Here is a 60,948-nt window from a genome sequence, read left to right as displayed (position 1 = left end):
AAATGTTACTTTTGATTACTTGAGTATCCTGTTCTCTTCAGTCAACATGGCAACATGGAATAGTACCCAAAAAATGAATTCTGCAGTAAATGAAGTCAAAGTTTGTCATGTTGCTCTTATTGTGAATATGAAAATGAAAAATCTTCAGTTATCCATTCCATGTCAGTTTTTTATCTTCTGAAGCCATGTTTAGTAATATAAATGATTGTAAGAACTTTGCTTTTCAGTATTTCCCTAAAGATCAGAGAAATATTCTAACAAAATGCCACCCAAACAGGTGGTGAAAAACCATAGTTTTATTTTTGACCTCAGGTCTAAGAAATCAGCAACTCTACATGTAAAAAGAGCTGGTCATTAAGAGTTCACAAGAACTAATACCACTATAAATTTGTAAAGATTAGCTTTACATCTTCAGGTAGGCAGCATACTACAGAGCATCTTTGTTCATTTATAGAATATAAAAATGAAACTAAACAGTAAGTTCAAATCAACCATTAAGGAATTTCTCTAGAACTAAATACAATATAATAAAGCACATGCTTCAAGACTGCACATTAAACTGGACAGAGCAATGCAAGTTTCAAAAACATAAAAAGTTTGATTATCTAATAGGAGGTATTTGTATGTTACAAATAATCAGATTTTTCAATGAAGAATTGAGGGCCACTGAAAAAATGGTTTATGCAGTCTAGTCACCCACACAAATTATAGTTTATTATGAGAGTATAAAGCAAAACTATTTGATCTAACACACCAAAATGGTTAAAAAGGAATGTACTATTAAATATGAATTTTATTCTACAAGAAAGAAAAAATCAGCTGGATATGCCAAATGCAGAGATATACAACTCTTTGTTCACGAAGTTAAGAAAAAAGCAGTTACCCAAATGTCGTTGATAAAAGTTTAATGTAGACTTGCTTATAAAAATGGGGTGGGGGGAGGGTATCGAAATTACACCATACAATTGAGCTTCCTGGCTCTACAGACTATTAACTACAGGATGGCTGTGTCAAAATCCAAAATTTAACTTCAGAGATGTCTGCATGAAAGGAAAAGGAAAGCGAAAAACTTTTGCAGGAATCTAGATGCTTGACCTAGTTCTTAAAGCTAATTATAAAATCCTCTTTCATACTGGTCCAGATTTCAAGAATTTCTTCTTCTAGCAGAACTGTCAAAATAAAAGAAATATTTATGAGTTATATGCATATGAGTTATAATATCACCAGTGAGAGAAAGCAAATGAAGATCCTACATTTTGTTCACATTCTTCGCAAGCATGGTAGCAGAACTTTCATTCACCCATTTCCACCCCCAAAGTGTCAACACTGATCAGCAGAAAGTACATGAAAACCCTAATTGCTAGGGTGTTATATGTGAAAAAACCCTACAGATTGTGCTGATGTTCCAATGGTGCGTGTGTCACTTCCACCCATCTAACTTGAAAAGTTAAGCTAGTAAAAAATACAGGGGGGTGGGGTGAAAGCATAAAACATGGGGTGTGTACATTCCTTCCCAATCCATATGAAATCCCACCAAAGCAGTGCAACTTACTTCTGAGTGAACAAACTTGAGATGCAGCTTCAAACTTACTTGAGAGTAAGTCCTATTGAAACCAATGGGACTTCTCAGTAAACATGTATAAGATCAGACTCTCATTTCTAGCTTTCTGCTGTTCTCTCTACCAGGGTGCCTCTTTACCTCTCAAGCAGAGGTAGGCAGTCCTGTTTAGGGAAGTTTTAAATGTTTGATGCTGTATTGTTTTTGATATTCGGTTGGAAACTGCCCAGATTGGCTGGGGAAACCCAGCCAGATGGGCGGGGTATAATTATTATTATTATTATTATTATTATTATTATTATTATTAGCAATTCAATGTTGCCCAGGGCACGGGATGATTTCTGAGTTAATATAGGCCCCCTTCTACAGTCCTACCCCACCTGGTGGCCATTTTATTACAGATTTCAGCATCCCTTTTCCAACAGAGGCCAGTGAGGCCACTGAGACCATATGACTGGGCAATGGATTGGCATCTCAAGCCTCTCTCTTTTTACATCTAGAATGCAACACTGTTAGCTCATAAATAAAGACACATACCCAGAATGAGACAAACACAGTTCTTTCAAAAACCAGGTAATATAACAGAAATTGTTACATAAACAAAACAAACAAGACTTTTTTTTTTACCTTCCATCTGTTTCCACATTCATTACACACAACAAATGTTGTCATAGGTTCATCAGCACTTCGAGTTTGAACCTAAAAGGGGAGAAAATAACTCCAAACATAAACTGACTAATATTATGCTACACAATTTGTTTATGCATTACTGCTTCTGCATATTTATTTGGAAACCAGACTCACTGTGTTCAATACGGCTTACTTTCTGTATGTGCGTTAAGATCACAGTCCAATTCTCATTTTTAACCCAATATTTACCTGTGAGTAAAGATTAAGAGGGTGGAATAGAGGGACAATCTCCCTCTTCAACTTCTTTGCCCATCTCTTTTCTCACCCACTCCATTTGTCATTCTCTTCTTCTACTCAGTGCCCTAATATATAATTTCCCACCCTCTATTCATCTTTTGATAGCTGGAAGCAGATGGCACTGTTTTCTTGCAGAAGCTCCTCTTGAGTGACACATCTTATTTGCCCCAGTGTAGGTGGAGGAGTAACGAGCTAAAGGGCCACTGAAAGAACAAGAAGCAAAAACGGTATGCTATAGTATACCCCAGCCTTAGGTAGAAATGGGAAGGCCTGGAAAAAAACCCCGGAAAAATGGGGGGGGGGGGGACACCATTTTTTTCCGGTTTTTTCCAAAGCTGAAAAGAATAGTTTGATATAGTTTGAATATTCCACACACTTTTCCCCCCAATTTTTCCTGAGAAAAACGGCTTTGGGGAAAAACCTGCCCCCCCCCCCACTTTTCTGTTTTTCTTCCAGGCCTTCCAGCCCTCACACTTTGGAGCTCCCTGCCAACTGACACCAGGCAGGTGTTCTCACTATACTCTTTCCGGCAACTGCTCAGAAAATTTTTGTTAGGGCCAGCCCATCTGAACACATAGAAGCTGCATGCGATTTACTTCCTTTTAACCACTGCTGACTTTCATCATCATTTGAATACTCTTAAATACCTGCTTTTAACTGTGTTTTATCAATCATTTTAATGTTCTGTTGTATATTTTTGTAAACTGTTTAGAAGCTCTCTTACCATCATGCGGTTTATAATATATAATAACAAATTCAATTAAAAACACAGACACACACACTCCTTTTCCTTTCAAACAGTTTGAGCCTTAGTGCAACATACTATCCAGTAACCGGATGCTGGTTACTTCTGAGCCTGGCATGCAAAAAAATTGCCTTATGCTTTGCCCCGGCTGCCCTCAAGTAGAGATGGGAAGGCCTGGGAAAAACCTTGAAAAATTGGGGGAGGGGGCAGGGTTTTTCCCCCTTTTCTTCCCCAAGCCATTTTTTAGAAGTCCATGAGAAAAATGACGAAAAGGAAGAGGAAGAAAAAATGGAAAATGATAGCAGTAGTTCAGAAAATGAAATAGAATAAACTGCATGTATAGGTTGTATCTTCTGTTTCTTTTCTTTTCTTTTTTTTAAGCATTACTCAAGGGGTAGACATTCTGTGGAGCTTAAATATTGAGGTGGACCTTAACTTTATTTGCTGTTGGTGCTAAGGGGTAAATCTGATTATTTTTCATGTTGGTGGTTTCTTGCTTTTTTTTGTTGTTGTTGCTTTTGAGGAAAAGGGGGATGGGATGGTTACCTGTTTTATTTCAAGCATAATACTTTTATATACACTGTATTTCACACAGTTTGTAAAACTACTCCATACTGAACTTTCCCATTTTTCCAAAATTTCTATTTTTCCTGGGGGGGAAACGGGGGGGGGGGACGTTTCCCCCCCTCATGGCTTCAAAATTTCCAGAAATTTTACATCTCTAGCCTTGGGGGCTGTGTCAGTCCAACTGGCTTTGATTGCACATCATCAGCATATATCTGAGGGATTGCTGTGGTGGTAGTAGGACAAGGCAGGTTTTTACAGAATATATAAACTCCACTCCTAAAATTTAATATCAGAAATACTAAGCCTCTCTAAAAGAATCACTTTCTCCACCTTTGGTCCCCACCATGCACTCAGCTCTCACCTCTGGCTCCTAAAAGCTGCCAGCATGCAACAGTAGCCACATCCCGGGAATGGCTTTGACTGGCCGGCTAAACCAGGTGAGGGTAGCCAATGGGTCTCAAACCCTTGGTGAGTTAGGGATTTCCCCTGCATGCATGACAGGCTCCGGCAGATTGAGCAGAGGAGACCAATAGTGGGTCCAATGGTCAAGAAGACGGTTTCTGCATGTGCTGTCATCCTGGAAAGGTAGCCCATCTAGTAGAAGGAAAATTCTGATCCTAAACCTCCACTGCCTCATGCGATATCTTGAGGAGAAGAAAGGGCTAAGGAGTAAACCCTACACAAATCAAGAGTGGAGTCTCTAAGATGGTTGGATGGCACCTAGTATGCCTCCTTCCGGTAACTCCTGCAGCCCAGCTGGTGCCAAATGTATTGCTCTGCCTTCCTTTGGACCAAATCAGTGAGGCCGCAAGAGGTGTCTTCTTGTCTGGACAGCCCAGGACCTCCATATACACTGCCCAAGCTTGTGCCCCGGAGAGGTCATTTTGGTGCTGTTAATGCTGTGGTTTGACCTCACCCCCAGAGATGCACTCAACAAAAAATTGATGCCAAAAATTATGGAAGTCTGGCCAATGGTGAGAACTGAAAGGAAGTGCAGTCTAACAACATCTGCACAATATGTCCTATCCTTGTTTTAGAGGGACCAACAATTTTCAAGCAGCTTTTGAGAGCAAAGGAGGTGGATGGGTAAGGGGAAGATGAAAAAGCCTAATGCATAGCAAGCAACTAAGGCACAGTGAGCGTCTCTACCTAAAATAATACCCTCTTGCTTACCTTGACTGATTTCTACTTCCCTCAGCTACTTGATGTATTCAGCTACCCACCCACAAACTAGCCCCAAGGATTCTACTATTCATATTCCATCTTAATGTGAACAGCACTTCATACTCCAAGGCCCAGGCAGCTCCACATATCCATAATATCTCAACCATTTATACTTTAAAAATTAAGTAAGCCAGTTCCAGTAAAACTGAAGCACCAGACAACAGACACTCTGAGTCACACATTTCTACCAAAAAAAATTAAAAAATCCTGACAGCAGATTATGAGGAGCCTTAGCTGCTTCTACTATTTAACTATTTCAATAAGATCTAAAAAAATTAATAATTTGTAAGGATAACAAAAGTACCACGTGTAAACACTTATACATTTATGGCTACAACCAAAATATCTAGATTTACTGCTGTTACTCCAAAACAATTGGATGCTCTCAAGTCCATTCAAACCTTGACTCACTCATGTTGTTATTTACCCAAGTACATACACAGCCTCCACTGTCTAACCACAATCGGCACTGCTTTCACTGCTCAGATAGGGAATCTTTCATAAGCAAGTCCTGTTGATGGTGAATGTGGTGAGGCTATGAAGGCTAAATGTTGGAGAATATCACTTGCCATACCTGGGTGTAAGTACAATTCTTCTTTTTACATTTGCCACATGTAAAGAGATCGGTCGGAGTTCCTCCTGTTTTAGCCATTTGATGCTCTCTTATGGCTTCTTTGGTAAGATTTTTTCTCATCTCTTTCAGTTCATCACTTGCCATCTCCTGTGGTAAGGATACACAGAGAGATGATGAAATAGGCTTTGATTTTTATTATTTTTTGTACTTACAACTTTCAAATACAAATTAAAGGTTAGTTATTGTGTAGTGTGTGGTATCCAACAGTGTCTGTCTGCTGATGGAAGGAATCTGCTATAAGAAAGGAGGGAGGCAATTTTTGGCTCCCTGTGCCCCATCTGGAGTGCTCAGCTCCATAAGAATTAGCCTATATGTTGCACAAGATCACAAGATTCCATTTTGCCTCCCATGTTTTGGGGGCACCAATATGCAGTTGCTAGGACCGATAGTGTATAATTTTGGAATGGTGCCATTGTTATGCAGATGGCATCCAACCTCATTCTTCATCTTTAAAAAATCCATAAAGAAACATGGTACGTCTGAGCAAGTGCTTAGCTGCTGTTAGAGGGTGGATTAGGGGGGACAGATAATAATAATAATAATAATAATAATAATAATAATAATAATAATAATAAATAAATAAATAAATAAATAAATAAATATTTTATTTATATCCCGCCCTCCCCAGCCGAAGCCGGGCTAAGGGCGGCTAACAACAATGAATTTAATCCAGACTGCACACAGGTAGTTGCTAGTGGATCTTACTACTTCAGGGAGGATTTAACCCATTTGGAGAGAACTAAAAACATACTTTTACATTAATGCTTTCCGGAAGACAAGCCACACATAAAAGACAACGTTCCTTTGCTTCAATCCCAACATGCAGACAGTATTGCTAAGGTTTTGTATTCAAACAGCACTGTTTGCTGCTAACATTTTTAGTACATCAAAGTATATTGTTTCCAAAATATCCAGCTCTTAGTTGAATGGAATTACACTCAAATCTTAACCATGAAAATCAAAGAATGAGCTACTTACCTCTGCTGTCATTTTAGCAAACCTGTCAGGAGGTATATTCCCACATAAAACATTTTTCCTTAGATTAGGATTCTTAGTGTCCTTAAGATTTGCTATCCTGCTGCGTACCCTATTTTTGTATTTCATGTCTGTATTTTTTAGTTCTTGAAATATAGGTGCTTATGAGTTAAGGACAACACTTAGGAATAGCACAACACTGCACTCCATTCTTTTATGAACATTTCACCGAAGCTAGCCCTACATCTACATCTGTTCTTTTCTTTGAACTGACAACAGCTTTCTAAAAATACAATACTGGCCTGCTGAGACTGAAGATGAATATTAGACCACATGGCGAATATAATCTTAGTCCAGGAGTGTAATCTTAGCACAGCAAAATTTACCACAAATCTGCAGATACTAGGCAAAGGTTCGAAGGATGTTTCTGTACAGCTGCTTCACTGAAATGAATGAAATTTGCAGAAGGCGAGTGCTTGGCAAACTGCACCCTTTACGAAGTCACAACTATGGAATGCCCTGCCTGGCACCTAATTAATGTTATTTAGTAGCAGGCAAAATCCTTTCTGATCTCTCATACCTCTTAAGGTTTTTAACAGCAATTATTTTAAATTTCTTGAGTTAATTCTGCATTCCTTTAGTTTTTTATGTGTTGCTATTCTCTTGTTTGCTGCTTGATAATCGGCTTTAGCAGCATTTTATAATTGCTTAATGTTTGCGTATTTGTTTTTGTGCACCTTATAGTGTTTTTAATGTATCTATTTTTCCTTTTGCCAGTGCCGAGAACACATGCCATTTGGCATTTATTAAGTATCATATATAAAATTTCATTTTAATATGTTCATTTTTTATGCTGTATTATCTTTAGGCTTTATATAATAATTTGTAAAATTAAAAAGGAGAGGTCATTGTTCCAGCAGGGTTTTACTCAATAGTATAAAAACTGACATAGGAGTTGGCTAACTATATTGCCTTCTGCATTTGAGGTGGTTCATAAAAAGAATTATTAATTATCAATTAACAATAAAGACAATCACAAACAATCAGAGGCACCTGTGGAGCACAAAAGTCACAAAATATTTTAAAAGGAAGCTAAGAGTTAGCATCAGCCTAGTGAACCAAAATAGATGGTAAAAAACTGATTGGACAGATAAGGATATCTTCTTCAATCTGAGAACCCAGCTCTTCCTCATCAGCACCAATAGCAATATAATCATCTGAAAGAGAAAGTGAGTTGTATGACTATTAATATGTATTAAAACATTTATTCAACACATTTCTCTAGCACCCTTTATCAAAATTTCTTCTAGAACACTTAATGTGATTCTTTTGTCCCATCTTTGTGCCTACTGTCTAACACAGTAAGTGCGACAAGAGATGCTTTGTGATGCTGCATTCACATCAGCCATTTTGTGAACTCTTATTTGAGTTAATGAACAACTCTCAGGTTGTTAATTGGACCTGGTGACTTCTTAATTTTAAATTTAGCAACCTCTACACCTCTCTAGGTCCTCAGATGCTCTCCCTCCAAAAAGCAGATCATACATGCTCATCTGTCCAATATCCTTGAGTGAAAACAAAATTTATTCAGATTCTCTTTAATCTTCCCAACTAGAAAACTTCACTCCTTTGTTGTCAAGTGTTTGAGCAGCCTTCCTTGATAGGATCCTGCTTATAATATATTTTCTTGTGCAACACTTCCATTAGAAACAGTCCTTCTGTAGCTGAATGCAACTTCAGCTTGTGAAGAGAAGCTTTGGATCACCTATGAGATCAGTCTGCAGAAGAAGATGAGTGAAGGGGGACTTTCCCACCCCTCCTTGCCCTGCCAACCCCAACAGCCTATCCCCCAAAAGCCTCCAGCTCTGAGAAAATGCCTCTGCCTGCTCTTCTGTGATTTCTCCCTTTTCCTCTGTCTCCTCCATCATAGCCCAACCTATTAATAAAAATTCCCAGGTGGTTTCAGGGGGTTCTGGAGTCTGGCAGGGAGAGGCAAAAAAATTACTCTTTCCCCATCTCCTTTCTGTGGGTGGATCTCTAGACCCAACTCATAAAACTTCAGAATTAAGCATTCCTAACACAGGGTGAAACCACAGCAATCAAAGAAGGCTCTCTGAGAAGAATACAGTATTATATGAAGGCTTGTCACAAAGAGCATTACTTGCTTCCAATGGACATATATACTAGGGGTTAGTTATAGTCATCTATCAAAAAACTACTTCACCACTCACACTGCAAAATAGCCTTGCAACTACAATTGCAAGTAACACTAGAGAGGAAATGTCAAGCAGGATGACCTGCAAAGGTGGTAGTGCAATCCTTACCTCCTGTTTTGAGAGCCGCCGCTAACATTTCTCGGCATTTCATCCGTACAGAATCTGATGTGCTTGGAGCTCGAGGAAAGGAGGTAATAAATGATTCTGAGGAAGCATTAGCTTCTTCTTTCTTACTGCTTGAGTTGCTGCTGCAACTGCTAAACAAAGAAAAATATTTTTTTTTAATATAGTTTCATTGTATTTCTGCAATGTAACTGGTCATTGGTCAGTTTCTCTTTCTCTCTTTATTTAAGTATTTTTATTGATTAAAGCTGTTTTCATTATATGCGAAAAATATAAAGAGAAAAAAGAGGAAAGGGGAAAAATATTAAATATTAAAATGTAAATAGTAATAACAAAGGAAATAATAAAAAGCATCACTGTACAGAGTTGCATCTAAAATATGAAACAGAGGTTGGGGCATAGCTAAGTACAGATACCAATAAAATAAAATAAAAATAAAAATGCAGTATTACATAAAGCAATTATTAAGGCAGTTTCATTACCGATCACCCTTTAGCACTAATTATATGCAAGCCAAAATATTAGAAATGGCTTACATATTTTTATACTCTAATCTGAATAGAAATAAGAGGCGGCATTTGACAGAGTTCCACAGAAAATCTTATTTTTTAAGGCCTCAATCAACCTTGTTAAAAGTTAAGTAATGGCTGTGTTTTGACTTATCATGAATGAGCAGTATGCTAGTATACTCACTTCCGCTTCTCTCCTCCCTGGCACAAGCAACTAACACAAGCCTTGGCTTAGCATCAGTTTAAATCATTGCTCATGGTTTGTTTCTCTCCAAAGCACAACTTGAAGGAAAATATCAATTTGGGCGTCCCAATCACTAGTATTGGTTCAGATGTCATGGTAGGCCAAGGCTTATGGTTTGTTGATCCTGCTCATGCTAGAAGAGGAGTGCAGCAGGAGGGCTTCAGCAGCAACTGGTTATTTACCATGTCAGCTGTGTTAAGTCACAAATAAAAATGAAAGACAGTACTACCTAACATCTGAGATGTTCTAGTTTGACCTACTGAAAAGAAAATGACACCAAACAGACACACAAATTATAGCTGACATAACTGCAAAGAACATTGCTAGACTCCACTGCACTCACACAAGTAGCAGAAAAGTGACTAGATGTATTCATTTTGGAATTTATGCTGTTTAAAATTATAGCACAAGACAAAATCTACATTATTAGCTGTGTTCCAATACAAACTCCCACAGTTTTCAGAGTTGCTGTGTCAAATATCAATATATTATATTGTGTAATTCTAATGCAAGAAGTAAACTAAGGTATAAACAGGGTAGGGTCTGTGGCAGCCCTTACCTACCTGGTGCTCTCTAAATGTTATGGGCTACATCACCCATCAGTGCCAACCAGCATGGCCACACTAGCTAGGACTGATGCAATCTGGAGGACATCAGTTTGGTGAAGAATGGCCTATAGTCAGTTCATAACCTTTGCTATATGGCACAGGATTTTTGCTTTCCCTAGTATTAAATGCATCTGCAAAATACATGGGGAAACAAATCCCCCTCTCACAATGAATTTCTGTTATTTGAGACTCCCAGAAAGCATTGTTAAACCCCAGGATGGCCCCCTTTCTGGAGCAAACAGGCAGAGTCAACATCTTCAATTGCTTTTCCATGGGAAGGCTTGCTCTACTCCCTCAGACCAGAGAAAACACTACCCCTCCACTCCTTACTAGAATATAAACTATACTCTTGAGTGACAATAAAACTACAATAAAAAGGTAAAGAACAAAAGGGGGGCATTGGAAACTTCCCAAGAGGCACTCTCCACCACTCTCATATGTGTAGTGAGGCAGAACCCCTGAAAAGTTCCATGTACTGGTCCTGAAAGAAAGAGAAGGGTAGAATGCCCTTTGGGAGTCCCAGAAACGAGCAAGTCCCGGTAAGAAAATTTCTGTTTTCCTTCTGGTTCCTGGAGGGGATTCCTCAACCCTGGGATGTAACAGTGTGATAGTATTTCAGGATGATCTTTCTTGCAGACCAGCACCTTACTGTACTATAACTTTTTGCACAACCCCGCCTATCAAAGACTGTCTGCAAATACTTATCTTATAATGCTTTCTAAATGTATTATAGTTGTTGTCTTACAGACATTTTTAATGAGAAAATTACCCTGGAATGTTGCTAATGCAGACACCCTCACCAAGAGTGCACTGTGAAAGTGGAAAGTTCCAAGGATGAACTTCTGAATTGTGACATGGCCTCTCTAATGCATGTGTCTAAACCTGCCCTGGAGCTGGGTCTATTTCCCCTGTCTTTTGTAAGGGAATTTGACTTTAGACTAGGCATAAGAAGCTCTGTCTGAGACAGATGGATAAGACCATTTGATTGCCTAGGAGACCTTCACTCAGTTCATAAATCTGGGGAGAAGATCCCTTCCCAGTGAGATCAGGAAAGGAGTGGTGAGGTACTCACCCACTCTTTTTCACATCGCCTGTCTGTCTGGTGCCAAAAACATGATGTGCAGGATGGGATCTTCTAGGCCTTCCCATTTCATCTCACTTGACACTGCTTGGTTGTGAGGCATGTTGCTGATAGGCTCATGTTCCAGGCATTTGAGTGTCTGACTGAATGGTCATGCTTTGTCCCCTACCTGCCTGATATGAAAGTGGAGGGAGTCAGGACAAACATGAACCTGCTGTGGCACCATGGTGCCCTTTGCTGTAGCTGCAGCATTCTCAGCAGCTGTGGCAGAGCTGTGGCTCATTGGTGACACTACTTCCTGCAGTAAAAGTTCCTCTGGAAACCACCAGCCTAGGAATGTGCTCCTTGTGACCATATGGTTTCCAGAGCTCCCTGTCTAGTACGTGCCAGTCAAAGATGGGAAGGTGGAAAGGGGATGCAAGAACCAAAAATGTATGAAGGTTGGGTTTTTAGGAGCTCTAACTTAACCCAACCACTCTGCTCACTAGGAGGCAAGGCAGTCCATTTCCTTGAATAAGCACAGAAGATGCTGACCCTGACCAACTGCTTCTTTTCTACCACCAACACCAAAGATGGAAGACATACCTTTCTTCTCTTGCTTCAGGGCTGTTTTGTGATGAAGAAGCTGCCTCTTTTTTCTTTTCTTCAGAATCCTTATCATTTGCTGGTCCATCTGAAATATATATTTATAAATATATATATACACAGACAATATGTATCATTTATAGAGCAAAGTGTAAGTACTTAATATATATTATCTCAGTAATTCATTCAACTACCCTACAAGCTAAGTCACCTAAAGCACAGAAAGCGAGGTTCCAAAATAAAGAAATAGTAGTTAGTTTAATAAAGTTTCTATATCAGTAAAGTACTTTCTTGTAAGAGTAAGTATGTACTTTATTGGATGGCCCACAAATGCCAAAACCTCAAACCACTGTGAAGGTTTGTCAGTGCTAATCTATGGGTGCTGCTATTCCTGCAGTAATGGGGTGGAGGGCACAGAGAGGATCAATGACATTCATATAATATAGTGACCTAACCCAAGACAGAACAAGAATATGAAGAGAATGAAGACTCTGAGACAAGGCTGTAGTATATAAGCCTATTTCATCAACTCAGAGGAAAAGTGTAATCTTAATCATGTATTTTATATAATCTAGATGAACAATTATAGATTTATAGTGTAAATGAAGCATGAAAATATCTTCTATATCTAGATTATTTTTAAGATGCTGAATGGTCGTATTTTATATACTCTTAATTTGTGCTCTACAATTTTAGTGAGAAACTTATATTTTGATTGATATAACCAATGTGTTATATATATATCTTGCAAATAATATAAGAAATTTGCCTGCTCTTAATTGTTTTCACATTCCTCAATTTATGTATTTATTTTTGGAATAACTGCTTTTTACAAACTATCCACTATTGGTTTCTACAAAACAGTCTGATGTGCAACTATACATTAATATATATCTAATGACCCACCTAAGTGGTACTCAGGATACAACTCAAGAAATCACTCAAGATATCCCTCAAGTAATTAAGAAACAAAAGAAGAAAAGGCACACTAGCCTGGGAACTTCCTCTCTGCCCAGAACATTAGAGGCCACACCTCCTCAACAGTATTTATAGGAACTCAAACACTGAGATCCTGCTCTGTTCCAGTAACAAGAAGCCGAAAGCACCAGCCTGAAGATGACGAGTGAGACCTCGTCGAAACGTCGCCTAGACACCCCAACTTTTACACGGGAAGACACCCGAGGACACCAAAACCTGCATTCCTGTACCCGTGAAAATCTACGAAAGCTAATATATATCTATATATATATATCTAGAAATAGATATAATAGTGTTATTTTCCTATTGTGCAATCTTTCCAAATTATCCAATGAAAACCTCACTGATACTGTAGAGCATTCTCAATAATATCCAGCCTCCACATTCCACCCACAACCATGTCCCCCACCCAGAACAACCAATTTGTTGCCAGGTTGTTTGTATTGCTTGCCCCATTGCAGTGGAAATATCTGTCCTCCACTAAAAAGACAAAAGGAAGTTCAAAATGAAGGGAGGGTTCATGTATCAGAGTTAGTTGGTTTTGCAAGAATGACAGAAACAGACAGAAATCTATTGTTCTGTATATTAATCTGGAAGTTGTAGAAGGGGGAAAAAACATAGTTATACCTAATAACTTCTTCCACGACTTAATGAGAGATTTTGCTAAGGATGTAACTTCTTCATCTGTGCTTTGCTTGCGTATTGCATTCACTGACATTCCAATTCTTGTAGACTGAAACCAAGCACAAGTATCAACATTTAAAAGCAGGTATTTATATAATGATATTTAGAACCACTACAAGGATTTCAAATACAATTGAGAGAATACAAAACTGCATGAAGTCATCAGATATGGGGCAAAAACAGCAAATGATTTCCAAAGTAATTTATTTATTTTTTAAGCCAAAGCCAAACATTCTATTTTTTCTATTTAAGAATTCTCCACATATACAAGAACTGGCATTAAAGTACTGTTTGCAGTGTTGAGATCCAAGGGAGGTTAGTTAATATTCTTGCCTCTAGGGCTTTCACCCTCTCTCTCTTTAATTAAGATCCTCTTCAACAACTACCTGGTTAATTAACAAGCATGCCTTTAAGAGCAGCAGAATTGCATGTTTTGCACTCCTTGCTGCTAGCCTTCGAGGGAAATTATTTTAAGAGAATCAGGTTTACTGCAAGGAGGAAGCCTTGATGGAAGCTGAGTTTTATCTGAAATTGTTTTTTAAATTGTTTTCTAATTGTCAGAAACTGCTGGTTTTAGATTGTACATACATCCCTGTTGAATATGGAGATAGTTTTAAGTATTATGGAGGCAGGTTGATCATAAGTAACTTGACAATATGGTTCTAGAACAGCATCTGTTATAAAGCAATACATTAGGCAAGTGCTTTAAGTACACCTAGCACAAACATATCCTGTCAGATACCTTCTAAGCTAAGTGTGATTTCTAAACTTAGCAAAGCCTTATAGATCTAGATGATTTATAGATTTTTATAACTACTTGAGCCAAAGTCTTCACACTAAGAGTTATGAACTCATAGGAAATCTTTTTCCTTCAAAGAAAATACACACACCGAATATGGATAAAGTCCCTCTTCAATGCAAAATTACAAACAATATCTTTCTTTTCAAGGACCTCAAACTATGGGATAAATAGTTTAACAAACCACTTTTAAGTCTTATCAATGAATACTTTTTATACTACTATACTTTTACATAACAACTGAATATATATTTTTTAATCCAACATGACTTCTGTAACATAACTTCCAGGTTTAATGTGAGCATGGCTAGATGACTGAGTGATACAAGTTACAAATAAACTTTCATTATAATTTTCAAAAATTATATTTTCTCCACTTATAACTGCTTGCCTTAACTGATCTGAAAACCATGGGATTGGAAAAAGAAAAAAAACCTAAGGACTACCAAGATTTATCTTGTGGTTTTGTTTTTTAATCACATTTTATTAATCAGCTTCACTTATACAGTACTCCAGTCAAGCAGTGTTAAAAGAGTACTACTGCCATCTACAGTTCAGAGAGAGGGAGGGAGGGAGGGAGGGAGGGAGGGAGAATAAAAATTGAACAAACTAGGCATAATGTGCATTTGTTACAGACTGCAACTCTTATTAAATTGGTTCCATTTTAATCCTATTCCAACTCTAAAAGCAAGTTCAAGCATAAACAAAGTTCAACACCAAATAAAGTAAAAATTAAGTCTAGTAATGGTGAGCTTGCATACATGTACAGGTCTCCTTATACATGCTTTTAAAAGCCTCTTTTCTGCTTGCCTCTGGCAAGGAAGAATTGCCTCCAATGCAGCAGGAAAGGTTTTTGCAAGTTTGTCCCAGGCTGGTGCCAGCTAAATAAAGAAAATTCACGTCCTGAATTTCTATCGTAAGATGTGTTAATATGTTTGCCATAAATTTTTATCAGGGCAATTTGGAATGCATGTATATTGCATGTATATTGATATTCAGCTTTCTATTTAAAGAGTAACATACCCAGGGATAATCAGTCATAGAGATTCAAGTACCTTTTATATGCCATAAATATGCAGCAGCAAAATAATTCCACTAACGTACACGCACATTCCCTTCTACAGGAACACATTCCTTTCCATGGGAACAACAATCTAAAGTGACTACAGAACAGGGGTGGAAAACCTCTGACCTTCAGGCCAAACGTGGCCCAGACCAAGCCTCCCCATTTGTTCTGTGAGGCCGTTTTGGGGAGACATGCCCATGCAGCCTCCACCTGACATCATACATGATGTCAGATGCAGGGAAAGTAAGGGCAGGGCTTCAAAGGAAAATTTCTTTCCATATGTTTATGGTATAAAATGTATATAAGAGATACTGCAACATTGGAAAGACATACCTGTAATAACTCCAGTGTCATGGGCATATTCTTAAGTTCTTTGAGTAAGTCAAGAGCCCCAGCCTGTAAAATATATTGTAAAAAGATTCAGTATGCATATTCTCATATACTTAAAAGAATATTTACTATGAAACACAGCCGTTTTATTCAATGCTAGTTCCACAATATGAAAACACTTATAATAAACCTAAACACTGATAGATCAGCCTAGATATTTATTTAAGAAGCATCTAGGAGCAACCGATGGCTTCTCCAAACTTTAATCTGACTAGTCAATCTTGAGTTGGAGGCACACTTTTTTGTGAGGCAAGCAGTTGTTGGGATGCTTGTTAAATAACTACACCTTCCCACCAAATCCTGCACAGAATTAGGGTCATTGCTGTACCTCTAGGTTGTAGTTAATTACAAAACCCACTTAAGCAAAACTTTAACTTGGCATTCCCAAGACAAATACAATTTAGCTTGTGATTAATTGTTCCACTATATTTTCACCAGTTTTAATGACATAGTTATTGTTTATTCCAAATTTTATTAAGTGCTAAAACATTAATTTACTTTCAAAATGAGTAGGAGGTGAGAAAATATATTTTACTAAAGCAATCATATGAATATTAGATTCTACCTATATTTAATATAGTTAGTAATTTTAAATTAATATTTTGAAATTAACTGCAGGAGAATCCCTCAAGAGTACTGAAATGAGATTTTAAGAACACAGCACAGTAAGATCAGGTTTTTTCATTATATGGTACAATTTGCACCTAAACCAGATGTGCTCAACAAATGGAAGTTCCACTTTTACATCAATTAATTTGGGCTCTCAAGCCAAAGGCAACAGTTATCTGTATTACCAGATTAAAAGCAGTTATGATTAGCAAAGCACAGTTATGATTGCAATTCACTTTACTGTACTATACTAACCTCTCTGCTACTAGCTTACTTCTCTTTAGAAACCTTATAAAGAGATTCAATATTCACCATCTAAAGAGAAAGGCCACTAAAAGTAAGTAAAAGGTATGTAATAAAGAAGTGCCAGGCTCCTGACAAAACAGAGACATCCTAGCAACTGAGGTCTCGAATGAAAGTATAATAGAGCCATGGGGAACCACCAACAGAGACTCCCCCATCAGTGAGCAAGCAGGGATACAAGGGATCAGGTAGTCCTTAGGATATCCTGGACTTAAAGGCCTTGTAAAGCCTGGGTGGGTAACATATGGGCAGCCAGTGCAAGCTTTTAAGCGCTCTTGTTATGTGCTGAGAGTAGTCTGTCCCCATCAACAGTCTAGATACAGCATTCTGCACCTGCCAGAGCTTCTAAACCATGGACAAGCATAGTCCTACCGCACAGAGCACATTACAATGATCAAGTATTGATGTTATGAACACCCTTGTCAGGTTGTTCCTGTTCAAGAACAGTCACAGTTGGCGCAGCCGCCATAACAAGTAAAAGGGTTCCTAGTCACTAAGGCTACACAAGTCACAAAAGACAAAGACAGACCCAAACCTATATTATTTCAGGGGAGAGTAATCTCATCCAAAACTGGAAAATAGTCAGTATCTCAGACATAGGAACCATCCACCCACAGTACTTTTGTCTTCCAATGATTTAAGCTTAATTCAATGGGGCTTACTCCCAGGTAAATAGGTACAAATCCATCTAAAACTCGATTTTTTTAAGGTTCTTTAAAAAGATACCCCCCCTTTTCAGCCTATTAGAATTTGTGCAACTAAACATAATCAAATATTTGAAGTTTTAATCCATCTGCTTACAACTGTGAAAACAAATTTGTCACAAAAATATATACTATCATTTCTAGTAAAATAACTTATTTAATCAAACAAATAAATGACACCCTTAAAATGCAATCAAAGAAAGGAACCCTCCAAATTAGACTCTCTGAATCTTAAGTCCTACACCAAATAAAACAAATTACAGCTATAGCTTATTGCCTATGATATTTGTAATAATTTACATACAAAACTTAGCATAATACAACTAAATTAGCTCCAGAATGGGCAGAGTGTATTATCTTCCATTGTAATTGTGGAATCTACCCGTATTAGATGATGTAAGAGGCAGAAATCACTCCACCTGTTTCAGTCAAAAACTTGGAAGAGTTGTTTACTGACTTATAGCCATACAAGCCTGGTAGTAGCTTTGTCCTCCTGTATTCAACATGTGTTTATGATACTATGGAAATGCCTTTCACTAAGGGATCTCAAAAACTGTAAAATAATGTAAATAAAAATGTGTAATGTGTAATGTAAATAAAGCCTCTGTTGAATAAACAGCAGGAGTTTTCACTGTTCAACCTGACCTACTATCTTCTGAAATACCACTTGAAAGATTGTGTAAGGGAATGTTACTTGCAGTAACATGACAAACAAACTAAAAAGTGTGCATGAAACTATTCTCTTTTACCTTGCTGCTTAAATAACGATAAAGGCAAAGCCATATATTTATTTATTTATTATTATTTATACCCCACCCATCTGGAAACTTAGTGCAAGAAGCAGTACTGCGATTAAGGAAATATATACCCTGTCTTTCACTTTGGGGGATCATTATGTGAAAAATGAAAGCAATTCCAAAGCAATGTTACAAATACTCAATAGGTCCATCACAAATTCATCACTGCAGTCCAGCAGCCAAAATCCTTTTTCTCCAAATACCTTGGTTAAGTTCCTAGAAAGGGCATGCCAACAGGGAATATGGCAATTCCAAAAGACAGGTCACACCAATGAGAAAGCCCTATGCTTTCTACCAGATAAGCTTTCTACCAGATAAGCTTTCTACCAGATAAGCTTTCGTGGTGGTGGTAGTGTATATAAGGACATGAGCTAAGCACACTTGGGGACGGGGCTCATATTTGTCTATGAAATACCTTCCTAGACTTATTTGAGACCAAGCTCTGTTGAACTCAGAACTTAGTAAACATTCAGAGAACTAGACAGTAAGACGGTCTTAAGTTAAAGGAAAATTCAAAGGCAGAATAGATTTCCCCCCTCTAAAATCAACAGAATCTAAAATTTCAACCAGAAACCAGAAGGATTTACATCTGAGAATACTTTTTTAAAAATTGTAGCTCTTTGCCACAGTCCCAAACGTACTAATAATCAAATTCCAATGAATAGCGTGGGCCTTACTCCTATGCTAAATTAAGATGGGGGTGTTATAACCAAAACATTTTACACAAGTAGCACTCCACTGTAGCCAATCAACATGGAAAACATGCTCACTTTTAAATAAGACTGCTTGAAATAAAATGCTTAAGTCAGTCATGACTAATTTAAGTCCCATTCATTTCAGTGGTTCTGTTCTAAACCTGACCTAAAGGTAAAGGTAAAGGGACCCCTGACCATTAGGTCTAGTCGCGGATGACTCTGGGGTTGCAGCGCTCATCTCGCTTTACTGGCTGAGGGAGCCGGCGTACAGTATAAGAACTGCAGTATTTGCTAGACAAATATTTATAAGAAGGTTTTAGGAACAACAATATAATTTGTATAAGAAATAAATTTGTCATAAAACTAACAGAGGCGAAAATAGTTCAAAATTATTTTTAGAATCAGTCTTTATAGATTAGGTTCCATATTCAAGGATTTAAGAAGTATGGTGCTACAGCTAGATATAAATTTGTACAAATGATTTGTAACTTCAATTCTATACATGTCTACTCAAACGCATGTCTCACAGAGCTAAATGCGGCTTACTCCCAAATACGTGAGTATAGGATTGCAGCTGAATGCACATGGAAAGTTGTTTAACACATACTGGCTCCATACCTTATAAGAGGAAAAGCTACTGCTTACCTTTTTTCTCTAATCTTACTCAACTGCTCTCGATTTTTGAAAATCCATATGTGCAAAATTACCTCTGCCAACTTGCACCTATTCATTACACAATAAGGTAATTTGTTACACTGGTTATACTACAGAACAAGCATTGATAGTCAGAAATATAACTTGCAAGGTTTAGTTTAACACAAGTATACAGTTCATGCTGATATGGGGTTTTTTAAAGGAATAGTATTTTAATACACACTGGGCCTGAACCTGTTGAATCTGTAGGTTTGAGATGTGTGGGTCAGCAGCAAGAAACTCCCATTGTGAGGCTTGGAAGAATACAAGAGGCCAGGGTATCCAACCCCAAATCCATAAGAATCGTAACACATGACTGTTCCTACAACATCACTGTGCACTCACTTACCAAGTTAAAATAACTTTCTTTCAGTGAATGTGGCATACATAATCAGTAACAAAGCCTTTAACACACCCCTGTATCAAGCATTAAGTAGCATTCCGAAGGCATAATTCACCAAGCAGAGAAAAATATATGAAGTTGACATCTAAAATATACCATCTGAATCAAAATTATTATCAAAGCTAGTCAAATATATCAATGTTTCTTAATAGTTCTACACTGAATCCATATTTAGAATAAAGCTATAGAAGAATTTCTGGAATGGTTACATATAAAATTAATTTTACTCAGTAGCACAGAGGCACATTTAGATGTAAGGCTTACCAAGTTATTCGTTCCGAAGACCAGCAAGGTTTAGGTTTTACAGTAAAACTCATTTTATATACTTACATTTTTAATCAAACACATTTTTAGCCCCACTCACTACTATAGGAAACATGACACTGGCCAGACCAGGGTTACCATTTGCAGAAAAAATATACAACTCTCTCAAAGAATCTTCACCAAGCCTAATGAGGCTTATCTTCTCTGAATATGACCAGCCAAAAAAAATATTAAAATACATGTGCACTCAAGAATACTGTGATATTCCAAGGAGCTGCTGTAATTTTAATATTTGTTTGAGGGAGGCATAGACCACTTTCAGTGATGATGGAATGCCTCCCCCCTGAACTCACATGACATTATTACTATGAAATTAGCAGGGAACTTCTACCTGTTTCACTTAACTTTTATGGACAACTGCTCCAGTTCTCTGTTTTTAAGAGTGAGAATCATGTTGATGGAAATTTCATTTTAAAATGACAAATATAAGGTCAAGTTTATTGAACACACTTTGAGTGACACATCTTCATCAACTGACTTGTATGCAGAAATGTTAAAAAGCAAAAATAAAGCCTAGTTTAATATTCAGGTGGAATCCTGTCATTTATTTATGGTTTTATCTCACTGCCTATTTAAACATAGGACTGAAGCTTCCCCACCACCCCCACAACCACACTCAAGGGTATAAACACGTGGCATGATATCTAGCAAACATTTCCAAAAAGATGCTGAAACTTACAAGACACGTAAGCCAGTTAAAACCAGTGCAGACTAGCAATTATTGTCCCATTGGAAAATGGAATCAAAGGTGGTGACAGATACCCAGAAAACATATACCTATTGGGGAGGTGGCATGTTAACATCTTTGCTCCCCCAGCACCTCCTCCTACATCAAGGCCAGGTCTGTGAGAGGCAGTCGCAGCTGGCCAGGGAATCATATTCTGAGTCTATGATCTAGTTGAGATTTCTGCATTGCAGGGGGTTGGACTAGATGACCCTGCCAACTCTACGATTCTATAAGTCCTGGGGCGTGTGGAAATAACCTCTGGTTGCTTCAATCGTCAGTTCCAGAACAGCATTTGATGGGACACCAGAGAGCAAGCATGGGAAACAGATACACCTTTGCCCTGCTGTAGTAACTATTGTAGCCTTGTCTGCTTTGTTGTGCTTCGAATATATTGCAAGCTGCCTGGAGAATTCAGGTGAGTAAGCAGAGTATAAATACTCGTATGATAAATTTACTGTGTATGAATGAATGACTAAATCAACAAACAAACGAGACTCATAACTCATAACGTCCTTTCTTCTCAGATCTGTGAAAAGAGAAAGAGTTCACCCTTCTGACAACCTGCACCACATTTTTAAGCGAGTATACCATGGCTACCAGCCTTCACAAGAATACGGGGCGGTGCAGTGCCACAATACACCACAGGCAAGGGCTTTACTTCGTGGGTCCCTGGACTGCCGGTTCATTGGAGGGCAAGGATTCGGTTGCTCCCCAAGGAAACGTCGCCCGTGAAAGTGCCTTGTTTTGACGTACGGTGTCGTCACCAGTCGAGAGAGCCCCCCAGAGGAACGGCTCCATCTGCCACACTGGCACGAGGGCGAAGCGAGGTGCTTCCTTCCTCTCCCCCACCCACATTCCGAAAGGTGACAGTTGAGGCCTCGCAAAAGAGGATCCGCGCGCGAAATATGCCGCCCCTCAGGAAAAAAGAAAAAGAAAAAGGCGGGCGCCCAGCTGAGCGCGAGGCGCAGCTGATTGGTCGAGCGGACGTTCAAGCCGAGCGCGCGAGGGGCTCGGTGGAACCCCCCCCCCCCCCCCGCTTGCTCGCTCGCTCTCGTTCTCTCTCTCACACACACATACACACACCGGCACTCGGTCCCTCCCGGCTCATCGCCTCACCGCGTTCTTTTTCTGCACCATCTTGTCCATCTTCTTCGCGATGCGAATGATCTCATCCTCGGCGCTCATGGCGACTGCCCGCGGCGCCTACGCTCCACGACGCGGGTGATGGGGAGCGAAGTTCAGCCGCCGCCGCCGCGAATGCCTAACGCTGCCTCGGCTGCTGCTGCTCCGCAGTGACTCCGGCGCCAGCAAAGATGGAGCCGCCAACCCACAGCCCGGGCCGCTCACAGCACATAAACCGGCCTGACCCAGAAGCGACAGCTCGGCAGCCGCGGCGCCAGGCTGCGCTCATCAAGCCGAGGCAGAGAGCCAGGCGGTGCTCGCGAAAGCCGAAAACATCGATGGAGGGGAGGGGAAGGTGGAGCTTCACCGAAGCTCAAAAGCTGCGCCCGCCCAGCGGAAATAGAGGGACGCTGTGGGGCGGCTGCTGCTGCGCTTGGAAGAAAATGTCGCTTCTCCATCAGAGAGTTGGGATCAAGAGAGACTGGCTGAGGAGGAACCGTAGAAGCAGATTTAAAGCACACACCACCCCAAGAATCTCGGGAGCTGCAGTTTGCTATTGGCGCTGGGAACTGTAGCTCGGCGAGGAGGAAACTACAGTTCCCATTGCTTTTATTTTGGGGGCGTGTGGGGGAGGAATACCTTTCAGATGTAAAACTGCATGGTGTGTACGCATCCCTTGCCTTATGAGTTGCCCTAATGGTGCTTGATCGGGGTGGGATCTTATCCAGGTATAAGGCACAGAGGGTGGGTGGCGTGTAAGCGAAAAGAGGGCCGGTGTGGGATGCGGGAAGGTTTCTTCAGCTCAAAGTCGATTTTTTATATATATCGCCCCCGGCATTTACTGGATATTGTACCTTTATGTCTTGCCTTGCAGCATTTTCTAACTACTGCAGGGATTTCTTGTCAGTTAAAAATTTTGTTATGCTGTTCAGCATGTGCTAAGCATGCAGAACACCATAGCAAAGGCTTTCCGGGCAGTGAATAAGAGTTGTTCTTAGACTAAGACAGTTTGTTACAAGTAGCCTGTGCTCTGGTGACCTAGCAATTGTTGCAGAGTACAGCTGTCAGGTTGTTAACTTTGGGGCAGCCAAATGGGATCATTTAGCACCAGTATCTTAAAAGGTCCAAGAATGACTTGGGGCCAAAATACTTGCAGGAACATTTTTACCAATAGTTATTTCTGAAGTCTACATTATTATTACTCACAGACATCAACTGACATTTTTATTTTACCCAAACTTTTATTGCTTAAAAAATAATTGTTTAAAAAATAAATACTAAGCCTTTAGCAGACCACCCTGGATGGGAGAAGCAGGTTTGCCACTTTGGGGTGCTCCTGGATTCATCACTATCACTGGAGGCTCAGACGGTTTTGGTGACTAGGCGTGCCTTTTTCAGCTCCAGCTGGTTTGCCACCTATTATTCCTTTTGGACGGAGATTATTTGGCCACTGTACTCCATGTTCTGCCAACTTCCAGATTGTATTAGTGCAGTGAAGATGACGCAGAAACTTCAGTAGGTCCAAAATGCAGCAGCCAGATTGCAGGCTGAGGTTCCATTTAGGTCTGATTTAATTCATTCTAAAACAGTTGCACTGGTTGCCTTCATTTCCAGGTGCAATTCAAGATGCTCACATTGGTGTTTAAAGCCCTAATATCTGAAAGACCACCTGCTTTTAATATTAAACTTCTCTATTGTAGCATCAGTTATCACCCTACAAACATTGCGTGCCTTTGCAAGCAGTTAAAATATCTTTCTGTTTATTTGCTGACTCTTACTGCAAGATTTATTTTTTATTCTTGCTGCTGTTGTTCCTGAAATTATTACTATTTAGATAGTTAACTGTATGGATTTCAATGGGGGGGGGGGGTTATACACATATATATTGCAAATGGCTTTGAGATTTATAGATGAAAGATAATATAAGGTCCTTTTAAAAGATGAAATATTCCCTTCTCCATCTTTTGCTTTACTTTACATATATAAAGTCTGCAGCCTTTACTCGGCTATCAAGAAATGGTTCATGTACTGGTTGTCCAGAGTTTATTTCACAGTAACAGAAAGGTTACAATTTTCAATTACAAGAAAGCCATTTCAACAAGACTTACTTCTATAAACAAATATAAAATCAAGATGTTACCTTAACTGTGTATTTCTACAACTTAGGGAAAAAGAAAGCCAAATTAAATTTGTTTATAAAATATCCCAGCCTAAACATATGGCTTTATTAACATCCTATACAATACATTCTTAAAACTATATTCATTTTGAGTGTCAATAGCACCTATTTATAAAAAGATGCATTTTGTAGTTTAATGAAGTGCAATACACCTCACTAAGGCAAACATTTAATTAACAGATCTAGAATAACAAGTTAGAGTACTGTACTCCTTCAGCAATTCACTGCATTGACATTGTACAATACTTAAGGGAAAAATAAAGGCGACATCCTAACAGGGTAAAATGAAGCCATTGTTTTTTTCCTTTGATGCAGCATTTACGCTGTAATATACATACAATATAATTAATATTTATCAGCAAGTTGGCAATTAAGTATTTCATCTAATACTGGATATCAAATTTTGATTTGACAAAATGTTACATGTCTATAATTTCAAAGTGAACTAAATGTGTATCTTATTGGAGTACTACCATTTTTATTTCAGTAGTTTCACACAAGTTGATAAAACATGAATCTAGTCTAGTAAATCAAAACATCTATTTTCACTACTGCTTAATAGAACATATATATTCCATTAGAAATACTTTTTAGCAGACCAACTTTTGTTAAAGCAAGGATCTGAAAAAAATTCACACATTGCCAGAAAAATGACAGATTGCCTTCTGCTGCAAGCTATAATTTATATTGAAAACTATTCTCCAGTATAAACAGGACAAGCACTCAGGAGAGTCACACTGGTTTCATATTGAAATCCTGTGCACACCAGCTCTTGCAGAGGTCCTCAGCACTGAAATATCTTGGAAAGAAGGCTGAGTACAGAAGCATTCACTACTGTTTAAGGGCTGAATTCTATTCAGCAGAATGAAGTGGTAAAGCTGTTCCTGAAATGCATTGTATGAAATGCATTGTATGCAATGTAGAAATCCATTTCTACAAATGGAAAGGTGGCATGTTTCAGTTCTTCATTCAAACTCTCCCCTAGCACACAGCAAATTAGAGAGACTGCTAAGAACAGTCAAACCTATTCTTTCATTTGAAATCTGAACTTGTGCAGACCAGGAACCACTTTACTGCCCAATTCTGCTGGTATATAGATGGCCCTGAGGCTACAGAAAGTCCAGCAAGGCTCAAGGAATGTGATATACAAAGCTAGATAGGAGAAGTACTTACAGTCACATTACAAACATCCTTGGAACACTGTAACATCTGTAACTTAATAAATGCTTGTCTTCGTGCACATATGACTGTGTTGGATTGTATTCCTACGCTTGGATTATATGCATAAAGAAGAGAGATAATAGAAGAAACCCCAGAAGCTGTAAATTCAACATCATTAAGAATAAGATATGTATCAGCAGTGTAATGCCAAGACAGTTAGCAAAATAGTGGAACTTCAGTGATGACCTGGGAAAGAGGGGAAATTTCCAAATTTTTCTACATATTTATGATTTGCACTACCACCAAATCTGCAATACCGCTTCTGAATACATTACATGAAAATTTTTGAAGCTGGCTATACAAGTTACTTAGGAAGCTTCAAATTTTATTTGCATATGTATAGATTAAAATGCAATAAGGTTTGGCAGGTTGAGCAAGGGACAATACTTTATTTCTCAAATATTTGCCATAACTTTGGGATGTGAGGGAGATACTAGTCTGACAAAGACTTGAAGTCTGAAACATTTTAAAACAAAAAAGTCACACTGTTGTGCTAAGTGTGCTAAGAAAAATTAGTCCAATGACTTTTCTAGATCCACTTGTCTATTACATCTGTGGTTGTACCACAGCACATTCCTGCTTTTGCTATAGCAGAAGAAAGCAATTTACAATAAATTGTTCATAAAATATATTCTTTTACTTTTAATTCAGAAATTTTACAAGGCTACTTAAGAGCATTTGAGAGCTTAAGTTTTGCAACACTTTAGGAGAGCTTATGCTAGGAATTAATTGTATTAAAGATTTATATTAAAATCATATTAGGTGCAGTTGAGTAGGAATCTGACTTAAGAGATCAGGTGCTTTAAGTTTTCAAAGTAGCCTGACACACAGGGAGGTGATAATACTGTATTTCCTCAATGTGCAGGAATAATTAAAGACTGGGCAACAGACTTCCCTTACTCATGCAATAATATTGATTAAACGTGATCTTTAAGTATATATACTTATCCTACCACTGCATGCTTACTCAGTTTTACATACTGCATATTGTATGTATAATACATTAATGCCAATTTTGCAAGCAGTAATAAAACAGGTCTGGAACATAAACTGTTCTCATTTAAACAATTATTTTAAAGAAGAGGTATTCAGTTATCAAGAGACAAATGTAAATTTGGAACAATCAAGCATGGAGGAGTATACCTAATTATATTCTAACATGCTTTTCCTCTGCCTTGCATCTACACTGCGGCCAGTGAAGTTTGAGCGGCCAGTGAAGTAAGAGCATTACTTCTCAAAGTTATGTGATCTATTCATTGCAATACAGTTAACACTGTAGGCACAGAAATACTTTAGAAATGGCTGCATGAAAAGAAAGAATTTAGTACAGGTGACAACTGCTGCTGGTGTATTTAACAAAAGGTTTCTCACATAGTTTCAGTCAATTGGAGGTAGTTGCTTGTCAATAAACTGCTTCACATCCATCATTTCCTGTTAAGGGATAAAAAACAGTGATCTGGTTTAATTATGCATATTGCAGGAATCAATACACAATAAAACCAAGCATATGGCTGGATTCCTTACAATGCAAAGTCATTCTTAGCCTAGAAAGCATTGATTCCCATTCAACCAAACTTAAAACACAAACTGTCATTTTACAGTACTAAAAAAGAAAGTCCCACATACAGTCAGCCTGCCATTGTATCTGCGCCATTTTGGACCAAGAGTCTTTCCAAACTGAGTGTTGTGACACGTTAGTGTGTTGGGTGCAATGTGTAGATGTGTCACGCAAACACTCCCCACGCTCCTTCCAGGGCTGGAAGTGGTTAGTTTACCCTCCGGTAATCAGTAAAAAACTGATTTACTGTGTTGCAAAATGATGCATGTCTAAAAAGTGTGTCATCAACATGAAAATTTTGGAAAACTTTGCTCTAACCTGTGAGCCCCATTGAACTTACTGGGACTTATTTCTGAGTACAGATGTATGACTGCATTGCATATGATGTCAGCAGGTTCCATGCTAAGGAAGTTAGAATTATGTTCCAAAATACTAGATATTTAGTTGGTTCAATTCACTATACCTGAAAATGTGATATTACATAGAAAGAGGAAGTGCAGGACAATGTTAAGTCTATTACAGTTGTATCCTATCCTTCAATTGTATCTATTGAATGAGTTTTTTAAATGTTTAATAACTTTCAACTAGTTATTGAAAATAAAATTATATCGTTACAATTGTTTCAAGGCCTTATATACTAGTATGGCTTAAATGGAAAACAAAGAAACAGAACATCACTTCAGATGACATCAGTATTTTGCAGAACAATTACCTCAATACACGAGCTATGCATCATGCCCGAATAAGTTTTAAAACTTATGTTGCCAGGGTTTAACATAGTCTTTAGTGTCTCAGAAGTGACAGAACCAAACATAAGCGGAACTAAAGGATCGCGGTCACCATGGCACTGGAAAATGGGAATGTCTCTGTTGACACAGTTGATAGGACCCTGTCAAAAGGCAACACGTTAGAACATTAAGAGGTGAAAGGTATGCACAACTTTTTATTTTAGCCCTCCGAGCAGTTCACCATCCCTTTCATCTCATTGCTCTATGACATAGGTTAGTCTGAGTCACAGTGGCATCATGAAGTCAACTTTGTGGCTGGACGGGAAAAGGAATCTGGAAAGCACCCCACAGGCTAAGCCTCTCATACTAACACTTTAAGGAAAATATCCTTTTCATGTGCTGTTCTAGTGAAAGGTCCTGAAGAAACATCCAGCTGATATCCCAATGCCTTCTTTAGAAATGCATGAAACCTGTTTTAAGTTCTTGGGTTCATGAAATACTGTTTATATTTTTCTATAGTCAAGATCTAAGAAGAGAAATGGACCAAAGAGAATGCTCTTTAACTTGCTGTAAGCTGCCTTTATCACTGACTGTGATAATTATGCCTCTCTGTCATGAGAACTGAATGCAGAAATATAAATGGAAAGCTTTTTTAATATAACCAACCTCAGTTCTTTTGAATTTTAGAACAGCAGTACACTACCTGTGGAAATGAGGTCCGCAGCGGAAGCCAACAGCTGAGTGCTACAATACCCCCCAGCTTCTGATTTGTTGTGAGAGCTGTGTACAGCGATAAAGCTCCTCCCTAGTGAAACCAAAAGAGCACTCATTACTGCAATTACATATTAAAATATGCACACTGAAAATGCTGTAATTTCAGCTAGGCTTCCTTACCAACATTTAGAAACTGGTCAAACAGCACATGTGCATTTTTATATACTAGAATCATAAGCTCATAGATCTTTACATTAATGGTTCTCAAAATACAAGGCAGACCTCCTTGAGGCAATATGTTCTCCCACTACCCCAACTCTCTTCAAGTGTGTGCTGTATTTGAATCTTTCACTTCCAATCCTTGGGCTGGTTGTAAAACATTTGTTTTCCTATGGGCACTTCTACAAGGACCTGGAAGAATGTTGGGAGTTCAGGTGGCTCAGCTCCTTTCATTTGGATAAGAATGGGCAAAGTGGCTGGGTTTTGGGACACTACTGAGGAGGTGGAAAGGGATCTGTGAAACTATTTTTTGTAAAACTGTATTTTAAAAATAGCAAATCTGTCTTTGTTACAGCTTGCTCTAGGCAGTCTCTGCTGTACAGCAAATGCAACCATACTAACTCCCATGCACAAGATCCATACTTAATTAAGCATATTAGTCCTTTATGATAGCTTGAGCTCCAAGGGACCACTTCATCTCCTGTACCTCATGCTGTTAACCTAGAAATTATAACATTAACAAGCCAAGTAAAAATGATCGACATATATTCTTCAGTGGTTGCTCCACAGATTGTGCATTCCTGTATCAGAGTCCATGCCCAGATCAGAACATTCTCTAAAAGGTCTGCAACGTATATTTCAGGTAGAACTATCAGTGCCAAGAACATATGGAACTAACTTTTATTTTTAGCATATTTTATGAGTTTGAAAACTGCTGCTCAACCTGAGCTTTGAGGAAAGGTAAATAGGAGTATGTCCAATCCACAAAGACTCCAGGAAAACTTTATGCTGCCAAATGCTAAACAACTATGATGAACACAGGCACAAGAAAATGTCACTAAAAATGTGCTGTGGGTCTTTTGAAGGTCACAGAAAAAAATGGTAAGTGGAAAAACTATCTAGATTCTATGTTATATGGTAATAATAGCAGGTGTGTCATACTATAAAAGTCACTTTCAACTTACACAGAAATAGTGCTAGATGTAAAAAAAAGTAATTGGCTTTACCTGAGAAAATCCTCCCAAAATTATTCGGTTTGAGGGTATTCCATTCCTTACTTCTTGCTCAATAAGTGCTTTCACTGCAACCATAAAAAGCTAACTGTTAATGGTCATCACAAAAAAGTAGACAATTGACTGTCATGGAGAGAGCCACTTTGGGGCTAACAGTGAGACATAAATGAGACATTTATCCAATTATCCAGCCACAGGCATGGCTACAGATAATGAGATCAGAATCTTCTCTCTTGCTAGGCATATAAAGCCTCACCTAAAAGACTACCTCAGGATGAGGTAAAACAGGCAAAGGTTTAAATTGAAATACTTTATTGTCTCTTGTACAACTTGTATACAGTGAGATTACACGAGCACCCCCCACTCAGCTCTCTTAGTCTTAATTCCCCTCGTTTACTGACGCACGCACACCAAACCCGAAAGTCAGTTGCCCTGTTGTTATCTTTCCTCAGAGGACTGAATTCTGGGAAGGCCCAAAACGTGCAGGGTGACCATACACATAGCTTTTGAGCCATGCACTAAAAAATTGGCTCCATTTCTCACTGTACAACACAGAAACGCAGCAAGCTGCCCATGAAGATGTAGTTAAATACCAGTTGCTGGGAAGCACAAGAAGAGAAACCACTGTTGCGCTCATGTCCTGCTTATGGGCTGCCCATAGGCATCTGGTTGGCAACTGCAAGAACAGGATGCTGAACTAGGTGGGTCTGATCAAAAAAGCTCTGCTCATGCAGTGAACATAACATTGTTATAGATAGAACATACCATTCTCTGATGCTTGCTTAATCCCAGCTTCATCTTCCTGTGAATCTGGAGCGAGGCCAATGATATCAAACCTTAAATGAAACAATGTAGATAAATTTAGTGGGAAAGGTTTTAAAGCACTACCTGGCTATCTATCTATCTATCTATCTATCTATCTATCTATTTTTGCACAATCAGGAAGTGATTAAAAAAATGTAATCCATAGTATTAGCAGAATAAAGCCTTTTTCTTTATGCTGTAATATAAAAAGGGTGACAAAACCTTTGGTACTGAAAGTCTATGTTTCTAAACTCTTACAGATAATCTAAGTGCTGAACTGTCATAGGTCAGATGAGGACTTGAGAAACAGCCTCTTCCAAGGAAAGCAAGCAAGGCAGCAGCTGCAGATGTTTATGAACTACAACTGCCATCATTCCTGATCATTTGTGATGCTGGCTAGAGGTGATGGGAGTTAGGCACCAACAGCACTTGAACTACCACTCAACTACAGGAACAGCAGGAGGTGTATCATCAAGACAAATAAATTGAGTGAGTAAAGGTTTTAGGAGACTATGGTGTAGCAAGCTTAAAGGATAGGTGACATAGTCAACAGTAGATTGAGATACAGAAACCTGAGGGGGAAATAGCCAGAGTATGTACAGGCATGAAAGACAGCCAAGGAAAGAAGAGGACAAATGAACAGGCATAGAAAACCTTACACAGGGTCTTAGGGATCAAAGCTGAATGCTTCTGGCAGGAAGGGATTGTTGGGGAGAAACAACAGTGTCTGCAAAGAATTGTGGCTGAATGAATGCAGGATGGAGATCAAGGATTTGAGGGAACAGTTCGATGGATGGAGTTGAAGAAAGGAGAGGCAAGCAAGAGGTAGGGTTAGCTATACTGGTCACTTTTTCTGGTAATACGTCTGAGCTTTTAAGCACTTTGTGAACGATTATAAAATGATATAGCTCAAATCAATATGGCTAACCTGATCCAAAACACCCACCCACCTCACTCACACACGAAAACAAAGATCACCACAGCCAATCACAAGCAAACAATCACACCCTAGGCCAACCCCAACCTCTCTCACCACCAAAGAAACACAAGTGAACAACACAAGCAACGCTGACACCAAACTCTACATACATTAAACATAATAGAAACACCGCCACCCGACCCCACCCCTATCCATCTTCCCTCTCTCCACCCCCCTTTCTTTTTTCTTTTCTTTTTTTTTCTTCTCCCCCTAATGCCTCAACAAATGAAACCGATTTGTAAAAATGTTACATGGGGGGAAAAAAATACGAGGCACTACACTTCTGTAAAACAAGAAAATCCTTAATAAAATATTTTTTTTAAAAAAATGATATAGCTTTTCTGCCACTAAATCTGTGTGTAGGGAAGAAAGCTGCCTGTCAATCAGCTTTCAAAAGTCTTAAGAGTTCCAATGTAGGCAACTCTTAACATGAATATGAGCTTTGAAACCAACCACAGATCAGATCCAAACCAGAGAAGGTTACTGTGTCTTTATGATAGGCATAAAAGGCACATTTATGATTGAAACTAAACAGCAACATGTGCTATACAGGAGGAATTCAAAGCAAACTCTGAACAAGGCCATGTGTCAGTACCCAAATTCATGTGAATGAAAGGAAACACTGGCATAATGGGCAGCAATGTGTCTGACTATATGCTCCAGGCATCCCCAACCTTCAACCCTCCAGATGTTTTGGACTACAGTTCCCATCATCCCTGACCACTGGTCCTGTTAGCTAGGGATCATGGGAGTTGTAGGCCAAAACATCTGGAGGGCCGCAGGTTGGGGATGCCTGTGCTAGACTAAACATAGGCCTCTTCCTCTTTATGAGCTGCAGTCCACAGAAAAGACACAACCGTGACCATAGTGCATTATATCATACATTACGTGAAATTAAGGTGACTATGGGTTCAATCAGTGTTTATTGCATCCATATCCCTTCCTCATTTTACTATGTAGTGACCAAAATCAACCTCCTCTCCTGTCTCCTTCAATATGCCTCCATTTGGAATAAATAACATTGTACGTTCAGGGACAGAGAATGTAACAAACCTAAAGAAAATGACAAAATTATTGCAAATCCACTACTTACCAAGAAGGCATAGCCATGTTCATGTTTAAAGAAACTGGCATAACTGGCCTGGAAATTGGGGAGAAAGATTTTTTTTTAATTAGCAAAAACATTCACAATAATCATTTTCATGGGTTTCTGTAATATATAAATGGTACCATCACTAACTCCTGATAAGACCATATCACAATAGGCAGACCTCCTTAGAGAGAAACTTTGTAACTGGCCGAGACAGGAAATGAAATTTTCTGACCCTCTTACCCCTGCTCAAATACCTGTCAACAAATATGGTGACCCATCACAATTAGTGCTATGTGAATCATGTACATTTCTCCACCTGTGCTCACTGACCCACTGGGAGCCAATAGATCATTTCCTGGTATTTCACACATTCTGTTTTCCTGTGTTCCTTCTGTCATGAAACAAAATACATGTTATGGACCTATTCTTTCCTACCTTTTCAACCTGCCAGTTCCTAAATAAGACAAATACTGAGCATTTTCATCCAAGACTTGGGCATAAAGGGCTTTTTTCCATTCCTGAAATATTTTATCTTGGTTGGCTTACTTGGACAAGGCAGTATAATACATCACTTAGGATTCACCATGAAGATTTTGTGTGTTTGGGACCCACCTTCAGCCCCACCCCTTCATTGAAGTCATACTCCTTGTTTTGCAGTTCTGTCAAGTGGTACTTCCCAGGTGGTCCCAAGCCACCATTTGGGAATCAGTGTCCTATAATAAAAAAACCGTACATACTTATAAGATACATGGCAAAGAATGGACTTAATGTGGGATATTGAAGATTCTATCACTTTGTCATAAGCTTAATGACTTCATTTATAGCTCATGTTCTCTTTGAAATTCATTTTTGTGTACCTGAGAATGATCAAAGCATGGTTTTTTTCAGGCCCACACCTAAATTACCTTACTATTTCTTCAGTCTCTCTCTAAAGTGTCATGCTGCACTCTGCACCACAACCTGTACAATGCCTCAAGTTATTTAAGGATATTCCACAGGAGAGGAAATTCTAATGTAATCCAGAGCCCCTGTAATGAAGCCTCTAGGCGCCTGCATTTCCCTGCTACCTTGTATTTCTTATTGTTGCACCATACTGTTAGCCACTCTGTGCTCCCACTGGGAGAAAGGGTGGGATATATGGAAACAAATAAATAATACAGCTGGGGAATCTCTTGGATGCATGCTGTTGAGCCCCACAAGCAGATTTTTGCAGCCGTTTGGTCATCTCAAGCAGCTAGAAATTCTAGATGCAGGTAACCAAGGATTTGCCTTCTTGTCTGTAACACTGGATGTGTGATGGAAGGATCACCATTCAAAGACAAAACAGACAAGTGAAAGGAAATTGTCTGTCACTGCTTGCTTGTTGGAAACTGCTACTCACTACTATCAAACAAGCAAGTGGTTGGCACATGAAAAATCTCCAAATGACCAAACTATTAATCAGAGAATTAAAACTGTGCCTTTCTGTTGTGTGCAATTAATTAACTGAAATTACGGAAATATGCTTAATAGACATGAATATTTAATTTTAAGAAGAACCAAAAAGCTGAATGTATAGCAACTCCTTGTTTCTCAAAGAAAACCTTCAGGCCGTCTGTTACAAAACATGTAATTGCCATCTAATTTTGAAAATGGGGTTGGGGGAAGAACAGTAACCAAAAAGGATTAATATACTTACGCATGTGGGCAAATATACTTTATGTGTGGGCTTCTGATTCCTGCAAATGCTTCTGCCCACCCATGCCTATTAAAATACAGACAAAACAAAAAACAAAAAAGCTTGTCATTTAAAATCTTCCAGTTCATTTAAATATACCTATCTAAAGTCATTACTTATGTCATAATTTAGCCATCCTCTTTTTTAGTATATAAAACCCAACACTTAAAAGGAGGGTCCATTTCTATCAGGATGTTTTAAAAAAATTGATTTAATCAGATTTCCAATTCTTCAATGTTTAGATCAGTATTATTTTGCAGTTTATGCTGACTACAAGGCAAAGACTTGGATTCAGCTTCAAGACTGAAAATAAATAAGACAGTAATGTAAAGCAAAAATTATTGGTACAGCCAGTTCAACTGCACACTTGTTAATTAAATATTAATTTCAAAATGTAACTTTTTGTAACTCTAAGCATCCGAAGATAGCAGTCCTGAGCGGACTTACTACAAAGTAAGCCCCACTGGAACAAATAGACATTGAAGTGTATAAAATAATTACTTCTGTAGGGAGGAGCTTTAAGGAAGCACAATGTGAAAGAAAAATATTAGAAGAGGATTCCTGTTTATTCTTTTCTAAACTAATTTCCAGCCATTAACTTAAATCAGGTGACAACCTGCATGTAAGTTTAAAAGGCTACATTCCATGGCACTATTTAAACCACTAAACACATTCTAACCTGAATCTTTACACCCCAAACCATGCATAGATTCCTTCCCTAGCCAGGAAAACAGGGGGAAATGAATGGTGATGGGGAGAAGCCCAGCCACCAACCAGGGACCCTTGGAATAACAGGCTCAATGGGGGGGGGGGTATTTCTGCCACCCAGGTTGTTCCTGGAGACCTATGCTTTTCCCACCCTCCCTCTCCCTATGCAGGTCGATGAAGAGATTACACTCTCCCAAGGAGAACAAAAATGAAGGTGTATATTGGAAAGTGTTGCCCAATAAATAAACAAATAGTCATGACTGTTTAGCCATTGAGAGAAAAATACAGGATAAAACTCCCGGCCACCCTGAGCTCAAAGGTGGGGCAAGAAAGGAAGGTGGGGTGCCAAGCCAGTTCTACAGGATTAAGGCCACTCCCACTGATAATACTAACAATGCTATACTGTTGTTCCATGTGGCATGTGCAAGGGAAGTAAAATGCAGAAATTTTTTAAAAAGTAATAAAAATAGTCTGAAAAATCCCAGGATATAGTAATCCTGTTCAGAAGTAATGGTATTAACATATGGAGGTTGAGCACTGCATGCACATAAGCCAGTAGTAAGCTGTCATGAGGGGAGCTGATGTAGATTCGGCTGCGGTGAGAATTCAACACATAGCATATTCTCTTGTAAGCAGCAAGCTGCATTTTTAAAGGCTAAGATCATATAGCAAGCTAAATATTTCACTTACCCAGTATCTCCTAATCCATGAAGAAATATGACCTAGAAGTTAACAGCACATTAATTAGACCATTTATTTTTTAAAAATATTACATGGTACAAAGCTATCTACAGTGAGAATGCAGCTAACTCTTCAGCAACTACCCACATACTTCCATTAAATCTTGACTCCACATGTAAATAAATAAAGGGAGCTCATGTGATAAGGACAGAAGGATATAACTGTTGTTCTCAAACACCAGAAGTCATCTATACAGTAAGGCTTCTTTGACAAGCATAAACTCACAGCTGGTTCACATATTTTTGTATTTGGAGAAGAATATGAACAGTTGGTTGACAGTTCTAAGACTGCTTTTAATAACCATCTTGAAAACATATTCCATATGGCTAGAATTGGCTAGTATGTAAAGCTAGAATTCCCATAGCGGTGGAGTGCAGAGAAGTGGTTCAATTCCATCTATATTGTATTCTATTTGCACCTTTAAGTTATAAGCAATTTTTGATTGGAGGTTACTGGGTTTAATTCTTGTCTATTGGTATTTACAGTTGTCTATAGTGAAAGCATTTGTTGAAATGTATTTGGTAGTTGAACTGTGAACCACATTCACCTTGGGCACCTGCTTGAGGTTCACCTTTTTCTTTTTTCACAATGAATCCATCATGTATGTAAACAAGTCATTCAAAACTGCCTTAGCACAGCAGCTCCTCCATGCACTAACTATCATCCTGAGTACTGGACCACCATGTTGATCAGTTCCAACCTTGTGATTATGCCCACAGCACTGTAAGAAATGTAGTGTTGCGTTCCTCTGACTTGGTGGGACTTCCAAAGAATCATGCACAGGACTGCATTGCACATATTTTAAAGATAAAAGAATTTGGGGTGGGGAAAACCAGTGCAGCAAGGCACACATAAACTGTTCAACATACAGAGCAGTCACCTCACAGATCACTGTGTGTGGTCCCTCCTATGCAAAAGCACCTATGAGAACCAAAACCCAATTTGTATTAAAGTTTGTGTGATCCTGTTCTGGTGTGACCTTGTAGTATGAGCTAGGTAGCAAGTTTCTGAGCTGGGAGAAAAGCCAGGAAGCTCAGAACCACTTGGCAAGAAGAAACTGCATGCTGGTTGATGCTCTGGTGGTTCCATTTTTACCTCTGCCCTCAAAATAGCACTACAGAATCAAACTGGCCACTCATATGTCTTTGAAATAAATTGTTCTTGTTTCTTCCTTTCTTTCCTTATAATGAATGTTTGTTTAGTTTGTCCTTTCATTGTGATGAGCCTTTCTATATTCCTTTTCCTTATAATTATTATGAGTCCTCAGGGATATAGGGCCCCACCAACCTAATTAGAAGTAGCTTGTGCTGCTCATCAAGTTATTCATTATAAATTCTCACCACCTAAGCAAATAAAATGCTTAGGTGGGACACTCCTGCATGGAAACTGACACTAAAATAACTCACTTAGCTCTACTTCGCGCTTCTGGTTATTCTGGTGCAAGTGTTCATATTCCAAACACTTTTGAAAGAAACAGCAAAAGGTGATGAAATGTTTTGTTGCAGCAACAAATGAGAGCATGTGCTGGCCTCCCAAAGCCTTCTCAGCAATTTATCCGATTGCCGTGACATTCAGTTGCGATTTTCCCACCTGCCCACACAGGATTTGACACCAAGGCCGTGAAATGCAAAGTATTTTTAATTTTAACACAAGAAATTACTACTTAAGGTCTTGCTCATAAACTTGGATTAGCACCATCTTAGGCAAGGAAAGGACCCAAGCGGCTGCACAGTCTTAATTAAGATTTTCAAGCGCAACAATGCTTTGTTCGGCTCATATTGTGAAACCTGGCGGTATTCGATTCTGAGCTTGGCCAGATTTTGTTTTTCTTCCCTGAAATGGGAGGAAGGGGAAGAGAACGCTGCTTGGTTTCTGCAAGAACTGCTTGCAGAATATGCATCTTTACCATATGTCAAAACCGCGCGTCTGTTCATACTGCGTACATAACATTCACCACACTTAAAAGAGTAAGCCCGGCTACCTCGAGCAAAACCCAGGACTTTTACCTACAAGGGGGCGGCGGCGACTGAGGTGCGGCTCAAGGGCATTACCGCCCAACGGGAGACAAGCGAGGGCGCCTGTCCAAAAGCCAGGCCAGGGGCAGGAGGCGAAGGGGGGGAGGTGCTTACGACACTGCTGCGGGCCCTCCGACTCCAAAGCAAGTCGCGCTGCGTTCCGCGGGGCTTCCTCCCAAAGAGTCATTGAGTTTAGGAGTGCGACACCCAAGACGCCTCCCCCCCCCCGCCAGCCCCTGCCTGGTCAACTCTCCCCCCCCCCCCAAAAAAAAGACCACCCCCTCATTACGAGAGGCGCCAGGCGCTGCCGCTCCTTCTTCACTCACCGCGGCGGTGGCCTTTCTGGCGGCCGGGACGATGGCTGGCAGCGGGGCAGACATGTTGTTGCCGCACATACACTGGACTCTCCGACCCGCAGGGTGGGCGGGGGGAGGCCGGTGAGAAACCGTCGCGGGAGGGAGGAGGAACGGGCGTGGCGGGGAAACGGATTGGAAGGAAGAAAACGGGGAGGAAGCTGGGCCGGGCCCGCCTTCCCCGCCTCCTACGTCAGCGGAGGCGAGCGAGCGGACGCCCGTGCGTGCCTTTCTCTTGCGTGTGGCGTCAGCAAGCGAGGGCGGCCGTTAAAAGGGGGGGGGGCTCCCGAAAGCGTGTAGGCCTCTTCGGGTCGCTCGAGCGCCTGCTTTGTTTCTGTGGGATGGATTCGCACACGGGTGGTGGTGGGTTGTTTTTTTATTTAAAAAAAGCACCACAACGGCTTCTGCTCAGCCTGCTTCTAGTTTATTATTGCCGCCGCTTTTTGTTTTCTTCTCTCAAAAGGATGGGGAACGGGGTTTCGACTTCGTGGCCCGCAGCCAGGAATGATGGGAGTTGTAGTCCAAGCAACTTCTGGAGGTTTACCGTCAGGTCCCCGTCCCCCGTCCTCCCCCCAGGTTTCCCCGCACCTGCTGTAGGGTGGCCGTAAAGAAAATGTAAAAGGCAAACCAAAAAAGCTTCAGAGATAAAAGAGGTACAGAAAAACATAACCAAAAGTCTTAGCTTTAATCTGCCATTGAAATCCAGAATATTGCCGTCCTACCAACAAAAGGAACAGCCCGGACACAGCCTGGATTCCTGCTTTTTAAAACTCTGGTCTTTATGTAAGAGTAATTTCAGAGGTTTTAAAACTGCCTCGGTAAAGTTTTTCAAGAGCAGCATATAAATAGACAGGGAGCTGCATTTGTATTGGAATTTGCACTGCAGAACCTTATTTTTATTTTTTTACAAACTTCAATGAAAATATTAAAAACATTTACCAAGCAGAGTGCTTCTTCCAAGACACTTAACATGTACAGATGTTAAGGCTGGTATGCAGTCATCTAAATGGCATCAAAATAAACCTGGGAAATCTTTTACATTACAGATTAAGCTCACATCCACAGGGCATACTGTAGGGCTGTTTTTAATGTTTAGAAACACGCAAATACAAAGATTTTCCGGGGGCCCTCCCATACACAAAATAAGAGCACAAGTTCTTTATTTCTGTCTTGCTTCTGGGTGGGCTTGCTAGTGCCCAGCACTCGGGGCAAAGCTTTGTGGCACAAATCCAGGGCCCAGTCAGCAGAATGAGCAAGGCTGGTTTGTGTCATTTTGAAATAAGTGAATACTTTCCCATCTACAGAGAAGTGGGATTAATAACATTTCAGGTGTAAACTTACTCTTCAGGACTGTTAAAGTGGTATAAAACCATCTGAGTGAGATTGTACCTTTCTGCATCTGGTGAAAGTGGCTTCACAGCAGTGGAGCTCTGAAATGCCACCCACCTCTTGAAATCCAGCTGACACGAACATTGGCTGGCTTTTTTGCTGCTAGCTAGACTTATTTCTTCATCCAGGCTTTTAATGATGTGGTTTCTTGACGCAGTAAGGCTGTAATTCTACCCCCCGCCCCTGTTTACCTGGGAGAAAGCCCAGCGGGGTTACATCTGGGTAGACATTAGGAAGGATTTCAGCTGAGGATACTGATTTTGTAGTATGGAGGTATGACTGACTTTCTATTTTCATTTTTTATTGGAATTGCATTGCTGTTTTCACTGGAATGGTTAGCTTGGTTTTATATTTAATGTACTCCACTCTAGAACCACTTGCGGTTCAGAAATGAAATAAATGATAGTGACAGCTGTTTTGCAGGAGACAATGTATTATTGTTGTTGTTGTTGTTGAATTTATATACCGCCCTATACCCGGGGGGTCTCAGGGCGGTTCACAGAATATAGTAAATGTAGAAATCCAAATGCAGCGCAGCTGTGATCTGGCAGCGGTGTCAGCGTGCTTCCGCCTGCAACAGAAGCGAAGTCTGGAACCGTTGTCCTTCAAACTGGGATGTGATGCCCATTCCATTGAATTCAGACACGTTGTGCTTCCCCTCTCTCAAAACAATGGATAATTAATAAATAAATAAATAAATAAATAAATAAATAAATAAAGGATTAAAAATACATTAAAACATCAGTAATTAAAAACTTCCCTAAACAGGGCTGTCTTCAGATGTCTTCTAAAGTTCAGTTTATTTCTTTGACATCTGATGGGAGGGCGTTCCACAGGGTGGGCGAGATACCAAGACAAAACGAGGAACCGGGAGAGGTGCCTCTCTGTTATTTCTTTTCTCTACAGCTACAGCATGGGGTTGATGGTGTTTCTGCGCCGGCGCAGAGCCTGCTGATTGGTTCTCTCTCGTGGGCTCTCCCGCTGCGCCGCCGCTTCCTCTCTCCGGCTTTCCTTGCCCTTCGCTCGTGCCAGGGGAGCGATGGCAGCGCAGGCTGGGGGAGGCGGAGGGGGCCGCGCCAAGGCCTTGGAGCTGCTGCGGACCTTGCCCAGGGTCAGCCTCGCCAATCTACGGCCGAACGATGGCGCCCGGAGTCGGGTGAGTTAGTTGGAAGCTGGCGGGTGAGGAGGGAGGCCTTGGCCCCGCGGCTGCCTCGCTTGACGCTGCAGCGTTAGGCCGCCTCTGCGCTGCTAAGCGATTTTCCCTGCCTCCCCTCCCTTATTCAGCGCCGCCTGCCCTTTTTTTGATAGGGTCACTGGTGTCTCTAAAGGGACCCAAAAGAAACGAGGGGCACGTTTAGCTTATTTCCCGTAAGTGGCCCCCTTGTGTGACTTCATTTTCTGCACATGGTGGTGACAAAAGGATGCCTGTGTGCATGTTTTTACTGGACCCAGTCATATTGCATCTGAGTACACAATGTTTTACCTAGAACCCTATGGCATCTTAAAGTCTGCTCAGTTTATAGTGCATGATATGTACTAGGAATGAGCCTGCTTCATCTGAGGCATATGTAATATACTAATCTTACAGGTATATGTATATATATATATACACACAGACACAAGCACTAATATTTAAAAAGCTGTGAGCAGTGTCTAATGCCCATATATTTCAGTCATAGTTTTTTAGCATTGCTACTCTATTCTGTCCAATTCCCATATTCTAAAAATACTGAAACACTAGGCTACATAGAAAGTATACTTTTAAAGCACACACATATCCTAGGAGCTGTAATTTGTTAAGGTTGATAGGAATTGTAGCTCAGAGGGGTAAGCTACACTTCCCAGGATTCAGAGGGCGGGCAGGTGTGCTTTAAATATATGGTGTGTCTCTTATGAGAGAGTAAAGTAGTTAGAATGTATGAAATCTGGGGAGGAATGATTTTTTTAATTGAAAAGGTGAAGTTTAATTTATGCTGCATTCATGATGCAAAATTCTCTATTCCAATTGCTTGACGTTTTATATAAATAATAGTAGAAACGAATTGAATTAGTCTGTACGTACAAGGAACAATATACTTTAAAAGTAAGCTGACACCAAAAGATGGAAATAATCTCTTGCTCACAAAATCTTATGTCACAATATGCTAGTTTGCCTTTTTAATGCCATGGGAATTTTTGCTGCAAGGACTGGAGCTTTTCCAGTAGGAAGCATGATTTGTGGAATAACCGTCAGTCATTTTTTCTGTATGTAGCAGAGAACCCATTACAAGTTGTGGAATTTATTTTTAGACTATTATGTGACAGCTTCCATACCTCTACCTCTTTCCTACTCACTTTTCTACACCACTCACCTTGCTGTGGATTATGCAAATTAATCGGGTTTTATTTTGTGGTATGTTCCGAAAAGTCAGACCTTATTTCCTATACATGCTTACTCAGTATTAAGTCTCACTGTATTCATTGGGGATTTTTTTCCAAGTATGTGTGCACAAGATTGTACAATCTTCTATGATATTTTTTTTTAAGGGGGGTCACAGAACTCTTCATTCACAAATAAACTGAATATGTATTATGTAACAAACTGATGTTTGGCTATTTCCTTTAGGAAAAGAGTCGGCGTGAAAAGACTCAATGGAGGAAAACAACTCACAGAAGCCAGTGGAAAAGAGGAACTCGTCCTCGATTAGGCTTTGAAGGAGGCCAAACTCCATTTTATCTAGTTATTCCAAAATATGGCTACAATAAAGGTCACCAGTAAGTTTGCTTCCATGATCATTTTCTTTTTAAAAGGTCTGTAGTCAAAATTTATTGAAAGTACAATCCAAATTCCTAACTGGGAACAGTGGGGTGGACTGCTGCATCCAGAGCCCTCCAGTTGTGACAGTGAAGACAGGAGGTAATTTTAATTTTTTGCTGCACCATCTCCAGACTGGTGTAGTTGAAGGACACAGATTGGGGCCATTGTTAGTAGCTGGGTCAGCTTTCAAAATCAATACACACCACTATTTTAGGTCCATTAATTTCATGAGTCTACTCTGAGTATAACATACTTGGATGTAGCCCAGTGCATTTTACATTTTTTTTGGGGGGGGTGTCTTTTTAAAGTAAACCATGGTACAGCATCACTACATGCAGACATGTAGAAAAACTTAAAAGCGCTGCTGTTTAAAACACATGCATATATTTAAGAAGGTAAGGCAGAACAAAGATGAGATTTTCCACGTCTGCGCCTAAATTGTTGAGAAATGAAAAAGAAACTAATGATTTATCTTTCCAGCCTCTCACAGAGGAAAGAGGATTAGCAAAATGCTCTTTTGATTCAAATTACTATTTGTTCCACCATTCTCAAATCCCAAATCAGACCTGAGGTGCCTTGATAGAAGTAGGGGGTGTCTTGATGCACCAGTCATAACAGAAGATGGGGTTGTGCATTGCATTCAACAGCAGAACTCTACCCAGTTTTAATCTGGCACTGTACTTGGTTGTGTACAGAAGTGAGATCAGTTGGTGCACAGCTTAATCGTTTGCAGCTAGAGTCAAGGAACACTGTTAATAATGCTATCAGCAACATGATAAAAGTAGATTGGAATCCTATTATAAGGAAGGAACAAGAAGAAAAAGTTCTATGACAGTATGTGAATATTTGACATGTGCGGAGACCATCCATGGTCCGGAAAACCTATCTTGTTCATGCAAGAGATAGTGTGTATGGCGTGAGAATCTCTCCACCCCCTGTTCAAGCAGCCCTTCCCTCATGCCTCATTGCAACCAGTATGTTTTTTATTAAAACAACAACAACACACAACAATGATAAAATTCAGTGGGATTGCTTTCCAGGTACAATTGGGATAGGGAACCTGGTACTTCCCAGAAGGTGTAGGATTTTCAGTAGTGTGGGATTAAAGGTACTATAGTCCAGCAACATCCCTGTGATGGATATCTTGGGTTGCATCCTTTGCACTTAATCCAGTAGTAGAGCAGATTTCACTCACTTCAGTGAGACTTTCACAGGAGGAGCTTTGCAGTGCATTTTGTGCTTAGTATATTCTCATTAGTTCTGAAACTCTAAAACAGTTTTCCTTTGTTTGTACAGCCTCAGGCGCCAGTATCCGCCTCTCACTCTCAAAAGGCTACAGTACCTGATTGACTTAGGTAGAGTTGACCCCACACAACCAATAGACCTCACGCAGCTGGTAAATGCCAGAGGTGTAACAATACAGCCACTCAAAAGAGATTATGGTATCCAACTTGTGGAGGAGGTAGGTCTGTAATGCATGATATTTTAAGCCATTTAGTTTTGGGCATGTTCTGTTTTTTTTGTTTTTGTTTTAATAGGTGAAGACAAGTAGGTATCACTCCACTAGAGAGCAGTATACATTATCAGATTGCTTGGTTTTGTTTTGCTGGGTAAGGTACATTTTGAAATCAGATTATTTTAACAATGGGAAGCATGGAAAAATAGATGACAGTTAAATCCTAGTTTGGTGAGTAGGAGATGTTTGATCAAAATTCTTGGTGTTGTCAGGTCTTGCACACAAGTTTTTTGAATGTAACATAGATTCCAGAGATGAATGCAGCAAAGTGGGTGAACATTATAAAAATAAATTCAGAGTCCAAAGATGCAACTCATTCCTGGGCCATATGGCATTTTGGATTTGCAAAGCAAAAGCAATCTGCTTTTGAAACTCCAGAGAATTTCAAAATCTGTTTGTTGTATGTCAAAGGAGTCTACTTTTAAATAGCAGAAGAAAGCAGCCAAATGATTTTTTCTAGTCTTACAGCTACTTCTGTGAAGGCAAATGTTGCATCCTGTCAGCTTGACTTGCTGGTGTGAATAGTTCAAAGCAAATAGGTTTTCAGTCTTTTTTATATAGAGATGTTTTTGATGAAATTCTACATTCTGTTGTAATGGCAAATGCTAAATAATTTCTGTGATTCTAATTATGAAAGGAAGTGGTGAACCCTACTGAGCATCAATCTTGAGTGCAGCAGGATTGCTATTTCATATTTTCAACTGGGCTCCACAAAACAGCAGCTTAGAGCCTACCCCATGTTTCTCAAAACAAATTCCCAACTCTCAGGAGAGGATTTTTGAAGGGATACAGAGTGGAAGAAGGGATGGGAAAATTTCTTTCTGTTTGAGTTACACTGGTTTGGATACCAATATAAGGTATCCTTTGCTCTCTTTTGATGAAGAGTGATGAAAATTAAGTTATATTCCATGCACTTGAACGTCTGAGACCTATAAAAGGTTTTCAATTCTTTGCTGCACATTATAGAGCATGATAGCTGAATAATAGGAGCCTGTTTATCTTTATATGACCTAACCACTCTTCATGTGAATTTCTAGGGTGCCGATACATTTGCAGCAAAAATTAATATTGAAGTGCAGGTAGCATCTGAACTCGCCATTGCTGCTATTGAAAAAAATGGTGGCGTTATTACTACAGCCTTCTATGATCCAAGGAGTGTGGGTAAGAATTCTCACTGCCTCTGTCTGTCCAAATATTCAGTATTTTCTGTTTCAGTGTTTATTTTCATCGCAGCTCTTTATCAGCATATACAGCTAGTCTTTTAGATGGTTCTTGAGGGCAACCCTTGCATTTTTCAGCAACAACAAAATGCAGAAATGAGCTATGAGCAGAATTTCACCTGCCATTTTAGCTGGGCTGATGTAAAGGGTTGGCATTCTTAGGCCTGCATCTTGCTAGGGAGCTCATTCACAAGACATGGATCCCCCTGCCCCTGCTGCTCTATCGCCTTTCTCTTGCTGCTTGTGTGAGCAGCAGCTGGAACAAGATGAGGAGGGAGCAATACTTTTCTTGCCCTCTGAACAGTCATGCAGGCTGGGCCCAAAAGAAGAGGGCAAATGAATGGCCGGCAGTTATCTGTCTGGAAATGGTTGTTATAGGTGGCTTGTAAGCAACACAGATATGTTAGCTTACAAGGTGGGCTGACTGAGCACATCTTGCCCATGGACCCTTTCTAAACCTAGCATTGGCACTGCATGCTTTCCTCAACAGCATGTCTTTAAATAAACTGGTGTTAAAATTTCACGAGGGTCTCTATTGCTCCCCCCCCCCCATCAACGTTTCACTTCAGGTGTTTTGATTGCCTGCAAATCAGAGACCATTCCTCATTCAAATGAACTCCTGGATTTAGTCTATTGTGCCTCCATAATAGAATTCCAGGTGCTTCCCTTCCTGTGCTTTCCTTTTGCTATAGGAAAAGTAACTACTGCAAAAAGGTCTTGCCTACTGCACTTTTTGCCTTTTCGGTCCTGTAGATTTATGTGATTGCTTTATGTGAAGACAAGTTCTATGTAGGCAGCTACTTAAGCTATTAGCAGGGTTGTGGAACAGGATCTTCCTCAGCCTTGTCAAATGTCACTACTGAGGACATTACCTAAAGTTAACATTGCTTTTGATGTTAATATATGGAGAAGGCATTACAGTACCCTGGACCCAGACTGTTTATGGCTTTAAAGATAAAAAAATTATCCAAATTTAGACCAGAAACAAATGGATAGCCAATTAAGGTCATCCCGGATTAGTGCTTTATGAACTCTGTGGTCTGGTCCAGCTGTCTGCATTTCATTAAAATAAAAAATGTTTTCAAAGACTGTTCCATGTACAGCACAATGTGGTAAACTACTTGAGACATTAATGGGGCACATAAGACAGGGGCTAAACCCATTTTATCACAAATGGGTGCAGTAGATTTGTCAGCCAGTGCTGGAGAACAATCCACCCCTGTTTAAAACTGTTGTGTTGGCAATAGAAGTACTTGCAAGCTATGGAGAGGAGTGTGATTCCTTTTCCAGCACAGGCATATTTCCCCATATCCAGATCAAGTGGCCCATTTGCCATCAGTAACTCAGTCTTGTCTGGATTCTGCTTCAGTGTGTTCACCGTCATCCAGGCAGTTTGGCCAGTTTCCCTATGGAAAATAAAGGGAACAGACTTCATATTCTCTGTGCTTGACTTCATATCCTCTAATTGCTATAGATGAATTCAATACAGAAATCTGCTGTTGTGTAAACCTAATGGGCCCAAATAAGTTAAGCGGCACCTTTTCCAGATTAATTCTGAATTTTGAATGTCATTCGTAAGAGATTTCCCCACCAGAGGTATAGCAGGTGTATATGGTTTGGGGCACATTAAAAATTAAAATATTTATTTCTAAAACACCCTCCATCAGTTATGACCTAAGGGGTTTACAGTCAAACACCAAAGCATTACAACATTAACATTCAATCAATAATTTCAATCCAATTTATAACCATATAATCAGAGTAGCTGATAACATCTATCAATTTGTAGCTGGTCTCCAAAGGCCTAGAAGGAAGAGGTAGGTCTTCAGCCAGTGCTTAAAATCCATTTAGAATCCTATGACTGTGTCAGTCTTACCTCCAAGGGAAGGGTGTTGCATAGATGGGGAGCCACCACAGAGAAGGCCCTATTCCTCACTCAGCAGCAGGATATAAGCTAAAGAACACAATATTCATACTACACCTTTTGGCAATGAAATCACAAATGCCAGAGTAGCTAATACTGTATTTTTTTGTTCCATTATTTTGCACATAGGTATTCTTTGCAAGCCAGTGCCCTTTTTCCTACAAGGCAAGCCTATTCCAAAGCGAATGCTTCCTCCTGAAAATCTTGTCCGTTACTATACAGATCCTAATAATCGTGGCTACCTGGCTGATCCATCGAAGATTTCAGAAGCAAGACTAGAGCTTTCCAAGAAATATGGTTATGTCTTGCCAGATATTACAAAAGATGAACTCTTCCAAATGCTGAGCACACGCAAGGACCCTAGACAGATTTTCTTTGGCCTTGCTCCAGGTTGGGTGGTAAACATGCCAGAAAAGAAAATTCTGAAACCAACAGATGAGCGCTTGCTAAAATACTACAGCTCGTGAATGCTCAGGTTGGAGGCAACTGTTAAAAGAACACAATACACAAAACTGTATTGTCACTATTTTATATTAATAAACAGCTAGTCACAGTACAAATAAAATAATAAAATGTTGACTGTATAATAGTTCCATAATCTGTTTTTTAAAAATTCCTCCTTTATGTGAGATAAGTTGATTGGTATCAGGATTTCCTTATAAATGTGCTTTTCACCTGCTTACAATCTGCTTTACAGTGTATATATACATTCAACACCATCCTTTAACTTTTCAATTGTTTCTGGAATCGTATAATCAAATATTTTGTTTTAAAATAGTAATCTCTGCAACTATATGTAGGCATCATAGAGAAAACAAATCAGCTGGCACATATGAGCCTCTGAATTCCTCTGACTGGTGTTGTCTGCTCCCTTTTCTCTAGTCCCACAGTCACCTTTCTCAAGCTTTAAAGCATGCTGCAGTGCTGTCCCTGCTTCCTCTGCTGGCTCTTCTGCTCTGATCCACTTGTCAAAACTACTAGGATGCTTCTTTTGATGTAGCACAAAACTCTGCTTGAGCAAGGAGCTAACCAGATGGCACAGAAGCATATTATACATATATTTTTCAATATATGAAGAAGCCACAACTCAGTCTAAAGGCAGGTTTCATATTACTATGCGGTATAATTGTGGTAGCTGTAGATGTGGATACACCAACTATACTGAAGCAACTGAACTCCAGATTTTTCAGTAATAGTCATGTCAAACTCCCATGCATCAGCAGGGAGTTAGTTCCATGGTCAGGGGGAAGGCATAGCAGAAACCCTGTGTTGTGTGCCTACCAGGTGTATGAGAGATGGGGATGCCCTTGAAGAGGGTATGTTACATCTGCAGGTTTTGTAAGAACTTTTTTTAAAAAATCTGCCTGAATAATCAGAGCAGCTTTTTTGGGGACACACAAGAAATTCTGCCTTTGTTAATCCCTGTACGAAATGCTCTGATCTGTGTGTGTCAGACCAATGTGCAGGTTGAAACTTAAAACAATCCAACACATTTCCTTTTCTTAGACTGTTGCAACACAGTTCTCTGTAGTTTAAATGAATCAAATGTACAGTATATATAAATACTTTGGAAAGAATACTTAAATAAGTATTAGACAGAAATTTGCTTTAAAAATAACTTGCAGATTAATGCCCCAAATGGAACAGAATTACGGGTAAAAACATGCAAAAGTGCCAGGCAGTAGTTCCACACGCCCCTTCTATTTCATTGATTAAACCTTTTTAGTTGAGTAATGGTGGCAGCCCTTTGAATTGCAAGCTTTGATCTGCTTGCCAAGTGCCAGGCATGTAGTTTTTGTAACTTCTGTGCCAAAGTAGGCATCTTTCTTTAGGGTAGCACCTTTTGCTAAAAATAAAGGCCTCCAGCACATAATGTAAACACATGTTTCATTTTAGAGCATCCTGTTCTGTATCCTGATGATTATTGGGTTAAGAAGTGATACCTCTTGTTGTTGCTGTGCTGCTGGTTTAATGTGGAGAATGTGGGGCGAGGGGAAACATTTATTGCTTTCCCTTATTTGTGCTACAGTCTTCTTGGCTTTTTTATGAATCAATTCACAATTGTACTCTGGAAATGGACACATTCAACAGGAAAGCTACTAAACTGGCAGCAGGAGAGGAAGTTAGTCATCTTAATGAAGAGTGGAAGACAAAAGTGTTATATTATTTGTATATTCCAGCTCAATAGGTTTTTCATTTCCACTCAATTCTTTTTAGTAGGATGAACAACTTGGGGTGTGTGTGTGTCCTTAAAAACAAAACAGCATACTTTGGCTAGTGCTGTATTCTAAATAAACCTCAGGTGAAAGGGAAACTCTGATGAAATGATAATGGGGAAAGAATGAAAACAGGAAACAGATGTCTAGTCACGTGCACTGATTGGATAGTGCTTATTTATTAAGCACCATCTTAGTCACAAGGCAGCTGTATCCTGACACCAATATTATAATGGTATCAATACCTTAAGAGCCAAAACAGCCACGTTCCACAAAATCCGGTCATTTTATTTTATAAAGGTGATCCTATAATTGACTTACAATTGGAGGGGGCAGTATTGGCTAAACACACTGCCTTTCTGAAATGCAGCCCACCACTAATACTACCCTTTTTACACTTCTTGGTATCTTATAATAGTAACTGTTTTATTTACAAGTTTTAAGTTTGGCAACACTGAAGAGAATTTGCTATTCATTACGTTCTCTCATGAGACCAACAAAATCTTAGGCAGCACAATAACAATTTTTCAAAGGAACAAGGGTTCTAGCAAGAAAAACTACTCTTTCCTACGTTGCCCTGAAATGTTCCAAAATGCACCTAAAGCGAAGTGCATTTTTCACATGTTCAGGATGATTCGCTGTTTTGGCTTTCCTGTTTTGTAGCATACACAGAAATCTTGGAATGCCATAACAGGAAAGGCACTTTCTCACTTGCCACTGGAGAAAGATTTCATTTCTGCCAGGGTATACAAGAGGAATATTTGCACAATAATTTAAAATTTCCCTGAGGTAGAGGAAAATAAGCTTGCGTCCAAAGCTGCAAACGCTGAAGAAAGATTTATTTTGCTTTCAGGTAAGAAGAGTCAGTGTGGTGTAGTGATTAAGAGCGGTATACTCGTAATCTGGGGAACCGGGTTCACGTCTCTGCTCCTCCACATGCAGCTGCTGGGTGACCTTGGGCCAGTCACACTTCTTTGAAGTCTCTCAGCCTCACTCACCTCACAGAGTGTTTGTTGTGGGGGAGGAAGGGAAAAGGAGATTGTTAGCCACATTGAGACTCCTTTGGGTAGTGATAAAGCGGGATATCAAATCCAAACTCTTCTATTAACGGTGCTACAGCTGAGAACCTACTTAAAATGACTACCATTGTGTATATTTAAACAAAAGCTGTGAGAAGCCTGTTGCTGGACAGCAGGAGTGGCCCACTGCCCAAGTTCCTGGGTTTGGGGGCACTTTCCCGTGTCAACGAAGGGAGGCACCTAGGGATAAATCTGATGGTGAACTAGCAACTTTGTCTCTGAGGATGTGGAGGTGATAGCACTGGTATAAACAAACCTTCCAGTTCTAGCATCTGGGGGAGTACCCACCTCCTTGCCCAGTCCCATGTCCCAGGATGTCATCTGAGCAAATAGCTGTGCTTGCCCTGGTCTTCAAAATAAGAGCGCAGGGGACATAGCAATTGCTGGAACATCTTAGTTTATGCATAGCCTTGTATCATATCTCTGCAATGCCTTGTGACTTTGCAACCTGTAGACCCATGTTGGGATGTACTGATTTAAATAAAGCATTTAAAACTGCCTACTGTGGTGAAAGTTCGAATTCCAAGTCAGGCAGGGAGAGCCAAGAGTCCAAGACAGTTGGTGCAACGTGTAGAAAAATCATGAAGTTGTCTTCCAAAACCATCAACAGTTTGCAAGTGGTCCAGGTGGGTTGGTTGGGAACCACTGTTATATATACAGTATGCCTATACAGCAGTAAGTTCCACTGATCACCCAAGTAACTAGGGTTAGGATTGCAGCCTAAACTGGATACCACCCTTTGCTTTTATGTTGCTTACTACTGATTTTGATAATTGGTAGTCCCACAAAAAAAAAACCCTCTCTGTTGTGGCATACGCATTTTAAAATTTTATATCTTACAAAAATATTTTTTTTGCCCAACATGTGCTCAAAGTGGCTTACAGTAATAAAGAGGGGTGGGAAAATAAAGTTGCAATGATTAAAATGAGCAGTAAGCAAGATGCTAGTAAACAAAATAACTCTAAAACATGAGTATCAGCCAGTCAAAATCAGGCCTCTGAAAGGAAATGCCATCATCTAGAACAGGCATCCCCAAACTCGGCCCTCCAAATGTTTTGGGACTACAACTCCCATCATCCCTAGCTAACAGGACCAGTGGTCAGGGATGATGGGAATTGTAGTCCCAAAACATCTGGAGGGCTGAGTTTGGGGGTGCCTAATCTAGAAGATTATGGGACGCGGGTGGCGCTGTGGGTAAAACTTCAGTGCCTAGGACTTGCTGATCGTAAGGTCGGCGGTTCAAATCCCCGTGGCGGGGTGAGCTCCTGTCTTTCGGTCCCAGCTCCTGCCCACCTGGCAGTTCGAAAGCACCCATAAGTGCAAGTAGATAAATAGGTACCGCTTTATAGCAGGAAGGTAAACGGCGTTTCCATGTGCTGCGCTGGTGCTGGCTCGCCAGAGCAGCTTCGTCACGCTGGCCACATGACCCGGAAGTGTCTCTGGACAGCGCTGGCCTTCGGCCTCTTAAGTGAGATGGGCGCACAACCCTAGAGTCGGACATGACTGGCCCGTACGGGCAGGGGTACCTTTACCTTTACCTTTAATCTAGAAGATTAAAAAGAATCATCTCCTAGATCTTCCAAAAGTAAAACAAAGAAGAATAATTCCTTAGTTCTTAACGGAGGTCATTCTCCAGCCTGTGGGCAGCAGCTGTATGTAGAGCTTTGGGATGCTGCTGTGCTTGGGGGACTTCTGTAAAAAGAAGAAGCAGGAGAACACTAGGGGGTGATATTACACTTAGTTTATGGTGGGATGGTGTTCTTAAAATCAGTCATTGTCCACTTCATTGGTGGCTGGTGCTTTACAAATAGCAACAAATTCAGTTTCAGTGCCTTATGAAAGAGGGGTTTTAGAATGTTTACGAATACATTTTGACTACAAATACTCCAAAAGATATTGGCTATTTATTAAAGGGGAAGCAGATTGAAAAGATAAAAGAATTTCAGGGTGGGGGCATGAAGTGAGGGAAAAGATGGAGGTTTCTGGAAGCTAGTGGCTGGACAAATGAAAATCCTACTGTTCTGAACTTCCACCCCTAGTCTCGTCATAAGATTTACAGTCTTTGAGGGTGTAGGACACAACAAATAACCCACTTGATCTGCATTCTACTTTGCGGTGGAAATTACTCAAAATTAAACAGCTTTGAAGAAATTAAAGAGATGGGATTAACTTGATTAGAATTTCATCAAGTGAATGCCGTCTTTGGAAAAGATAAAAGATTGAAGGGCTTTGATAATGAATTGTCATATCTGGAGAAAGATATACAATAATCAAAAGACTCTATCTAAAATGCATAGATTACTGATAGGCTGGCAACTGAAAGATGAAGAAATTAAAAATGGGATGAGAAAATGGGATCAGGACTTAGGCCACGTGATTGAACTTGAGAAGTGGAAAGAATTATGGACAAAAAATATAAAATTCACAGCTTGTTATTTAATTAAGAGAGAATCTTATGAAAATGCAATACAGGTGGTACTTGACCCCTGTAAAGCTGGCAAAAATCAATAAAACCCATAATAATGTGTTGGAGGTGCAAAAATCAAGTAGGAACCTTCTATCACATGTGGTGGGCATGCCCAGAGATTTAAAAATTCTGGGACATGACCTACGAAGAGTTGAAGAAATTATTAAGAAGTACATTTTGTAAAAAACCCAAAGCATTTCTCTTGGGAATTTTGACAAACAATTTCCCCACAGAAAAAATAAAACTATTTCTCTATGCTACATCAGCAGCAAGAGTATTGGTGGCTAAATATTGGAAGGAGGAACACATACCCACCCAAGAGGAATGGTGGTGTAAACTGAGGGAGTACTTGCAACTCATGAAGCTGACAGATATAATAAGAGACAAGTCAAATAAGACCGTTATGAAAGAATGGGAGTACCTAAATAAATATCTGATGAGCCAAGGTTCAGCAGCGAAGACCTGGTTGTGTCTAGAATAACTCTGCAAAGGTGTGTATCTGAAGAAGTGTGCATGCACACGAAAGCTCATACCAAGAACTAACTTAGTTGGTCTTTAAGGTGCTACTGCAAGGAATTTTTTTTGTTTTGACTATGGCAGACCAACACGGCTACCCATCTGCAACTGGAACTATGGAAGGCACCACATTGAGCCGCATGAAATGGAAGTCCATCAACATGTGTATCTGAAGAAGTGTGCATGCACACGAAAGCTCATACCAAGAACTAACTTAGTTGGTCTTTAAGGTGCTACTGCAAGGAATTTTTTTTGTTTTGACTATGGCAGACCAACACGGCTACCCATCTGCATCTGCAAAGGTAAAAAGTTCCCTGATACCAAGATGAGGGATGTACTGAAATACAGATAAGTGGGTTTTAATTAGGAATAATGAACTGTTGTGAGACTAATGGAAGTCTTAAGAACAAAAGAATATGAATACCTAAGAAGTGTCAGCTTCATAGGAAAATAGACAATATGTAAGAGGCAATTGTTTAAAATATATGTGTTTGGTTTGCAAAGTCTTAGCTTAATAATGAATGAATTTTTCTTTTTCTTTTCTCTTTTTTGTAATCATTTTTTTTTAAAATTCCCCTTTTTCATGTTTGTAAGTTTTGATTTGTATGTATTTGCAAAATACCGGTAACTCAAAAAAGAAAGAAAGATTTACAGTCTTTAAGGGTGTAGGACACAACAAATAACCCACTTGTTCTGCATTCCACTTTCCGGTGGAAATAGATGTGGACTGTGTCCTTACAAGTCATTTAATCATTTAATGATATCATATATTTTTCAGAAGCAGCAATATTTCATATTTGGAAATAATCCTTTTTCTCCAGTCTGAGTTAGGGGGGGAAATCATACTGAACAAGCTCTTGGAGATTTAGTTTGACTATACTCAACTATCTTGATTTTCATTGCAGTAGTAAAATAGTGATTACTGGAAAAGACTCCTTCAGCTTACCTATTGCTTGATCAAAGAACCACAAGCCTAGAGATTGCCCATTCATAAATTGTGCATGAGACTGTGCTCCCCATCTGATACCTGTACAGGGAGTAAAATGACTCTTCAGAGAACAGTTTTGTCAAGGGAGCATTCAGCATGCCTTCACCTGTATTTGCAAGGATAAAATGCTCCATTCAGGGCTTGTGCCAGAGGTCAGTATCATTAAAACATAGGAAGCTACCGTATACCAAATCAGGCCATTGATCCATGTAGCTCATCAATATCTGCACTGACCAGCAGTGGCTCTCCACTGTTTCATACTGCGAACTTCACACATCCACCTGGAGATGCTGAGGACTGAACCTCCTACATGCACAGCAGATGCTGTATCTCTTAGCTACAGCCTTTTTCTTGCCCTGCCCCACATTCCAGTATGGAACCCAATGCAAATCCCCGCAGCCTTTTAGCCCTGCTCTCCTCCTCCTCCTCCTCCTCCTCCTCCTCCTCCTCCTCCTCCTCCTCCTCCTCGATGTTCTTGCTTGTTCACTTGCCATCACTGAGTGACCAAGTGATGAGAGGAGTAAGACGAAGGAGCAGTAACTTACACATACCTTGTCCTTGCCTTTTCTCTTTCCCTCACTTTCTCAGAGGTGGTTCTTTCTGGGCCTAAAGGGACTGGCAAGTGAATCGATAGCAGGAGGACAGCAGACAACTTTGCCCAGGGGACCTTCAAAGCCAGGAACTGGCACTTCCTACATTTAAAGTTACCATTTCAGTGCTGTCATGTGTGGTTTCAAACTGATCCAAGCTCAATGCACTTTCTCTCATGTGTTATACCAACCCTGTAGCACAGTCCAACTCAGGCCACATGCCCACCCTAGATTTAAAGCACCATGATATCACTTTAAGCAGTCATGGCTTCCTCCAAAGAATCCTGGGAACTGTAGTTTGTTAAGGGTACATAATTGTTAGAAGCTGCAATGGCTAGAGTTCCTTGTGAAGGGATTACCTAATTATTAAACCACTCTGGGAATTGTAGCTTGGAAAGAGAGGGGTCTTCTAACCACTATCAACACTCTTAGCTCCCAGAATTCTTTGGGGAAAGCATTACTGTTTTAAATGGTATGAGACTGTGAATTCACGTACAGTGGTGCCTCGGGTTACAAATGCTTCAGGTTACAAACTCTGCTAACCCATAGTACCTTGGGTTGCAAACTTTGTCCCAGGATGAGAACAGAAATGGTGCGGCAGCAGCGCAGCGGCCATTAGCGAAAGCGTGCCTCAGGTTAAGAATGGTTTCGGGTTAAGAACAGACCTCCAGAACAAATTAAGTTTGTAACCCGAGGTACCACTGTATATGATGTGAATGTGGCCTTTCTGTGATAATGTAGCACTTCATGAAGAATGATGGTCACTCCTGTGATGAAGTGTTTCAGCTCCTGGTGTTAAGCCAGTGGGTGGTCCCAACCTCTGAAGCCAAGTCATGGAAGAAAGGAAATGCCCCGCCCCCTATATTTAGGAAATCAGAATGTGGCCCCTTTTCACAGTGGTGGGCTTCGGTGTCTCAAATTTCAGCAGTGCCCGGAGCAATGCTAATATTCAGCACCCTCCACCTCTCAAACTCTGTTCTACAGCATTGTTGTGGCACCCCTGCAGCGCAGCACCCAAGGCATTTTCAGCATTTGATGTAAGAATACCTGATCCCCACCTCTACTCTTCATGCACCTGGAACAGCCAAGGACAGCTTTCCAAGGAGCGTGTGTGTATTTGGCATCTTAACATTTAACATAGTAAATTGTAACTATGAAGGACAGGTCTCTTAACTGGTGTTCTGCAGATAACAGTGTTTACTAACTCTGAAAAGGGAGTTCAAGAGATATTTATTTTGATGGTTTCAGGCAGTGACAGGCAGGGAATACCCCTTGAATGAAAAAAAGTGGCCTTGTTACGCTAGTATTTTAGGAGAGCGCTGATTAGTAAGTCAACATTTGCTGGAGGTAGATGGATTTTTACTCTGATCCATCAGGGCTCTCCTTATATCCGTACAGAGAAAACATGTCTACTCAAGAGTAAGTTACACTGAGTTCAATGGCACTTGCTTACTCCCAGGGTAGGGGATTGCTTCCATAAAAGTATTAAACCTTAAGTGCTTATCTTTGGAGGCAGGATGTAGAGGTTGAACAGCAGAAATGGAAAGCGTTGAGCTGTTTTATGCAGTCTTATAGAGGGTTTTGTTGGTTTATTTTATTAGTAACTCACTTACTTGTCAAATTTCCTTGTCAACACCCATGAATATCAAAGTACAGAGCAAATGATGAGCTAAGACAACAATTCAAAACAATATATATAAAAGAAAATAAAGCTACTGTAGGAGAACAAGAGAAGACTGCAGAGATGTTTAAAAGGCGGTCACATGAAAAGTCTGGATGAATAAAATGTTTTCCACCCACTGCCAATGGGTCTCATTTGCTAAGATTTCTTTCTCCAAGTCTAGCTCTGTCCAGATGTGAAGTGGCTCTCTCCCACTTTTTTTTTGCTGTCAAGTTTAGTAGGAAATCTATACAGCAACAGTGAGAATGTTTATTGTAGAAGGGGAACTTTTGCCCTCTGAAGTCACCTCCTACTAGTCACCAGTAGATTTCTGATATTCTATCACAGGAAATTCCTGGTGGCCCACAAAAGCAGTCCCCTGAGTGCAGCTGCTGGTCTGAAAAGTCCTGTGCTCATATTGCAACCATGGAGGCTCCGCCATGTCCATAATGGGATGGAGCACCTGTGCCTTGCAAAATCCAAACCGTATCTTTTCTCAGACAATGTTAAAATGAACTATAGAAGGGACAAAGGTCAAGTGAGTCCTTATTGTGCTGAACTTCATTGAAAACAAAAAAAGGAATGTATTAGAGGATGTGCTTTGTCTCCTATAAGGTACTATAGGATTATATTTAGGCTTCATGTCTTTGAAGAACAGGGTAACTCAACTGTATAATTGCTGTTCTTGGTTCTAGTGAGGAAGTTATAAGTCAATGGAACCAGAGCAGGAAAAATTAGGTGATGACACATAATAATTTAGAGACAGGGCCTTGTTCTTAATAATCAATTTAGCACTTTTAGCTTACAGCCTTTAGTTTCTACATCCTGTAGAACAACAACGACTACACATAGCAAACATAGGCTGTGTATCAGCTTTTTCTCAATTTGTTTGGCTCAAAGCTGGTTTTGGGGAAAACACATCAAGAAGCAGTATTTCATAAGAAATGACAGGAAAGATATGTATTGTGATTAATGCTAGGTATACACCACTTCCCAAACCAGAGGTTGGTGCACATTGGATGCAGAGTAAACAGGAGTGTGTAACTAGCTCAAGTTGGAGGCACACTCGTTTGCTTGTACATGACTGTACATGACTAGTACTCAATTGGCTCCTTTTACAGGTTTTCCCTTCTTGGAGCTTTTTGTTTCATAAAGATTTTTTGTACTTCTGCAAACCTAGGTTTCCCACCTCATCTGTTTATGTAGTCTCTTACACATGTTTGATGTAGTTTTGGCTACATAAACAGTAACACTCGAGCACCAGGAATAGAAGGAATGGTGTGCTTGATATTGTAAATGGGAGTCCTAGTGTCCTGGCGTGCTCTGGTCCATGGGGTCATGAAAAGTCGGACACGACTAAACAACTAAACAACAACATGGTCCTTGGTCTCCATGCATGCACAAAAACTCTCTAGGTTCACTTCACCTATTTGCTTCCACTAGACCAGGGATGGGTAACCTGTGCTAGATGCTCGCAACCTTGTTGAGTTAGAAGGCCCATAACAGTTATGTTCTATGGGTGGCCTCCAGTTTTATGCTGGTGTTGCTTCTCTTCCCTGTACAGTCTCTTGGAATCTGGACTGTATGTATTTCCACCTGTGTCACAGTATCACTCAAGTCAGCCAGCTGGGATTGACTTTGTTGCAATGGATAAGATCTGGAGACTCTCTTGTTTTTGCTGCTGCAGATTAATATGCCTACTCCTCTTGCAGAGTTTAGGCACGGGAGGCTGTCAGGGATTTTATTTTTTAATAATAATTACACAACACAATGCCATACAATATACAGGATGCAAATATCCCAAGGCACCTTACACAATGACTCTAACAAAAAAAAAATCCCCATTAAAGGAACAAAATAAAATGCTCACATTGTGAAAGCCATACAGCCAAAAAAATAAATAAATGAAACAGTCTGTCTTTATCACACTATAGAGAGTTTCCTGGGAAAATCTTTCCCGGGGAGATGGAAGTGGCTTTATAGTTCATGTATTGAACTACATTGAAAAATCCTCAGAGCATGTAGCCCAGGATTGCTCCAGACTATGATAAAATTCCTATGTGGGAGTCACATCTATGTAGAAAGTTTAATGACTCGCACATGAAGATTGACAAGTGTGATGGTTCTACATATACATCAGTGCTGCCTACATTGTATGGGTAAAAAGGTAAAGGTAAAGGGACCCCTGACCATTAGGTCATGCACTGGGTAGTCCCAGCTAATTGCATGTGCACAATTTATTTGCATTTACATTACATTTTACATTATATTTTTATCTTTTCCTTCCTCCAGAGAGCAGTGTACAAAATCCTCTTTTTCCTCCCATTTTAACATACCAGCAAACCTATAGGATGGGTTAAGTTGAAAGAGAGTGACTGTCCCAATGTCAGTTCAGCAGGATTTGAACCACAGTCTACTCAGTCCTAATTCAAAACTCCAAATGACTTCATTACACTGACATGGAGGATCATAAAATAAGAATGTTTTTGCTTTTGTGGGAGATCATATGGATAACAAACTGAAAGGTGATATGCAGTGGCGTAGCGTGGGGGGTGCAGGGGGGGCCGGCCGCACCGGGCGCAACATCTGGGGTTAGGGCAAATCCACGGGTTAGGGGGTGCAAATCCACAGGCTGGGGGGCGCAAATCCACGGGTTAGGGGGCGCAAATCCACAGGTTAGGGGGCGCAAATCCACGGGTTAGGGGGCTCAAATTACTTGCCTTGCCCCGGGTGCTGACAACCCACGCTACGCCGCTGGTGATATGATGCCTGTGGCTTACTTAATACAATATCTCACCACATTATAAAAATAAAAAAGGACTCTCAAAGACATTTGATTTTATCCATAACAGAGGCTGCTTGAAGTTGTGGGACATGTGTCTTTTGAGTTTCTGCTCTAATAGCCTGTTTTAAAGATACCTTGATGTTGATAACTTAAGCCCTGGTCATCTTAGAAAGAATGAAAAAAAGGTAAATGTAGAAACCTACCTCATACCAAGTCAGATCATCAAGCTCTGTATTGTCTACACTGACTGGTAGTAAAATCCCCAGGGTTTCAGACAGGAGTCTTTCCTAGCCCTAGCCAGAGATACTAGGAATTGGGCCTATAGAAGCATACTCAGAAGTAACCCCATAGAGTTCGGGCATAGGATTGCAGCCACAGCCACATGAGGAGGCTCAAAGGACCTTACAGTCAAAATCCATCCTTGGGCATCTCTTTTGGCAACCTGTCAATGTCTATCTGGTTTCTGCACAGCTCCTTCAGTTCACAACAATTCATGGAAATTAATAAACTTCTTTATTGGAAAAGGTCACCAGCAAATAGGGACAATTTGTCTCCCAGCTTTCAAGGACAATGCTCAAGGATCAGCTTATACACAACAATTTCTACAATGATTTTACTGAATATTCTAATTACGGTACCTTTTTTGGTACTTTATTAATAGAATCCTGTTTTTCAATTGTTCTATGAGTTGCTTTGGGAGACCTAGAGATTAAAAAAAAGTATAGAAATTCCTAAATAGTATTTATTTCCCCCAGCTATGCCACAGTAAGCCAGTTGAACTGTTGTTTATCTACATTGGACCATCATGAATTGCCATGCATGTAACAAAAAAATTAGGAGCCAGACATAGAGTCAACATTTTGCTACTAAGGTGTATCCCTTGCATTGAGTTCTACAAATGCTGAAGTGTTTTCTAGACTTTATGCAAAGCTGCCATTGAAAATACATGCAAAGGCACTATGAGGATGCCTATTAACTGCAGCAGCCATTTACCTCCTTTACAGTCATGTGGTCAGGTTGACAGTATATACAAAGCTGAGGCGATAAGGAAAAAAGATTAGGAATGAACTATAATAATTGACAGCAACATCCTGCCCCTCAGGCAGAATAATCGTGAAAAGTATTTCAAAAACTCTGGAGAAGTGAGGGTTTGCATCTTGCTTTGACACCTAACATTACTTTCTGCAGGAAGGACGGAACACATCTGGAATGCAGCTAAGAGGCTAAGTATGCTGAGAATGTCTCTGACACAATATTATGTCCAAAACCTATTTGCTATGATGAAATGGAAGGTATGTTCTTTGTCCCTCAAGTTAACGTTTAAGAAAATAAACACTCTTGCAAATAGAGCTCATAAATAGAACCCAAATTTCACGAGCACGTGTATATATTAATTATGAAATCAAAACCAAATGTGGTTTGATGAAATTGTTAGGGCACTTACAAAGTCACTCATGCACCAGACAGAA

At 39.9% G+C, this 60,948-nt stretch overlaps 3 protein-coding genes across 8 annotated transcripts; 1 reads left to right on the top strand and 2 right to left on the bottom strand.

The window, feature by feature from the left end:
- Positions 1 to 281: 281 nt before the first annotated feature.
- TCEA1 (transcription elongation factor A1) lies at positions 282 to 22,991 on the bottom strand. 5 transcript variants are annotated; one of them, XM_028736957.2, is made up of 11 exons: positions 22,285 to 22,303; positions 19,667 to 19,744; positions 15,857 to 15,919; positions 13,602 to 13,707; positions 11,997 to 12,084; positions 8,955 to 9,103; positions 7,791 to 7,847; positions 6,634 to 6,788; positions 5,596 to 5,742; positions 2,186 to 2,257; positions 282 to 1,169 (listed from the first exon to the last, which is right to left on the bottom strand). In XM_028736957.2, exons 3-11 carry the CDS (start codon positions 15,881 to 15,883, stop codon positions 1,161 to 1,163), a joined length of 810 nt encoding a protein of 269 aa, XP_028592790.1. In that variant the 5' UTR covers positions 15,884 to 15,919; positions 19,667 to 19,744; positions 22,285 to 22,303; the 3' UTR covers positions 282 to 1,160. The 5 variants fall into 5 exon arrangements, with proteins under 5 accessions (XP_028592790.1, XP_028592791.1, XP_028592792.1 ...); XM_028736958.2 differs by lacking the exon at positions 22,285 to 22,303 and adding an exon at positions 21,827 to 22,074; XM_028736959.2 differs by lacking the exon at positions 22,285 to 22,303 and adding an exon at positions 21,922 to 22,073.
- Positions 22,992 to 24,319: 1,328 nt separating this feature from the next.
- On the bottom strand, positions 24,320 to 38,515 carry LYPLA1 (lysophospholipase 1). Of its 2 annotated transcripts, XM_028736961.2 has the most exons (9): positions 38,306 to 38,515; positions 35,914 to 35,945; positions 34,477 to 34,542; positions 32,799 to 32,846; positions 30,688 to 30,758; positions 29,917 to 29,990; positions 28,680 to 28,781; positions 27,961 to 28,137; positions 24,320 to 27,121 (listed from the first exon to the last, which is right to left on the bottom strand). In XM_028736961.2, the coding sequence occupies exons 1-9, from the start codon at positions 38,372 to 38,374 to the stop codon at positions 27,068 to 27,070; spliced, it is 693 nt and encodes a 230-aa protein (XP_028592794.1). In that variant the 5' UTR covers positions 38,375 to 38,515; the 3' UTR covers positions 24,320 to 27,067. The 2 variants fall into 2 exon arrangements, with proteins under 2 accessions (XP_028592794.1, XP_028592795.1); XM_028736962.2 differs by lacking the exons at positions 34,477 to 34,542; positions 35,914 to 35,945; positions 38,306 to 38,515 and adding an exon at positions 33,411 to 33,511.
- Positions 38,516 to 40,651: 2,136 nt separating this feature from the next.
- MRPL15 (mitochondrial ribosomal protein L15) lies at positions 40,652 to 47,767 on the top strand. Its single transcript, XM_028736960.2, has 5 exons — positions 40,652 to 40,877; positions 42,327 to 42,475; positions 43,815 to 43,980; positions 45,072 to 45,195; positions 47,308 to 47,767. Exons 1-5 carry the CDS (start codon positions 40,761 to 40,763, stop codon positions 47,643 to 47,645), a joined length of 894 nt encoding a protein of 297 aa, XP_028592793.2. The 5' UTR covers positions 40,652 to 40,760; the 3' UTR covers positions 47,646 to 47,767.
- The last annotated feature ends 13,181 nt before the right edge of the window (positions 47,768 to 60,948 follow it).

This window comes from Podarcis muralis, chromosome 8, assembly GCF_964188315.1.
Source record: "Podarcis muralis chromosome 8, rPodMur119.hap1.1, whole genome shotgun sequence".
In the NCBI taxonomy this organism is placed as follows: Eukaryota; Metazoa; Chordata; class Lepidosauria; order Squamata; family Lacertidae; genus Podarcis; species Podarcis muralis.
Note: the sequence above shows the minus strand (reverse complement) of the source record. Positions and strands in the feature narration are given on the sequence as shown.

Coding starts and splice junctions, on each gene's coding strand:
- TCEA1 (XM_028736954.2), bottom strand. CDS start 22,353: ATGAGCGCCGAGGATGAGATCATTCGCATCGCGAAGAAGATGGACAAG. Junction 9,104..11,996: donor CCTGAAGCAAGAGAAGAAAG/GTATGTCTTCCA, acceptor TTCTTTGTTTAG/CAGTTGCAGCAGCAACTCAA. Junction 6,789..7,790: donor GGGTTCTCAGATTGAAGAAG/ATATCCTTATCT, acceptor ACTCATAAGCAC/CTATATTTCAAGAACTAAAA.
- LYPLA1 (XM_028736961.2), bottom strand. CDS start 38,374: ATGTGCGGCAACAACATGTCTGCCCCGCTGCCAGCCATCGTCCCGGCC. Junction 32,847..34,476: donor AAGTATATTTGCCCACATGC/GTAAGTATATTA, acceptor CCCAATTTCCAG/GCCAGTTATGCCAGTTTCTT. Junction 28,138..28,679: donor TGCGGACCTCATTTCCACAG/GTAGTGTACTGC, acceptor GCCTTTTGACAG/GGTCCTATCAACTGTGTCAA.
- MRPL15 (XM_028736960.2), top strand. CDS start 40,761: ATGGCAGCGCAGGCTGGGGGAGGCGGAGGGGGCCGCGCCAAGGCCTTG. Junction 43,981..45,071: donor GTATCCAACTTGTGGAGGAG/GTAGGTCTGTAA, acceptor GTGAATTTCTAG/GGTGCCGATACATTTGCAGC. Junction 45,196..47,307: donor CTATGATCCAAGGAGTGTGG/GTAAGAATTCTC, acceptor TTTTGCACATAG/GTATTCTTTGCAAGCCAGTG.